Raw genomic sequence first — 71,818 nt, forward strand, 5'->3', positions numbered from 1 at the left:
TGTAGAGTCATATGTCATAGGGTTGGTGGTCACAGGTGTAGATGGAAGGATCCCTGAAAACATGTTTTTTTTCATACTGGGATTGGTGGCCATGTGTCTTAGTTAGGGTTTTACTGCTGTGAACAGACATGACCAAGGCAAATCTTATAAAAAGCAACATTTATTTGGGGCTGGCTTACAGGTTCATAGGTTCAGTCCATTATCATCAAGGTGAGAGCATGGCAGTATCCAGGCAGGGATGGTGCAGGAGGAGCTGAGAGTTCTATGTCTTCATCCAAAGGCTGCTAGTGGAAGACTGACTTCCAGGCAACTAGGGTGAGGCTCTTATAGCCACAACCACAATGACACACCTACTCCAACCAGGTCACACCTATTCTAACAAGGCCACACCTTCAGATGGTGCCACTCCCTGGTCCAAGGATATACAAACCATCACACCATGGTTCAGTGTGTTGGGGCCTTTTTAGCTACAGGGGCTCCATCTTGTATATAGTCTTTTATTGCCTGAGCTTTTGTCCCTGCCGGCAAGAACACACTCAGGACAACCGGAATCTTCTGCGGCAAAGCTTTTATTGATTACTTATCAGGAGGGAAGACCCCAAACCGGGAAAATGGCGCTGCTTATATAGACCGCAGCGTGACGTTTCAGCACCTGATGTGGCGTGACAGCTCCTGATTCGTTGCTCACCCATCACCCCATTACTACGCCGTGAGATGGGCAGTGACTAGGCGTGAGTTCACTCTTGCACTTGCACATAAGGCTTGTTTACTAGTTAGGCACAGTGGAAGCCAGCACCATCTTATAATGGCGATTGCACGCGATTGCTCGCGGCATGGCTCTCCACATCTCCCCCTTTTTATTTTATTAAAATTTGAGACTGGTCTAGGCCTCTGCAGTCATGTCCATCTGCTGTGGCTCCTGTCTTAGGTCATTCCTCCAATGTCACAGCCTTTCCTGTCATAGGGTAACCCTATCGCCACCAAGTCCCATGTCTTAGGTTGGTCTGTGCATGAGGAAAGTTGCCCGTCTCTGGATACCGCAGTACTGTGTGACAGTAACTGCTAAATGACCTAGGGCGAACTCTATAAAAGAGACCAGTCAAAAAGCGAATAAGTAAACCTCAGCGAGGTGTAAGTGCTGATCAATGAGCGTTGAGTCTCTTACATCCCAGTGCAATGTATCCACAAATCCGTGGGACGCAATAGCAGAGAACTCAGATGCCATTTAGGTCTTAAGCATGGACAGCCAAATTTCAGGGGAGGCCCCTTGTTCAATGGCTGCAAGTGCTTGAGCAATCACAACCTTGTCATTTGTTTGTTGGGTTCTGAGCTTACAAACTAACCAGAGCATAAACACAAGTCCACAGCAGATGGCAGCAGCAAACAAAACCACCCCCACCCATTCCTTAAAATAAGAAAAATCAGATGAAATTCAGGAGGAGAGACCCTCTGTCAATGACAGGTCCACTCGTGTCAAGTTGATCCTGAGAACAGCCTCTCTCAGGGCCTCAAGGGTCTCATCGAATCTTTCAGACCAATTTCCTGCAAGATATAAAGAAATCTGCCTAGACAGATTAGCAAACATGTAAATATTGATTTTTCCCAAAGGAGGAAATATGTGTGACATCCATTTGCCAGCTCAAAGAACGGGAGCTAATAGAGGAGCAGGACTGATAGCCTAGCCCTTGTAAAGAGTGTGATGACTGAGTTACAGGCCAGGTTTTTGGCCACCAGTGAGAAGAAATAATACTTTTTTCTGCCCCTGTATCTAAAATTCCCTTAAATTGTTTCCCTTCTATAACTAACTCCAAGGATGGCCTGGAATCTAAAGGCATTATTTCTTATACGCGTTCTCACGCCCGGCCAGGAAAGAACACAACAAACCAAAATCTTCTGCGGCAAAACTTTATTGCTTACATCTTCAGGAGCCAGGAGCGCAAACCCCCAGCCCCAAAAGCGAAAGCCACCCCAATAACATCTTTAGGAGCCAGAGCTCCGGCGCGCCAAAGCGCAGAGCGCGCTCTATTGTTTACATCTTTAGGCAGCGAGAGAGCGCAGGGCGCGCAGAGCCAGAGAGATGCCAGCGAGAGAGAATGGCGGAAACCCCGTCCCCTTTAAGGAGGAGTTATCCTTCGCTTAGGACGCATCACTCCCTGATTGGCTGCAGCCCATGGCCGAGCTGACGTTCACGGGAAAGGCAGAGTACAAGTAGTCGTAAAATACCCTTGGCACATGCGCAGAGTATTTGTTTACCACTTAGAACACAGGATGTCAGCGCCATCTTGTGACGGCGAATGTGGGGGCGGCTCCCAACATCTCCCCCTTTTCTTTTAATAAGAGCAAATAGGCCACCCATATTAATGAGAGTGGAGATAGAGGTCAAATCCCCAGTGTGTAGGTAAAGGAGCCATACACATAACCTCCTCCCAGGCTCATCACCCAGAGGGGTCCTGGTCTGGTCCCGTGTTGTTTTTCCTGGGGGAAGGACACTTGAACACTCAACCTTCTTGAAAGATGACATGTCTCCCTAGAATAGGCTCATTTTATGCCGCAGAGCCCTTCTATTGCAGTGCTTAGCCGTGCAACTCTCTCGGGCTGCTGAAGCACACTCACTCTATCCCTTGCAATGAGACTAGCCTCATGGGATATAAGAGCTGAGTGGCCAGCGACCTATTGCCTAAGCATAGATATATCAGGGGAAGCTCCATGTTCTAGTCCTGCAAGCGCCTGGGCAATAACCACCTTGTCTCTCCTAGTTTGGGCCTTAAGCTTACAGACCAATCAAAGAAGCAACACTAATCCACAGCAAAGTGTATCTCCAAATAATATCAATCCCACCCATTCTTTAAAGAAGGGAAATGCTGAGGAGATCCAATTGGGTAATCCTTTGGTCAGGGACAGGTCCAAGCGCGTGGAGTTGACCTGAAGTCTCAATTCCCGAAGGATCTGTTCAAATTCAGCCGTCCAATTCTGTAACATATACTGAAAAAGACTTTTTGACAAATTAGCTGCCCTAGTAAATTTAACATACTGAATGGAAGTAACACACAATCCCGGAAACTTTTGTTTACACCCCAGCTGAGCTATTTGCCATAATACATCTAGTTGTTTCTGGACAAGATCTATGCGTTGATTAACCAGCATGAGACCTCCCTGTATCTTGACATTAGCTGAGGCCTGTTTATCTATGACTGTAGTCACTGAGGCTGACAAGGTGTTAATGGTGTCAGTCATCTGGACCTGTCCAGACAGAGCCAAGACTGTCTGAATCAAGGCCAAACCCAGTTCCTAGTTAGTGGTAAAAAAGCAGGAGAATACTTGAGCATTATACATCACCGTCATTGGGAGTGGAAATGTCGACATTATCCCCCAACGCTGCTCTCTCTTTATTATTGACGCCCTGGACATCACCAAGACGAGGGACATCAGTATTCCCTTGGTCAGTCTGGATTTTTCGGGTGAGTCTTTCTGGTATCCAAAATGGGTTGTCTTCATTCTGTGGGAAAACACAAACCGCTCCCCTGGATCTTATCAAAATAGGATCCGGGCCATACCATTTATTATCAAGGACATTTTTCCATTTAACCATCTCATTGGGCCTATCTGGCTCTGAACAATGACGTTCAGCCGCAGTATGGCCATGAGCATCAATATTTAAAAAATTGAGTGTAAAGAGTGCCATAGACACAGACACTCTTGGTGCTCGGGGTAAAGTCTCCTCAAAAGTTCCCCTTTATAATCTTGATCTACAACTCCAGGGTAGACAATAAGACCTTGTAGGCTGCAAGAGCCTGCCTCTGTCATACTGGCCACAAAATCTGAGAATGACTCCTGAGGTCCCTGGATGATCTTTGTTAAGTTGTGCAGTGGCTTCACCTGCTCGGGAGAGCGCCTTCCAGGCCCTAATAGCCTTTTCATCTGATTCAGAACTATTAAGAACTGGCTCCTTGAACTCATCTAGTGATGAGTATAGGCTCCTTCTCCTAGAAACCTCCGCTGATTGATCTTTTTTCTTTTCTTTTTCCTTCTCCTTCCTTCCAATCTCTCCCCAGGTATTCTTACCTGACCTAAACTTTTCCTCAGGTTCAAGACCCGTGGAAAGGCCTGTATACTTATTTTGTGTACCATATTTTCTCTTTGCTCCTACTCTCTCTCCCCGCTTTACTTCTGATAGATTGTCCTGAATTTCATCTAGAATCCGCCCTGCCTTAACCACTTGATAACATGTGAAAAGGAACAAAAGGGCTCCTAACACTAGAAAAAATTTAAGGCCAAACATACCTTGTAAAGCCATTTCCCACTTTACTTCTGATAGACTGTCTTGACTTTCCTTAGAAAGTTCAAGACCAGACTTACCTTGTAAAGCTATTTTCCACTTTACTTCTGATAGACTGTCTTGAATTTCGTTAGAAAGTTCAAGGCCAGACTTACCTTGTAAAGCTATACTTACGGGTTACCGCCGTTCCCCAGCTGAAAAGTTCTGAATTCACGCAGTTGAATCCTTCTCAACAGTCTGCTTTACGGGAACCTTTATTACCGTGACCCGCAGTTCTGGTTCTGGAATGAGGGATCTTCCTTGCGCCGGTGAAACTCCCGTCCCGAGTTTCCTCCCGGGTTTTTTCTTCCCGGGGTTTTCTCGTCCCGGAATTTCTCGTCCCGGATTTTCTCGTCCCGGATTTCGGCACCAATTCTTATACGCGTTCTCACGCCCGGCCAGGAAAGAACACAACAAACCAAAATCTTCTGCGGCAAAACTTTATTGCTTACATCTTCAGGAGCCAGGAGCGCAAACCCCCAGCCCCAAAAGCGAAAGCCACCCCAATAACATCTTTAGGAGCCAGAGCTCCGGCGCGCCAAAGCGCAGAGCGCGCTCTATTGTTTACATCTTTAGGCAGCGAGAGAGCGCAGGGCGCGCAGAGCCAGAGAGATGCCAGCGAGAGAGAATGGCGGAAACCCCGTCCCCTTTAAGGAGGAGTTATCCTTCGCTTAGGACGCATCACTCCCTGATTGGCTGCAGCCCATGGCCGAGCTGACGTTCACGGGAAAGGCAGAGTACAAGTAGTCGTAAAATACCCTTGGCACATGCGCAGATTATTTGTTTACCACTTAGAACACAGGATGTCAGCGCCATCTTGTGACGGCGAATGTGGGGGCGGCTCCCAACAATTATTAAGTAAGCAGAATAATTTCCAGTAGAACCAATCCCTCTGGCAGCTCGAGGAATACCAGAGGAAGGAAAACAGCCATGTAGGCTTGGCAAAATTATTAGTTGAGCTATTCTGTCCCCTTGTGATATAGAAAAGACACCTTGAGGACAAGAACAGAGAACCTGAAGTTCCCCTTTATAATCCTGATCTACAACTCCAGGGTGGACAATAAGACCTTGTAGGCTGCAAGAGCCTGCCTCGTATATTTCTAATTGAACAACAGTCCTTAGCCCAGTGATATCCTTTTCCACATTTAGTACACAATCCTGGTGCTGTCCTTTTTATAGGGGCTCTGCAGTCCTTTTTTAAATGTCCTGGTTTGCCACAATTAAAGCAAAGTTTGAGCTCAGTTGAATCTGAGCGCCTCCTCCCCTGCAGAATGGCTGCTGCCAATCCAGCATTAGTAAGCAGCCCTTCAAGCTCATGGCAAACCTTTAACCAGTCCTGTAACCCCTTACTCTTTCTAGGTGTAATTGCTGATCTGCATTCCTGCATAGCTTGTTCATAAACCAATTGTTCAATTAAAGGCATAGCTGCTTCTGGGTCTCCAAATATCCTCCCTGCTGCCTCTGTCATTCTGGCCACAAAGTCTGAGAAGGACTCCTGTGCACCTTGAGTAATCTTGGTCAAATGCCCACTTGCCTCTCCCTTCTTAGAGAGTGCCTTCCATGCCTTAACAGTGGCAGCTGAGATCTGAGCGTACGCTCTCCAATGATAATCTGTTTGGTTAGCAGCATGCTGTCCCTGACCTGTAAGTAATTCAAACGTCCATGTTCTTGGGTCCCCTTCCATGGTGGCATTGGCCCTTGCCTGTGTCTGGCAGGAGTCCTGCCACAAGGCTTTCCACTCAAGATACATTCCCATACTGGGGGCTGCAGCTTTTACTACAGTCTGCCAATCACCAGGAGTCATAGCGTGATTCGCAAGCCTTTCGACTTGTGCTATAGTGAAATTAGCGCTGACTCCATAATTGCGAACTGCTTCTGTGAGCTCCTTAATCTGTATATACTCTACCGGAGCATGAACACGCCCTCCCTCAGCTCCTTCAAAAATTGGGAATGCTTGCTGCACTTTTCTCTGTTCCTCTTTTGGAATGAATGAATCTGAATGATACCTCTGCACATAAGGCTCTGAATGGTAGGTACCTCTGCACATAAGGCTCTGAATGGTACCTCTGCACATAGGGCTGAGGTGCACTAGGACCCTGAAGCCGACAGTCCAGAGGCCGAGCAGCAAGCTGTCTTTCGCCAGCCGCTTTTTGCCTTTTTCTGGACTGAGTAACTCGCTTTTTATCTTGCTGGTACCTTTCTCCCTTATAACGAACTGCTTCCTCCTCCAAGTCCGTTTCTTCAGAGGAGCTAAGTCCTTCATCTGATTCTGGGCTATTAAGAGCTAGCCGCTTAAACTCATCTAGTGGCGGGTTTAGGTTCCTTCTCCTAGAAACCTCCGCTGATTGATCTTTTTTCTTTTCTTTTTCCTTCTCCTTCCTTCCAATCTCTCCCCAGGTATTCTTCCCTGACATTAACTTTTCCTCGGGTTCAAGACCCGTGGAAAGGCCTGTATGCTTAATTGGTGCACCATGTTTCCTCTTTGCTTCTACTCTCTCTCCCCACTTTACTTCTGATAGACTGTCTTGAATTTCGTCCAGAATTCTCTGCCCTGCCTTAACCACTTGTTGACATGTGAAAAGGAACAAAAAGGCTTCTAACACTGGAGAAAGTTCAAGGCCAGACATACCTCGTAAAGCTGTAATTTGTCCCGCAGTTCTGGTTCCGCCTCGCGAATGAGGGATCTCCCTTGCACCCATGTGATGGTAGTTCCCGGGTTTCTCGGTGCCACTTATTGCCTGAGCTTTTGTCCCCGCCGGCAAGAACACACTCAGGACAACCGGAATCTTCTGCGGCAAAGCTTTTATTGATTACTTATCAGGAGGGAAGACCCCGAACCGGGAAAATGGAGCTGCTTATATAGCCCGCAGCATGACGTTTCAGTACCTAATGTGGCATGACAGCTCCTGATTCGTTGCTCACCCATCACCCCATTACTACGCAGTGAGCTGGGCAGTGACTAGGCGTGAGTTCACTCTTGCACTTGCGCATAAGGCTTGTTTACTAGTTAGGCGCAGTGGAAGCCAGCGCCATCTTATAATGGCGATTGCTCACAGCACGCACGCGATTGCTCGCGGCTCTCCACAGTCTTTGTTTTGTACTAAGCTAAATTCTAAGAAACAGCTGAAAGCCCACAAATGCTTTCTGGCCCCAGGTGGCCTGGATTAACTTAAACCACAATATTCCAGCTTCATAGGTTAGTTCTCAGCAGGGACGGGGAGGGGCTTCCAGCATACCCATCAAGGGACACCCCCCCCCACAAAAAAAAAAGAAAGCCACATGAAATACCAGGTGTGAGATATACATAAACTTGATTGGATGCCTTTCACCTCTCCTAATCCTCAGCTTTCTCTCTTAAAAGGTTGTTCTGTCCTGCGCCCCCACCACTGGCATGGTTTGGATCCTGAACACAGTCATCTCTCTGATAGATCAGCTTTTTGAAAAAAGATGCTTTTGCGGCCTCAAACTTGGTCTTCATAGTGTATTATTCCCCAATTCTCAGACCCAAGCAACTGTAGGTTCAAAAACATATTTTGCAAGGCATATCAGGTTTAGGAAACAGAAACTTATTCGTAACTAGAAATTGAAGCCTATCCTATAGGGTGTGGGAACTCAGAACAACCTGCTCTGGTCTCATAGGTCATACTCTGAAGTTCTGATAATCAGCTCAGGAAATGGATCCCTGGTTTATTTGGAGGATGCATGAAGATCTCTAAGATTTCCTTTGTTTCATCTAGAAGTAAAACAGACACTTAGAAGTTGTTTTCAGCCAGGCGTGGTGGTGCACGCCTTTAATCCCAGCACTCGGGAGGCAGAGGCAGGCGGATTTCTGAGTTCGAGGCCAACCTGGTCTACAAAGTGAGTTCCAGGACAGCCAGGGCTATACAGAGAAACCCTGTCTCAGAAAAAAAAAAAAAAAAAAAAAAGAAGTTGTTTTCAGGGGCCAGGCTATAGCTCAATTGGTAAAATGACTGGAACACAGGAAGTCCAGGTTCACTGTGTACTACCTCCAATCTTAGCACTTGGGCTGAGAGACAGGAGGATCAGGAATTCAAGATAACAAAGTAGTTAGTTTGAGGTCAGCCTGGAATTTATGATACTTTGTCTAAAATGGAGGAGTCACTGAAGAAGGAGTCAGAGGAGTAGTTGGAGTGGAGGCTGCAGCATGACTCCTCAGGTGCACACACAGGAAACTGAGGCTAGGATGAAGGCTTGGAATCAATCATCATTTATTCTCTTTAAATTTTCTATTATTTTTCTGTGTATGAGTTTTTACCTGCTTGTCTATATGTGTTCTCGTGCATTTACATGCCCATGGAGGCCAGAAGGTGGTGTTGGATCTGGAACTGGAGTTAGCAGGAAACCACCAAATGTGGGTGCTAGGAACTGAACCTGTTCTGTAGGAACAGCCAATGCTCTTAATGTCTTCACACAACTTTACACGACTTCCAGGAGCAGAATTGAGACTATGATTAGGAGACTACGTCTTGACCAAGACTGCTTAACTATGCCCCAGTTTTCCTTCTATCTAAATCTAAAGCTCATGTCAGTAGCCCAGACAGACCTGGGATCTCTGGACTCCTCGATTTGTCCCTACTCCAAGTGTGGTCACTACGATGAAGCTCTTCTCTCTGCCTTTCACTATCATCTCTCTTTAATTGGCACATTTGGATAAGGGACTGAGTCTAGGCTGACGGGGCTGCTAGACTCCAAACTTTTGACCTAAAAACTATCGTTAGAGGAGGAAGGCAGTATTTTCAACAATGCAGAAGACATTTAAAGGCACATTCCTGGCACAGGTCACAGATATCTTTTCTAACACACACTGGGGAAGCAGTACCTCATTTTAAAGAACTTATGTTTATTTGTGTGTGTGTGTGTGTGTGTGTGTGTACATGTCCTCAATATCAGAGACATTGGATCGCTGTGGAGTTGTTTGTAAAGTGTTTGTAAACTGCCTGTTACTGGTCTTGGGAACTGAATTCAAATCCTTTGCAGGGCGAGTATCTGTTCTTAATCACAGAGCCATTTCTTTAGTCCCCCACCCCTACGCCTGGGGAAAATGGGAGCTTTCTTAATCATCAGCCTTGGAGTGGTGATCCTGAAGACTCTTAGGGTAGAGCTAGGTCAGTGGGAGCTGCTGTAAACCTTTTTCTTTTCTTTTTCTTTTTTTCTTTTCTTTTTTTTTTTTTTTTTTTTTTTTTTTTTTTTTTTTTTTCTCAGACAGTTGTCTGGCTCTGTCTAACTCCTTCAGTTTCCTGCTCTCCCCGCACAAGTCCAGATAGAAGCAATATCTCCATGAAGTTTTATTATAACTAAACTAGTCAATACCTAGTGGAGATTGTTTTCGCCCATTCCTACATTCTGAGTAGCATGTATCTCACACAGGAGATAGCGGATGTCAGCCTCGAGGCTCGAAAACTAGGGGTTTTTATTGAAAAAGGGTCTGGGGCTGGGGAGGAATTGGAGCAGTTACACACAAATGGGCAATTTAAACATCAGAGAGCAGTATGTGATAGTAACACAAATGGGCAATTTAAACATCAGAGAGCAGTATGTGATAGTAACTCTAAAGGGAGGGTGTTTATCTTGGTCGGCAGGACATCTGGCTAAAACCCAAACCATATCAGCAGGTGGTCCATTACTCTGGTCCCTGGGATGGCTTTACAGCCTTTGTTCTTTGCTCTAAGCCCAAAAAGCCCCCCTAACCGGCCAGCCCCATGAGTCATGGACCTTGAATAAACCTTCTAGCTAGTTTTAGTTTCTTTCTTTCATTAGTACCAGATGAGGTGACAAACTGGGGCTGGCATCAGGATAGTATTATGAATCTATATAATCTCCATTTTCATGCTTCACAGAATAGGTATACAAAGTAACATTGTGTCGTTTGGATTTCTGATATGTGCTTTGAAAGTAATTAATAATAGGAAGATTTGAATCCTCTGTAGCAGTGTATGCTAGAAATCTTAGCTCTCTTGAGAGTTTGAGGTAGGAGGTGTTAATCTCAAAAGGGGTTTTTCTACCCCACCTTTGATCATTCAGTTCCGGATAAAAGACAGCTTTTATTATTATAACAAGCCTTAATCATCACTAGAGCAGGGCAGGTATGTACCCTCGATGCTGTTATACCTGTTTCCCTGTCAATAACCCCACAATATGACTTGCCATGCTTCATCTGGGTTGTTCTTAACTCCAGCTGGCCAGGCCTCATAGCCATGATTATATGACTTACTTAACCCATAGCATCTTCTCTCTCTCTCTCTCTGTCTGTCTATTTTTCTCTGTGTCTCTCTCTCTCAATTCTGCCTATCTCAATTCTGCCCAGCTATAGCCCATAGGCATCTTTATTTTCCAATCAGGGATAACTTGGGAGGCAAGGTCACACAGGATTCCTTGGTCTCTGCACAGATTCTCTTCCTGCTGGAGGCAACCAAGCCTTTGGGCCAGTGTTTAGCATTACAATACATAGCAAAGGACCAACCTGTCAACCAAGGAGGCCTAGACAGGGCTACTTAGTCAGATTGTCTCGAAAAGAAAAAAAGAAAAAAGAAAAAACAGAGAAGGGAACATAAAGGAAAGGTTTTGGGAGACAAAGAAGTTTCCAGTTCTAAAATCCTAGAGGAAAATATCTAAATTGTTTACAGAAGACAACATAAAGACAGTGAGGCATGGAAGAGTAGACTCTATCAAGTTGCGGGGCAAAATGGCTGAGGTCAGGAAGCTGCTCTGCATCCTGGACAGGAAAGGACAATTGTGCCCTGAGGCTTCTAGGGATGAAAATAAAGCACTTTCTCAAATAATGGCAGTACTGCAAATAGTGGCATCGTGCAAATCTCAGTGGCACATGCACAGCCCTTGGGAGGCAGAGGCAGGAGATCTGGAGGTCCCTCTGGTCTACAGAGCAGAGGGAGTCAGGACTACACAGTGAGTCTCTGCTTCAAAAAGCCCCAAACACAAGTTACAGGGAGAAGCCCAGTTCTCTCTGCTGTTGTTTGGTTGGAGACAAGGCCTCTAAACTTAGCTCTGTCTGACCTGGAACTCACCATGAAGACCAGGTTGGAATCAAACTCACGGAGATCTACTTGCCTCTGCCTCCGCCCTTCTGAGTGCTAGGATCAACGATGTGAGCCCCCATGCCTGGCCCAGTTCTTGTTTTTCCGGCAACACTCTTTTGCATTCCAGTAATCTTTTGCACTCCAAAGATCCTGTAGCTGTTTGGTTTACCTACCAAGCTTCACCTGCGCACATTTTCTTCAGCTAGTGTCTATTCTATATTTTAAAATCTATAGCAATTTGGCTACTGTGACTTCATATCTAGAATAGTAAATTTTCTGAAATATAAAATTCATCTGAATCAATGTGTCATTTGCTTAATAAATTTGAAATCTTTGTGGGAAAAGAAGAGAGAGGGCAGTATCTATGTTAATTTTGAATTTTCAGAGTCTTTCAATGCAGTATTCCTCAGTCTGTATTACTATCCCTTTCCTGAATACTAATGTTTGTGGTTTTGTTCACTAATGGCTGTGGGCATAATTATATACTCTTTTTGCAACCCTGAGGATGGAGCTCAGAGCCTCCTGCATCCTGAGATAACACTCCACATGAGAGGAAAGCCCCAGCCCATAACTAACAATAGACAATCCCAGAGAGAAAATTATCTTTAATGTTACGAAGAAAAGAAACAAATACCGAGCTTTTCCAATTCCTCCCACAACAGTTATCCTGCTTGTATCTTTGCTCAAGGACCTACACGTGGTATCTCTGGGAATAGAAGCCAAGTTTAAACTAGAGTGTGGTAGATGCACGTCTTTGTGAAACTAACCAATCTTGAACCATCTTTCATCTTATTTGACATGTACTTTAATTTAAATCGAACCCATTTTAAAACTTTTTTAAATTTTTGTTGTTTTTCAAGACAGGGCTTCTCTGTATAGCTCTAGTTGTCCTGGAACTTACTCTGTAGATCAGGCTAGCCTTGAACTCAGAAATCCACCTGCCTCTGCATCCCAAGTGCTGGGATTAAAGGCATGCGCCACCACTGACCGGCCAAATTGAACCCATTTTATTTCTTGTTCTAATCCTGAAATAAAACTTTCACATGGTCTCTTTTTTTCCCTTCCTTCCTTTCCTTCCTTCCTTTCTTCCTTCCTTCTTTCCTTTCCTGAAACAGGGTTTCTCTGTGCAGTTTTGGCTGTCCTGGAACTTGCTCTACAGACTAGGATGGCTGTCCTGGAACTTGCTCTATAGACTAGGATGGCTGTCCTGGAACTTGCTCTATAGACTAGACTGGCTGTCCTGGAACTTGCTCTATAGACGCTGGCCTGCCTCTGTCTCCTGACTGCTGAGATTTAAAGCGTGCACCACCACCAATGCCCGGCTTCACACGAACTTTTAATTTAAGTTATCAGAGCTTCTTAGCTAGCACTGTGGTCATCAAAGGCTAAACTTGGATCCTATCCAAAACAGCAGCTGGAGGGACATCCCCCGCCCCCAGACCCTAGTCCTCTGCCTGGGCTCTTTCAACGCTGTGTATTGTGACTTGCATAGATCTTTTGGCAGTAATTGTTTTTTTGTTTTTGTTTTACTAGAACTTCAGTCATTATTAAAAATGCCACGGAAGCACAGTGAGGATGCCCTTGACACACATTCTATTTTCTGGGAAAAGATTGCTACTAAAGTAATTGAGCTGGGAAGCTGAGATAAATTGCTCTCTGCGGGTTCCGCAGTGGTTCAAAGTACCGCAGTTGACTGGAATAATCATTCTAAGCAGTTTTCCTTCCTTCCGCCAGTTTGCAAGATAACTACAATCCTAGCACAGCATTCACCGGTTATTTGCAAGCTAGATGTGAGGCAAACACAGCTGGAATGAATCTGAATCCTAACCAAAGGTGCACCCCATTTCCGGAGGAAAATTCTGGAGACTCCCTCAGGGTCCAGCAAGGAAGCATTTATTTGGCGCAGCGCTCCCAGCGCCCGCAGCTGGCTGGAGCCGGTGGTGACATCACGAGCCCGGGCAGGCCACGTGACCCACGGCTTCTCCTCCCCCCTGCCTCCTAGCGTCGCCGCGGTCTTCGAGCCCAGTGTCCCGTCGCAGCGGCCACTCGGAGCTCTCGGTACAGTGCAGAGCCAAGGGTCGGGCGAGCGGTCCGAGGGTCGGGGCGGCCAAGGAGAGGGGCAGGAGCAGCGGACCCAAGACGAAGCGAGCGACGCTCTCACAAACTTCCACGAGCGCCGGAGCTATGAAGATGGTCGCTCCCTGGACTCGGTTCTACTCCCACAGCTGCTGTTTGTGCTGCCATGTCCGCACCGGCACCATCCTGCTGGGCGTCTGGTACCTGGTGAGCGCGCCCTGGCGTCGAGGGAGCCCCCGGGGTCCCCACGCGCGCCGCTCACCCCGCGCCACTAAGTCGCTTCTAGGTCGGCGTCGGTCTGGGGGCCGCCCGCGATCATCCGCCTAAAGTTGTATTATTAGAAAGTTAATTCTCGGGGAGAGCCGGGCTGCAGTGGCGGGGGCATGTGGGGCCGGGCGGGGGGGGGTGGGGCACCGGGCCCTGCGAGGTGCGGGCCGGGCATGTTCACCCCCGGGACGCACCACGGCTACACAGCGTTCGCCCTCGCGAGTTCGCGTCCGAGCAGAAACGGTTGGGAAATTCTTGTTCCTCTCGAGAGGATTTTCCTGCGTACGCCTGTTTAAAGCTCTTACACAGGGAAGGTACCCAAGTGTGCCTGTGTTCCAGTTGGCTTGGAGAAGCCATCTTAACAACCACTCAGGTTCCTGCCCGAGGACAGGTGATCCCTCTGAATAGGCACGGCGGGCAAATTTAGTTTTCTTTAAAAATGGCCTTCAGGTTGGCGCTCACATTTGTGTCAAGAACAAACATGTGATTCTCTGGGGCAGCGAGTTAGCTTGATGGATTCTTGCCCTGTGGCGCTGGCTGCCCTTGGTTGGTGGTTGGCAGCCTTGGACTGAGTCGGATTCCTCAATATTTTGGATTTTGTGACATCATTTTAGAGAGATCCGAGCTACTTGCTGCAGAACAACGAAATGTAGTTGAAAGTGGTAGTTAAGTGGCATATAAAACTTTTTAGTTAGAACATATTCTTAGCTCCCTTTGATAGTTTAAAAAGATATTCAGTATTGAATTGTAAACTGCCTTGTGCCATTTTAAACAATGCATTCCCCTTCCACGTGATGTTACAGTTCTATTTATAGTCTCAAGTTTTCTTTAGTTGGGTCCATTATGGCCGCATAATAGAATTTTTTAGTCTTAAAAGCTTTCCAACAGACCTTTGGTATATGTGGGTTCTGGCTGTTCAGTGTGAATGCAAATTGAACATTAATGTATTGGCTCAGCCCTGACTTTTCTTAAAGCCAAGGAATTTACAGGAATTTAAAACCATAGTTGGAGTGTGGAAAGTGGCCTCAGGAAGTGCTTTTATCGATGGCCAGTCAGGGCAGAAGGTGGGCTGCAAATGTCTGTGTCCTCCTTGGAAGTGTTCAGATCTGCAGGCTTGCAAGGGCTTCAGTGGATGCAGTTGGTAAAATCTAGGGCATTGCATTAGGCAAATGTACTACATGATCTACGGGAGATATAAATCTACTTTAGTCTTGTTGGCAGTCATCCAACCATGCTGTATTGGTGTGTCAAAAGCAGACTTCCCCCTCCGTAGGCTTCCTTTCCTGTAAGAGCCTGCCCTTTGTGAGGCATACGCTTCCAAGGAGACCAGAAAAGCTTAGGTACTCACCACATCTATATAGAAATCTTTTCTATTCCTATTGAAAATTTCTTGTTCACTAGTTGAGTTCCCTTATAGTTTTAAATACAAATCTGTTATCTAAGACCTTAATTTCCATTTAAAAAGGTCAACATGGTGAGGGCCTAAGGCCTAAGGAAAAATGAGGTACCTACCTACCTCTCCTTCCTACAAGCACCCCCCCCCCATCTTCTCACCCTGTCTCACCTGCCACGTGGTCATGTATAAAAAGAGTTTTCAGTGTAGACTGAGCCCCAACACAGCGTACTACATGATCTACGGGAGAGAAATACTTGAGCCCTGTAGTTGTCAGGTATCCAACCATGCTATATTGGTGTGTCAAAAGCAGACCGCTCCAAATGAAAATTTTGTGTTTCGTATCCCTGCTTACTGACTAGGGCTTACTAGTATTACCCTTTTACTAACTAACTAGGTCCTGCATGCTATGTACTGTGTTCAGTAAGCTAAATTTAATTTTCTAGGGATGAAATTAGAGGCTAAGAGCTTGTGGTTTATTTACAGTCCTTGGTTACAGCTCATGTGATAATCCGTATTTCTTTAAGCCTTTAAAAAGTTGTTGTTTTGCCTTGACTATCAAAGGTTTTCAGGAATAAAACATTGATTTGGCTACTAGAGTTTTCCCTCTAATAAATTCCATTCACATATGTGAGATCCACTTGTTACTTGTACAGTTCATTGACAATGACACCAACGTTACTAATCCATATCCCTAAGAAGGTCTGAAACCTCACAGGATTTTCTCTGTCTCTTCCTGGTCCTAGTCAGTGTGTTGGGGTAGGGGCGTAGGCCACTCTACAGACAGGGTCTTATGGTGTGCACCTGAGTTCTCTTCTTGTTCCTTTCATTTAGAAGGCATGATTTTTTACTTTCCTAGTGTTGGAATCTGTAATTGGCTTATGTTTGACTGCTTAACATATCTTAGTCTGTGAATAGACCACATCTTTGTTGTGCATGGAGCTGTTTTAGTTTGGGGCTATTATATGTATATTCAACTCTTCTGAACATTCTTAAGCAATGTTGCTAGACATACGTTTGTATTTCCATTGGGTGGAGCTGTTGCTCATTGGGTGAGGTATGTTTGGCTTACCCAGTGCTAGCCAGTTTTCCAATCTGGTTAGTTCTACCAGTTTGTTTTATTTACTACTAGTGTATGAAGTGCTGATGGTCTCATGGGCCACGGTGTTTGGTGCTGTCAGTCTTAGATTTTAGCATTCCAAGTGGCATGTAGTGCTACACTGCTTTAATTTGCAGGTCCCTCATGAAGAGTGATGTGGAAGAGTTTGACTTTGTTTATGAATCAATTGCATGTCATATAATTTTTATTGGGCTGTCTCATTAATTTGTAGAAACTATTTATGTACTTAGATACCAATTTTTTTTGTTAAATATGTACATGTGACTATAATGTCCCAGACTGTACCTTGTACAAGGTCTTTCTATGTAGTCACAGCTGTCCTGGAACTTGCTTTGTAGACCAGGCTGGCCTCAAACTCACAAGAGATTTGCTGTGTGCCTCTAGTGCTGATGAGATTAAAGACTATGTGCAGCCTGTATGCTCCCTCCCTCCCTCCCTCCCTCCCTGTTCCCTCCCTCCCTCCTTCCTCCCTCCTTCCTTCCCTCCTTCCTCCCTCCTTCCTTCCCTCCTTCCTCCCTCCCTTCCTTCCCTCCTTCCCTTTTTCCCTTTTTTTCCTTCCTTCCTTCCTTCCTTCCTTCCTTCCTTCCTTCCTTCCTTCCTTCCTTCCAGACAGGATTTTTTTGTGTAGCAGCCCTGGCTGTCCTGAAACTCACTTTTTAGACTAGGCTGGACTCATAACTCAGATTCACTCACCTTTGCCTCTAAAGTGCTGGGATTAAATGTGTGTACCACCATGCCAGGCCTCATTTTCTTAATGAGACATTTTGGTGATTAGGAGCTCAAAAGTTCAATTTGTGAAGCTTTTTCTTTAAAAGTTAATACTTTCTGTATCCTATGAAATCAAAGGGTATAAAGATTTTTTTTCCCCTTGAAGCTCTGTGGTTTTAGCTTTTCTGTGAGATAGGAGCTGACATCCATTTTTTTTTTTTTCAAAAAGACCCTTTAAGCTGAGTATGGGAGCACATGCCTGTGCTCTTGGCACTCAGGAGACTGAATCAGGAGGATAGCTGTGAGTTTACAATAGCCTATTAAAATTAAAACCTCGAGAAAGAGAGAAATGTGTAGTTGATTGACTGCTGTGTGTTCTGGAATTTTCTCTCTCTCCATTACAGTAGAATAATTGGTCCCCTGTATTCAAGGGTTTGGGGATGTATCTGTAATAAATGTATGCAATCCATCATTAATTAAATAATACAGTATAATTATGTGTCATTTTACATAGTATTATTAGTTATAAGTAAGCGAAACATGAGTTCTAAAAGAAGATATGCTAGGTTCTAGGCAAATGTTGAGCCATTGTATGTAAGTCTTAAGCATCGAAGGGTTCTGCTACACTCCCCACTGCCCAGGTTTTCCCATACTCGAATATCAGGCCATCCATTTAGACTTTCCAGCTCAATGCCTCTGATTTTACTTTAAAAAAAATTATGTGTATGAATGTCCATCAGCGTGTGTGTATGTGCATACAGTTCTCAGAGGTCGAAAGAGGGTCACAGTTACAGGTCCTCTGGCACTTGGATAGCTGTGATCTATGGTGGGTCCGGGGAACCAAATCCTAGTTTTTTCCAAGAGCACTAAGTGTTTTTAAGTGTTGAGCCATCTTTCCAGTCCTGTCTACTTCTGACACCTTAATCTCTTTATTACAGCTCTGCATCTTGTTGACTTTTCTGTTTGGGTCTCTTGCCCATCATTTCTCTTTCTGAGAATGCTCTGATTAGCTCTCACTTTACTACTGAAATATGACTGATCTGTCTTAAACATTTAGCATCTCTTCACCCCCTTCTCTTCCAGATATCCTTCTTAAAAAGACTTTTTTTATTTATGTGTGTTTATCTGTGCCATGTGTGCAGAAATCCCTGGAAGCCAGAAGAGAGTCCCTGAAGCTAGAAATATAGGCTGTTGTGAGCTCCCAGTGTGGGTGCTGAGGACCTGCTCAGATCCATCCACTGGAAGAGCAGGAAGTCGTCGCTTCCGCCCTGGATGTACTTGTTTGTTTGTTTGTTTGTTTTTAAAAGATTTATTTTATGTAATTGAGTACACTGTAGCTGTCTTCAGACACACCAGAAGAGGGCATTGGATCCCATTAAAGATGGTTGTGAGTCACTATGTGGTTGCTGGGACTTGAACTCAGGACCTCTGGAAGAGCAGCCAGTGCTCTTAGCCACTGAGCCATCTCTCCAGCCCCCCTGAATACACTTTTAAATACAAATGGCTATGACAGTTGCACGCTGTCCTTTTTTTTTTTTTTTCATCTAGAATATATTCACTGGGTAGGTGGCAGTGATCAGCTTACAGGCTGTGAAAGGTCAGGATAGTTGGACTTACTAGCCTTGCCAGCTGGGTCAAGCCTGATGCATTTGGCTTTTGCCTATGAAATTGGCATCCCTTTTAGCAGGCTTTCCTGTCCCCCTTTTAACTTTATTTTTCTTTCATTGTATTTATTAGTATTATTGTTGTTGTTAATTTGTTTTTTGTTTGTTTGTTTTTGTTTTTTGTTTTGAGACAGGGTTTCTCTGGGTAACCTTGGCTGTCCTGTCTTGCACTATACATCAGGCTGGCCTTGAACTAGGAGATTTGTCTGCCTCTGCCTCCTGAGTACTGGGATCAAACAGGCATGGCTACATCCAGCTATCCTGGTCCGCAAAAGCAACCCTGCTTGATAGGTGGCAGTGTAGTCATTTAAGATTAACAGTTTCTTGCTAGCTGCCAGATTATATGACTGCCAGTAAATCCAGAGCCATGTATGGGGTTGACTCTTGGTACTGATAGTCCTTACTGTCTACTGTTCTGCCACACACTCCGGTCGGTCGAGTCAGCTTGACAGGCCGAGAGGCCTGGAAGCCATTCACGAGGCAGAGAGTTTCACGGAAACTCACCTCCTGGAGTCTGGCGTTCTCTTTAACCCATATACTCATACCCTATTCCCGAGTTAGTCTGGTGTATGGATCTACGTGCTCTCTTTTAGTATTATCTTATTATAAGTGCCTTTTAAGATTGAATTCTGACATAGCTAAGCCCACCTGCCCCAGAGACCCATTCCAGACAGACAAAGGGGCCCAGAGGGTCTGCAGCACTGTTCAGCCTGTAAAAGATTGAAATATTATGCTGAGGAGCCAGGATTTTTATTCTCTAGGCAGTGGGGGAACCATTATAAAGTCACAAACAGGAGTGATATTATATAGGATTTTTTTTTTATTGTTGTTGTTTTAAGATAGAATCTCACGCTGTATGTGTATAGCCCTGACTGGTCTGGAACTCATTATATGGTTTAGGCTGGCTTTGAATTTGTGTCAGATGCTCCTTCCTCCGTCTCCCAAGTGCTGAGAGTACAGGTATGGGCTACCATGTCTGGCTAGCCAGCTTTTAGAGAAGATTAAAATGGCAGGGTGTTTCAGAGGGCTACAAATCAGGTCAGGCTGTGTTAACTTATAGCTATGAGACGTAGCAGGTTCTTTTCAGGCAGATCTCATTTGCTGATGGTGTAATGCAGGTGGAGGATTTATGTTAGTTTTTTCTCTGTTGCTGTGTAGCCTCTAACTATCTGATTTGAATCAGTTTGGATACAGCCTCCTCTAGCTGCTGCTCCTCTCTTAAAAAATCAAAGGCAGGGGCTGGTGAGATGGCTCAGTGGGTAAGAGCACCCGACTGCTCTTCCAAAGGTCCGAAGTTCAAATCCCAGCAACCACATGGTGGCTCACAACCATCCGTAATGAGATCTGACTCCCTCTTCTGGAGGGTCTGAAGACAGCTACAGTGTACTTACATGTAATAAATAAATAAATAAAAAAAAAAAAAAAATCAAAGGCAGTTCTGTATAATGCAAGCTGGTAGAGTTGTTTAATGAATATCTATGAAACCTAGTTAGTCCCCATTATGAATAGTTTCCTAATGGTAACCAGTTGTTAGAATTTTTTAAAAGATTTATTGTATGTGTATTTTATGTGCATGCATGTCTGAGCACCACCTGAATGTCTGTTGCCCACAGAGGCCAGGTGTTTGGTCCTCTGGAACTGGAATTGTAGATTGTTGTGAGCTGCTGGGAATTGAACCCAGGCCCTCTACAAGCGTAGCTAGTGCTTTTAACTGCTAAGCCATTTCTCCAGCCCCTGTAAGGATGTTTTGAAGACAAGCTAGACAAAAACAAAAGGTTGCTTTTAAAGCTGTTTGTTAATAGCAAATTTCCATGACCCCTTTAAGCATATCTAACAGAATACTAGGTATTAACTTGATTAAAGTGGGTTTTACATTGCAAAGTATATTATGTTGAAAACCAAAACAAAATCCTTATAATTTGCTTTGTCAACTTTGAATCTTCGTCATGTAGGAGAAAGAGGCCAGAATTCTCCCTTTTCCATCTGCCCGCCCCCTTTCGGGCAGCCTTTTTAAATGTTTTCTCTCTCCCTCTCTCCCTCTCTCCCTCTCTCCCCCTCTCCTCTGATTCTGCCTCTGTCCTCCAGATGGTTAGATGGCAGGCATGCATCACCACGCCCACTGGGGGCAGGCATGCATCACCACGCCCACTGGGCACCACTTTATTGTTTGTAAGAGTTGGTGCTGGGGATTGATTGATGCCTGAGTCCTAGAAGCTTAATTCACTCTCTCCTTTTCTTCTTCCTGAGTCCTTGGCTTTCTAGAACTCTTGGAACTTTGGAAACTGTTGAAGAGCAGTGAAGTCGCTATCCCCACTCCCACCCTCTAATACAGGGTTTCTTTCTAGGTGTAGTCCTGCCTGGAACTCATCTGTAGACCAGGCTGACCTTAAACTCTGCCTGCCTCTGCCTCCCGAGTGCTAGGATTAAAGGCGTGGACTGGTTCTTATTTTACTTGAAGAAAATGCCCCATCCCCCCCCACCCCCACCCCACCCCACCACACACAGAAGCTTTAGGGCAACACTGTCTCCTTCCACTCAGGTGGGCTTGGCAACAAGTGCCTCTCTGCTGAATCTGCTTGTTGCCTGCCCCTTGTTTGTCAACCCTTCGACTCTGCTTGTGAGCATAGAATCAGTGTTTCATTCTGTAAAATAGAGTATTACAGTGAGCCAAGGCTGGTTTCCTAAAAAAAAAAAAAGCTGCAGAAGATAAAAACAACTTAAAAAAAGGTCATTTCAAAGTTAACCCCTCTTCTAGGATTAGGGCTGGGAGACAGAACAACGGGAAAATCACTTGTCAGCTTTGGGGTACTTTTCTGTTTAGGGATTAAGGGAGAGGGAGCTTCATTGTCATGGCAATTGAAGCCAACTGTTCTGGGAATTTATTGTTCCCTCTCAGAAAGTCTCTTAAACAGTCTCTCTCTCTCTCTCTCTCTCTCTGTTTTTGTTTTTTTGAGACAGGATTTCTCTGTGTAGCCCTGGCTGTCCTGGAACTCACTCTGTAGACCAGGCTGGGCTCGAACTCAGAAATACACCTGTCTCTGCCTCCCGAGTGCTGGGATTACAGGTGTGCGCCACCACTGCCCGGCTTAAACAGTCTCTTAAATAGCCCATTTCAGTTGGGTGAAGTGAGCTTCAGCACCAGGGACTCCATCTTGGTTTTTAACCTGATCTGTTGGGGCCCAGGCAATAACTTGCTATAGATTTTATTTAATAGTGTGAATATAGTTTTAAATTGTTAGCAAAAACACAGTTGAATTTTTAAAACTTTTGGCCCCCAAGATGGCATGGCCAGCTGCGTCCACAGTGCAGGTTTGGAGAAGCATTGCCTTTGGACATAGGGTCTGTATTTGTAGGGTGATCACTATGGAGGGCTTGGTACTGGCAAAAATGGAGGTGCTATGGATAGGAAAGGAAGGCACAGCTTTGGGTCCACATCTATCCTTGGCTCTGGCAGTCTTAAGAAGCCAGGCTTGGCCATCAGTGTGCCAGTTAAAGAGAAAGTGGAGAAAAGGGATTTATTCACTATGTGAAGAGACTGGTTTCAGACATCCCAGGACTGAGTTCTCAGTACAAAGGAGACTTACTGGCTCCAGAGGAACAAAGGGCAGGGAATAAACCAAGACAGGCTATAGAGGACAAGGGAGAAGAGGAAAGGAAGAAGGAAGAGAGGGACAGAGGACACCTGGATAGATTGGAGAAAGATGCCACCAACAGGCAAATAGCAGTTTATAAAGCTTTCTCTGTATAGCCTTGGCTGTTCTGGAACTCTGTAGATCAGGCTAGCCTTGAACTCAGAGGCTCCTAAGTGCTGAGAGAAAAGATGTGCTATGTTCCCCACCCCCACCCGCCACCAAATGAGTTTATTTTCAGTTTGGGCTGTAACTGGGAAAGGGAAATACCCTCACTCCATGCTGCCATTTGTGATATTATAGTTTATAGAAAAGACAAAACAAAAGCCAGCAAGTGGTGTGTGGCCTTCTTACTGAAACTCAGACTTGGGGCTCTTGCTGCAAGCCATATTTGTTCCCAGCACAGTGTTTATGGGCGGGATCCCCATACTCAGGTCACAATTAGCCTTCCTACTAATGAGAGCCCTCGGCCTTTCTGGAGATAGCATCTTATCTGTGCCCTGAAATTGGATGCCAGATTTCACCCCTGGTGAACTTATGCAATATGAAACCAGCGCACCACTGTATCAGTACAGTGGAATAGAACTGTCACTGACATGAAGTCTGTCCTTAGCCTATGTACTCCTTTCCTGGAGAGAATACTAACTATCATGGTAGAGTTCAGTTCCTAACCACTCTATATCAGGACTGCCTGGGGAATCTAATTTACTAGAGTTTGCAGATCTCTAGGACTAAAGGAACAGCTCTCCATCCCAGGATGTTATGAAATTTAATGGGGCAAGGAGGTACCTTTGGAGACCCAGGCCAAGGTGTGTCCTTGAGAAGTTATGACATCCCTGGTATAAAAGAGGCTTACTGGGGAAGGGACAGAGGAGCAGGGGTGGGCATGCAGAAAGGCAGAGCCATGAGGACAGAGAAAAGGGCGGGGAAGAGAGAGAGAGAGAGAGAGAGAGAGAGAGAGAGAGAGAGAGAGAGAGAGAGAGTGAGAGAGAGCGCTAGGGAGAGGCATACACACAAAGACAATGAGACAAGGAGAGAAAACAAATGCTGGAACAGAGAGGGGGCTCGGGTGGCAGGGTTCTCTAAGCTGGCTTCAGATACCTGGTAGAGGACACAGAGGACATAGGTCCCTGAGGGTAGATCAGTGGAATCTGTATACTAACAGAGAGTAATAGATGAGTTTGCCTCCTATGTGGTCCTTTGTAAGGTCTCTGTTTTGTTTCTCTTACTCTTTGGGTAGTCTGTCTTATTTCTGTGTTTGGTAAGAAGGTGGAGAACATCTCAGTCCTGTTTTTCCTTTGTAAGGAAGAAGAGCCTCCTCTGGTATAGGTAAAGCTGCTGCCATCTTGTTCTTCTGCTTTTTGGAGTTGTGGGGTGGGACCACCATCCTAACCTGAGGTCTAGAGAAGCCCCTTTGTTTACCTTTGTTGTGTTTTATAAAAACAGAGAAGAAATATGTTTGGAGGTGCGGTACGGTAAGGTGTGGGAGAAGGGGTGCGTTTGCGGGCACATTCTGAGATATCCCTTTCCCCTGAGGGACCAGCCACATGACAGTATAATATAGAGTATAGAGTTTATTCAGGGCATGGAGAGGGAGGTTGAGGGAGTAGAGATAGAGAAAGGCAGAGAGAGGGAGAGGAAGAAAGAGAGAAGAGGAATAGAGGCCAGCCATGCACACATTGAGAGAGAGGAAGGGAAGAGAAGGGGAACAGGAGCCTAGAAGACAGAGCTAGAGCAAGAGAGAGAAGAGGGGCAAGCAGCCTCTTTTATAGTGAGTCAGGCACACCTGACTGTTACCAGGTAACTGTGGGGTGGAGCCTAGACTAAATGCTAACAACCTTGGTGTGTGGTTGGGGACAGCTCACTATCATCATATTTGGCTCTGACCAGCTGCAAGGTGGGACGTGAGGGCAGAGGAAATTTGGGGGACATGAGAAGGAAAAAAGCCCTTTATCTTGGTTCCAGTTAAAGCCTCATGGCCACAGAGAAGCAGGAATTTCAGTACCTATCCAGAGGCTGAAGGTGTTTCTGTGGAAACCCAGTTTATAAGAAATTTTGTATATGAATCTCTGTGCAGCTCTGTGGTTCCTAGTTCAGGATCCTCTCAAATTCTGATTACATCCAGGACATTTCTACTTATCAAGGAGAAAAGGGGAGGAAAAAGGTTTTCTAGCAACCTTTTGAGATGTAACCCGAGTGTAACCAAGACTGGCTCTTAAAACCTCTTCTTAATAAGCATCAACTCTGCTTGATACTGGCTCACCATGAAATTCTTTTCTGTTGGGAAGTCAAGAATCCCAACTTGACCCAAGGAGTTTGTAGAAAAACTCCTCATATTTCTCCAACCATCTACCTGGAGCTGTGTCCCCAGGTTACCAACCCCATCTCCAGGGGAATTCTTATTTCTAAGTTTCTTAGGGTCACCCTGTATAAAGGTTTGCTCAGAAATTGAAACATTCCATCCTGCAGGGAAGCCCTTAAAAGAGGAAGATAAACAACTGAACTGAGAACAGCTTCAGGATCCCTGAAACTTAGCAGATTCACTAGGCCCCTCACTACCATTGTATGCAATAAAGGCAGAGTTGCTTTCAGAGCAGTTAACGGGAGGAGCTGTAAAGAAGACTGACTCTCAAGACAAGCTGAGATGTGAAGACTCCAAGACCTCAGCTGCCTAGAACACGCAGGAACAGGCTCTGCTGAGCTCCCTGGAAGAAGTTTAGACTAGTCGCTTGGAAAGTATATTCTCAGGCCTGTTGAGCACCTGCAGGCTGTGCAGTGTGTCCCACGTTTCCCACTTTTGTGAGTTGTCACTTATGCTGGGGTGGGCCTTGGTGATGCAGCTATTATCTTTTGAGTCATTTCTGCTCCTTTAAGTAACCTCAATAAAACTCCTGGTTGACCAAGTTGGTCTTTGGTGTTATCTATACTTTGGTCTGTTGTAAGTAAGGCTCCCTATGTGTGGTGAGTAGACCTGTGTGCTGTTACACTGCTTTTGTTACCCAACATAATTGATGGGCACTTACTAGAACTCAATATGAGTTGGGGAGGAGTGAGCGAATTGGGGAGGATCCTGACTATGGGTAGCAAGGCTGAGGCCTGAGTTGGGGACATCGGCAGAGGAAATTCTGATAGTGTCCTCTGCTGTATAGTGGGTGTTAGTGTGCCTTTGTGGTATGATGTGGCATGATGTGGCTGCATGATTCTTGCTATGAATAGTGAGACACACAGCTAAGGTAAGCTATCAGGATTAGGAGTATCAATAGGAGGAATTCTAAGATGGCAGTCTTCAACTGTGTGTTGTGGGGCGATGTGCCTGATTGAGAGTGATGCCCACTACATGGATACAAACACCCCAACAACACTTAAAAGTTGAGAGAAAAATTTTCAGCCTTTGAGATTCAGTGCGCGATGATCGGCTCTTGGCAAGCAACAGTGTAGGCTGCTTAGCCAGTGCTGTGTGTAGTTAGAAAGGCATCTGAGGCTGAGATGGTGGCCAGGCAGGAACTTGGTTTATGTAAAGGGGCAGTTGCAACAAGAAAGGCATGTGCTACTCAAATCCTCCTCCGTGTTAGCCTCTGATTTGACAAGTAAATTAGGTAAGAGAAAGACAGAGAGATGGTAAAAATGATCAACGATACTTCTCAAGTCTAACCTTTAATACAAAAAGAGAGAAAAATCTGTAACTTAGCATGCAACAAGAAAGTATAATGATCAGGAATGCTGGGATTGAGAAACACCTTTAAACAAGTAGTAAGTGAGCCTGTCTCTGCTTTGTGAGACTGAGGGACAGGGGAGCAGATGGGATTAGTCTGACTCTTTGGAGGTAGAAAACCCGCAGAATTCGGTTACATTCGTAACTTCTAATCCTTACTTAAGGGAGAGCATAAACGGACACGAAGATAAGCCAGTGCCTGGTAGGTTAACATATCAGAGCCATTAGGAACATTTGGCTATCTCCATCTGAGGTTCCCACAAATAGCAGCGGCTGGAGGACCATAAAGGTGGAGAAACATGCTCTTGAGGGAACTAGGAATACGAGAAGCAGTCTTTGAACCCCAGTTCACTGATACAACCGTGTTCACAGAGGGGTTAAAGGAAAGGCTGATCCAGCAGGACCTTGAGGTAGATATAGAGCTTCAGCAGTTTTGCTGAGTCCATCAGTGGGGCACGATAGGAAAGGCTTTGGCAGATCTAAGTGACTTAGACCGGCATGTGAAGAGAGTCCAGAAAGTAAGAGAGCAACCTAGGGGAAGAACGACAAAGAGGAAGAAGTTGGTCTCCGATACTGTGGAGACAAATGTGCCAAGATTTGTACCGAGCTGGAATTGCTAAGGGATAACCTGTTAGAAAGCCACCAAACTGCTGAGGAGCTGCTGGGGGGCTTTTAAGCTGGAGCCAGAAGGTATCTCTAATAGAGGTGTCAGAGGTGCACGTGATCAGGCCTGGCCCAGGGGTAGTAACTATGGCCCAGATTGACTAAGGAGGGTACATTGCTCTCTAGCCAAAGGTTGTGCTCTCGGGGTGGAGATGGTTTGCCCAGTCAAGTTGTGGTAGATTGAGAGTCAACAATGATGGCTACAGCCACAATGTCAACTCAGGGCCACTCTGATCCAGGGACCCAGCAGGTGCTGCCAGGGAGAACAGGGTTTCAGGCTAAGTAGGTCTGAGCACATTGACAGGTAGGAAGGCTCCATGGAAGAGCTCCAGGCTGTGAAAATGGCTCAGAGAGAAGGATTAGGATTATAAAAACCCAGTTAAAGCCTCCTGTTCAGGCTTTCTACCCAGCCTTGGTCTGCGGACCAAGGAAGCAATTGATACAAGCAGATGCGACCTTTCCTGTTGGATTCAACCCTGCCTCACACCCAGACTTTGTTTATGTTTCACTTTAGTGTCTGAGCCTCTGGGGTCACCTGGTACTTGCTCCGAATACATGACAGCAGACGTTCAGGGCGCTTCACCAAGGTTATCTTTGTAACTCCACCTTTTGTTTTGGGATGATGATTTGGAATGTTGCCTTGTCCTGCCCATCCTTAAAAATGGTTTTGTTATGTAGTGACATATATATATATATATAGATACATATACATACATATATATGTATATGTATCTATCTATACATATATATATATATGTATGTATGTATGTATGTATGTATAAAACCTGTGAGTGTTGCAGATTTGGAAAGGCCCTGGAAAGACAACTAGGTACAATGGTACTTCCACTTGTCTACAACCAAAGTGGCTGGGTAAATTGAAAGGAAAAAAAATCTCAAGTTTCCCTATATGGGTAGAAAAGGGCACTCCCAGAGGACATAATCCAATGATTATTAATGAAGATCCAATGCTAGGGTTGTTCTACCTCCTGTGAGTTGTTAGCCAGGGAAGCCCCTGAGACCCCCCCAAAATGTAAAGGCTATTGCTACTGCTGTTGGTTGTATGCCAGAACTAGTTAGTCAGATCCCATTGCTGAAGATACTGAGTATGCAGGATGAGACTGCAGGACATGAAGGAGTTAAGCTGGGACTGAACGACCATCTTGCTGGGTGGCTTTCATAGTGCCAGTTGGGGCTATATAGGGTGCTAGTAGAGAACTGTCAGCAACATTCTTGTTTGGCTGTGGACCCTACATGCAAAATACCAACATTGCAGCCAGGGTGTGCTTGTTTGTGCAGTAGCTGCTTCACAGCCTTTCCATTTGATTTAAGGCCTGTTCTACAAGACAGGGTTTATATCTGGTATTGTAAGCCAGAGCAAAAACCTGTGACTGGGGAGGTCATAGGTCTCAATGGGGAAGCAACTTTTATGGTTTTAGCTGTCTTCAGACACACTAGAGGAAGGCATCGGATCCCATTACACATGGTTGTGAGCCACCATGTGGTTGCTGGAAATTGAACTCAGGACCTCTGGATGAGGAGTCATTGCTCTTAACTACTGAACCATCTTTCCAGCTGCTTATGGATATGATATACCCGTGGCACTGCCTTCTAAATGTGTGTCTGCACTCGTAGTTCCCTGTTAGCAGCCTCAACTCACTGCTCCTGAGAACAAGTGGCCAACTGTTGTGGCGCAGTGTCCTGATTCTTAGCCTTGGTTCTACTGTATATCCGAAACTAGTCCTTTTTTATAGAGCTCCTCCTGCCTTAGCCTCCTAAGAGTGAACTATTGAGGCCTACTTATTCTGGGCTTTGTTCTCCCTGCTACATGTCCCAGCCTGTCAATACTAGGTATTTTTAAAATTGCAGATCTTAGGTCCCTATTGCTCAGCCTTGACTAGATTCTAGGCCAGCCCTGCCTCGTCACATCCATAGAATCAAAGTTACATGATACAAGTATGACTACTTTCTTCCTTCCAAAGCATAGATCTCATAAGTAGACTGTGTCAGGTGTTATTTATTCCTTTCTTGGGGACTGGGGTGGGAGGCATCCATTGCTTTTGCCCACTGCCTAATATATTTTTAAAAACACATTTCTTACTTGCAAATAATATTTTTATTACATGCATGGGTATTTTGCCTGTGTATAACTCTGTGTACTCCGTGCATGCCTGGTGCCTGGAGAGGGTGTTGGATTCCCTGGACCTGTCCATTATATTTCTTGTTAATTATGTGGTCTTGGCCTTTTTTTTTTTTTAAGGCATGCACCACCTCATCCATTTTGACTCCTGCATTTTAAGTGTATATAAAGATAGCGCAACCTAAAAGTGATGACCAGAGCCAACCAAGTCCATTCAGAGAAATCGGTTGAAATCGGTTGGGATTGTTACTACTGCCTTTGCATATTGGCTTTATTAGTCTTGCACTGAGCGACTGCCAATGCCTTTACCTCTGGAGCACTGGGATCAAAGGCCAGGCCAGCACCGTGCCCTGCTTTATTGAGGGTCTTGAGCTGCCAGCTTACCAGTTATGTTGTTTGTTTCTTTTGTTTTGTTTTGTTTTTTGGTTTTTTTTTTTTAGTGGCATAGGAGAAAGTTTATTGTGGATAAAACAGAGGAATAGTCAGAGGCAGGGGCATCTGGGAGAGTCCAGAGTGGACACGCTCCTGAGTTCTGTGAGAACAGAGTGAGGAGGGGAACCAGGTGCAAGAGCCAGGAGGCCCAAAGATAGATAAGCTGCTGACACTCCGTGGTGGGGCTTTAGGTGCAAGCTACAAGTCTGAAAGCATTTTGGGTATCTGGAGAAAGTACCAGGGCCTAACACACTACTTACGTAATTGACTAAGAACAAGGAAAAGTGTGTTGACAGTGCAGAATTATTGGTACTCACCTCACTGAAAGACACAGCCTGAACACAAGCAAGAAAACCCCAAAAGCAGGGGTGTGTCTGCTGGGTCTTTTGCATAGAAACTAGCTATGGCCTTTACACTCGTGGCAAGTCGAGGTTGGTCAGAGCTCATGATCTAATGAGCTTCTGTCTTCTCTTTCAGGAAGACTTTACTCAGTATTCCCAGGGCTTTAGCTTGTATTTGTCCTCTTCCATCTGACCATGTTTGTTAGTTGCCGTGACGACTGTTGCCCCACCTCTTTGTGTTGACCCAAGTCCTCATGGACACTCCTGTATTCATTCCTTTCGTGGTGCTAAAGTCCTACCCAGCTGTTGAGTAGTAATACTGAAAAGGCAAGGCAGACTGACTGTTCAGAAAGGTCTCAGCTCTCAGAAAAGAAGCAGTCCAGGGTGAGTCATGTGAAGGGAGGTGGAAAGAACCACACCTTCCACAAACCTCCTGAGAGACTGGTTCACTGCTTATATCTCAGGGATGTGGGCCGCCTGGAATGCTGTAAGTCCAGGGCCATCGTTAGCCCCATAATAGCTGCTTATTACCTGCCTCTGCATGAGACCTCGCATCTCTGGGACTATTAGGTAGTTGTTTGGAATGTACCAATCCCAGGCCCCCACCAACCAAAGGCTAAGGATGCTATCAGCATCTGAGACTTGTAGCTGAGATTCCGGTTTACCGTCTCCACCTACCTGATGTTCCACCAGCAAATGTGAAAGAGGAACATGGAATTTGGGGTAACTCCAGAATAAAATATTTTACTCCTTTGAGATAAGAGTAGTGGTTTTGGGGGTTGGAGAGATGGCTCAGCAGTTAAGAGCACTGGCTGTCCTCCCAGAGGTCCTGAGTTAAATTCCCAGCAACCACATGGTGACTCACAACCATCTCTAGTGAAATCTTGGGCCCTCTTCTGGCATGCAGGCGTACGTGCAGATTCTCATACATTAAATTAAAAAAAAAATAAAAACTTTTAAAACAGTGGTTTTGTTTTGTTTTGTTTTTTGTCTTCTTGTTGTTGGTTTTGTTGTTGTTGACAGTCATTTGATTGTGCAAGAAGCTTACCACTTTTTTTTTTTTAAAGAATAACATTCAGGAGGCAAGTGGATCTTTGTGAGTTTTAGGCCAGCCAGAACTGCATAATAAGACCTTGTCTTTAAAAAAGAAAAAAAAATAAGTTAAAAAAATTCTGTGTATTTGTGGTGTGTGTATTATATGTATATATGCATGCATGCATGTATGTATGTATGTATGTATGTATGTATGTCAGAGGACAAATCAGGAATCAGATCTTTCCTGCCAGGGATCAAATCATTTCATCAAATCCTGATGCAAGTACCCCTCTACCTGCTGTGTCCCTCACTAACCCCAACACTGATCATTATCTGAATTCCTGCACAAAGTTCAGAGGCCAGGACTGACCCTGGGATACAGAGGCCCGAGGTTCAGGTTTGATGAATGTCCTTGTAAAGCAGTAGGCAATACTGGGGAGAGAGGATAAGTCAAACTAATAGAACTGGTATGAAACCCACTAGAGGGAGACCAAGAGGGGAGAGCAGAAATGCATTGCCCAGTCAGAAACAAGGGCAGGCATGGATGCCAGGCCTGAGGAGGACTAGAAGCCAGGTGGAGAAGGGACAGCATGATTCCCTGAGATGACGACATGGAGGAACTTGTAGCAGCTAAGACCTTAGCATCTTCCCAACCATCGTTCTTGGCAGTGACAAGATAACCTCACCAGGCTGGAAGTTGGGCTTGCTTGCTTCCCCTACCCTCTTGCCCTCATCTTTGTGTCTTGTCTCTAAGGATTCTGGCTCTATGGTGCTCACCCTACTTCTGCCATTCCTAGCACCTAAGACCACTGCAGATAACATGGTGTGGCAGTCTCACAGAGATGTGAGAGTGAAAGTAACTAGAACCTAATCTTTTTGACCATCCAGAGAGGGCTAACCTTAAATGAGAGACTCCGACCATGTCACACCCCAAATTCCAATCTTGGCCTTCAGGTTCTCTACCATCCTGCAACTGCCCTCCATCTTTAGGCTCTCTCACCCTGGTGCTTGGAATTACTGTGAGGTGACTGCAGTTTGTGCTCCTTCTCTGCTTCCCTCCCCCACCTCTCCCCCCACCCCCCAGTACCTATAACTTCCTTAGCATCACTTTTGAGACTGGCCCTGAGTGTGGTCCACGCATTTTAACCAAATATACGTATTAGTGTTATCTGCAAGCGAAATCATACAATCAAAATAACTGGAGAAAGTATGGAATATGGAAGATACTGTTAAGCTCTGTAAAAAGACAGATGTTGCAGGATTATTTCAACTCCCTTGAATACAGATGTAACTGCAGTTTTTATCTTTAAAGCTGCTGTACTCCCGAGCTTTGGCACCAAAAGACATTTTGGAGGCATTAGCCTATTCTTGGTCTGGCTGCCATCTGTCTGTCTGTCTGTCTGTCTGTCTGTCTGTCTGTCTGTCTGTCTTACCGCCTGCCTGCCTGCCTGCCTACCTATCAACCAACCTACCTAACCTATCTATCTGCCTGTTTATAGGGGGGTTTCTCTGTGTAGCCCTGGCTGGTCTCCTCTGCCTCTACGGTGCTGGGATTAAAGGCTGCGCCACCATCGTGCCTCATACTCTTAATTGGCTCAATTGATCATTGGTTAATGGCTATTTCTAACTCTTGGATCACTTCACTTGCTCATGCTTGGAGTTCCTCTCTTCCATGCTGCATACTCTCACAGTCTCCTCCATGGTGTCATCAACTTCCTTCAAATGGAGTTTGTCGGCCACACCATCAGAGTCTTGTGAATTATGATTTTTTTTTAGAGAAAAACAAGAAATGTTGCAATTAATATTAATATGCATGTCTGGAGACTGACTAGGTTATCAATGTGTACCACGTTCTTTTGTTCGTAGCTCAGAGAGGAAGAACAGGCAGATCTCTAACGTTCAGGCCATGTCACCCTGGTTACATATAGTGAGTTTCTGACTCAAAGCTGCATAGTGATTGCCTAGCTTTAATTTTTTTTTTTCTTTTAAGTTAGGGCTGGGATGAAGGTCAAGGTGACCAGATGTGGTGGTTTGTGCTCAGTAATTTAAGAGCTTCTAGGTGGGGATAGTACATTCAAGGCCAACCTGGGCTATGTGAGACCCTTTCTTAACTCCCCACACCATTGACCTCATACTTGTATATATTTAATCATGCATGTGTATGTATTCCGTGAATTAATTGTTCTTGTCAGGCTGCATCTGACAATTTGGAAAATAGAGGAAGGAAAATAAAATCCAAGTCATACAACAATTCTAAAATAATCCCTTGAGATGATCATATTAAAAAATTCTGCAGTGGGTATTTACCCAATAGTCTTCCAAATAGTAGGACGTGCCTTTAAGGCCTTTTCTCTCCATTCTGAGAAGAGTAAAACAGTACACGCATGTTTCTGAGCTGGGTGGGGTGTAGGGAGATGAGGGAGAAGGTAAGCCCAGATGATGAAGTTATACATATGAGCAGAAGACATGAAGGCTAGGTTTTTGACTTAAGTTCCCAAGTCAAATCTCCCCTCTCCAGTCTGTGATTTTGAGCAGTGTTTTTGAGTAGTTTTCCTACACTGGGGATTATTTTGCATTCCTCTAATTAGCTAGAGGGCTTGTAAGGCTCAGGAATAAACATAGCAAGTGCTTACTGTGGAGCCTGAGTAGTGTCCCGTTTAATCACAATGTGTGGTATACTCCTAAAAACACACAGGAAGGGATAAGTAGAGGTGGGAGCCATGGGCTACGATCATCTCTACGTGGGTATGCTGGGTTTGAAGGATACTGTCCTCAGCGAAAGTCAGAGACTAGGGGCAGACGGATGGTGATAGTGCTTTTCATAGCCTGTGGCACACACACACACACACACACACACACACACACACACACACGCGCTAGATTGACTGGCTAGTACATATGTTTCATGGACTTGCCCACTCCCCATGCTTCATTTCTGCTTCCCAGTACTGTGATTATAGCCACATGACAACTGCGCTAACAAAAAGAAAATTATTTGTGTGTTATGTGCATATGTTTGTGTAGGTGCACATATAAAGGTACAACTTGGAAGAGTCGAGTCTCCTTCCATGTGGGATTTGGGGGAGGATTGAACGCATTGATAGTATCAGGTTTCATGACAGGTGCCCTTTACCCCTGTTGCTGATCCATCCACCCTGTTGCACTTTTTAAGCCGACTCTGGAGGTCTGACCTCAGGTCTTCGTACTTGTCCAGCTGAGCCGTCTTCCCAGCCTAGCTGACGCCTAGTTGGCCAGAGGCCTCTGCCCGGGAGCCTTTGCGCACTTCCTCAGCTGCAGGCATGCAGCACCATGGGTGATCTGAGACTCTGGCCTGGGTGTCTTATGTCCCTTTTCTCTTCTGCAGATCATCAATGCTGTGGTCCTGCTGATCCTGCTGAGTGCCCTGGCAGATCCCAATCAGTATCACTTTTCAGGCTCTGAACTAGGAGGGGAGTTTGAGTTCATGGATGATGCCAGTAAGTACGTACATCAGATAACAGCTGGTGATATTTTGGGATTCCTCCGGACAAGGAGTCTGACCGTCTGCCTTTTCTGCTAAATTACAAATATTGATTCAAGGGCCTATTTGAGCTGCTATTTTAACTTTATTTTCTTTCTTTCCATCATTACAAATCAAGTCAGCAAATACTTATGTGCTGCCCATGCCCTGTATTCTTAATGAGTGTCAGATAGTAACATTTCCATATCTTATGTGAGCATCCTTTTCGCATTCTCAAGAGGCAGAGTCATGTATTATATTTAGTTCAGGTTTGTCACTGTGTACCAAAGGATGACCTTGGACCTCTGGACCCTCCTGCCTATACTTCCCAAGTGCTCAGTTGATGGGTGGGCTACTCTGCCAAGCTGGAATTTATACATTTAAAAACTATCATTTTCTAACAGACTTTTTGAGGCTTAGGCTGACCTGGAACTTTATATGTAGCAAAAAACTAACCTAGAACTCCCGATCCTTCTGTCTCTGTCTCCAGATGTTGGGGTTATATACATATACTACTACCACACCCAGCTTTGCCATGGACTTTGGCTTTTTGCAGTAGAGAATGAAGAAATATCAGGAAAGATGATGAAAAGGGTTACACATCTCTGGGTATTCTGATAGCTCCAGGAGTTGCCTTCCTTCCAGGAAGAGATTGTTACTGGTTAGCTGTGGTGGAGCCTTTCCTGGCAATGGAATCAGGCATGAGGCTGAGTGTCAATGGATGGCCAGCCCAGAGATACCTGTAGTGCAGGCCTTGTCTACTCAGTCCTGCTGGGTCTTGGCTAAGTGAGAGGCAGAGCTAATCATGACCACAAAGGGCAGGTTGGGCGAACTGATGATCAGCATTGCAGAACTTTATATGGGTTTAAGAAAGTGTAGGCAGAGGCAGAATGATTTTGGAAGCTTGGCTCAAACTGCAAAGATTGATTTTTGAAAAATTACAAAGAGTTGAGAAAGTGGTTAAGTGTTGTGGGTTTTGGTGTTGTTTGTTTGTTTGCTTTTTGCTTTTTTTTTTAACTGTGTATGGTTTTACTTGCACATATATCTATGTATCATAAATGTATGGAGGACGGAGGAAGAAGATATCAGATCCCCTGGAACTAGACTTACAGATGGTTATGAGCTGCCTTGTGAGTCCTGGAAAGCAAACCCAGGTCATTTGGTAGAGTGGTCAGTGCGCTTAATTGCTGAGTTACCTCTCCTGCCCCAAGTCTAGTGGATTTTGTCCTCAGAGTGAAACAAGTATGCTTTAGTAAATGTGTGAACTGCTGTATGCTGTAAGGATCCCCTTTGCTATTGACTGAAGAGTTGAGTGGTTTGCTGTTGAGTGGCTTGGAGCATAGCCTGGGATTCTGGTCTCAGACATTTTGCTGTAGTGAAGAGGCACTGGGGATGGAAGAGAGGCTGAGTGTGAATAGAAGTTGATGAGAGGTTGGTCAAAGTTGTCTCATGGCCACATAGGTGAGAGAAGCTGGGGAAAGAATGTGGAAACACACTTAGGATGAAACTAGATTTTGACTTGAAACATGCAGGCTCCAAAGGCAGAAGGGCTCGGTCCTAATGGCTGCTACCTGAACTTACTAATCACCTCTGCTGACTTCAGAGTCTCCTTTGAGAAGTGGAGGAAGTGATGGAATCTAATACAGATATGGGTGTGAAAAGGCCTAGGATGGGGACTGTAGTAACTGCTCAGTTAAGCCCTCACTGACTGGTTATGTAGGTAGAGCTGTTGTGATTGAAGCATGGAAATTAATGTATATAGAGACATAGAAAGGGGTCAGACCCAACTCCCCAGGATTGAGTTAACTGCCCTGGGTGGGGAGAGAGGAGGAGAGAGAGAAAGGAGGATGGAGTGAATTCTAAAGGGCTCAGAGGTCAGTCAAGCTGGTAATGAAGTAAAGGAACACAGAGCTTCATACCCATCTTCTACTATTTAATACCATTAAGAATCCAGGGTGGGGCTGGAAGATGGCTTAGCAGTGAGTTCAATTCCCAGCACCCACATTGTGGCTCACAACCATTTCTAAAGGGATCCGATGCCCTCTTCTGGTGTGTCTGAAGACAGCTACAGTGTACTCATATACATTAAATAAATAAATAAATAAACAAATAAATAAATAAATAAATCTTTAAAAACAAAAAACCAAAAAAACCAAAGTCCATGGTGCCTGTGATCCTAGAAAGAGGGAGGCTGAAACAGAAGGATCAGAAGTCCCAGCTGCTCTGGAGCCACATAACAAAGTTCAAAGCCAGCTTTGAGCTGTGCAATATCCTACTTCCAGAAAACAGACATACAAAGAAACAAGAAACAAATAGTCGGGGCTAAAGGCTGAGACCTTGTCAGACACAAATGGAATTTCTTTATAGTTCCTAATTGTTCTGCTTTGATATGGTTTCACTGTGGAGCCCTGGCTGGCCTGGAGCTCACAGAGCTCTGCTTTTCTCTTTCTGCCTCTGGAGTACTGGGATTGACTAATGTGTCTCCATGCCCAGCCTGACGGTATCTGATTTACCTGTAAAGAGAAGCCCTGTCTGAAAGAGTCAGGGGGGTGCGGAGCGGGGGAGGTTAGGCGACGAGAGACGGGAAAAGACTAACTAAATAGAGGAATGATTGAATATCATGTGGCTACAAAGGTAAAGGAGAATAGGTATTCATTTGAATCTTTTAAAAACTTGTTTCTTTTTTAAAATTTATTTATTTTTTATTTATATGAGTACATTGTAGCTGTCTTCAGACACACCAGAAGAGAGCATCAGATCCCATAACAGATGGTTGTGAGCCACCATGTGGTTGCTGGGAATTGAACTCAGGACCTCTAGAAGAGTAGTCAGTGCTCTTAACCACTGAGCCATCTTTCCAGCCCAACTTGTTTCCTTTTAATGTTTATTTTCTGTATGTTGATCGCCTTTTAAAAATAAGCTGCTAGGTCAGCTGGGCCTGGAGGCTCAGGTCTGTAATCCTAGCTATTCGGAATGCTGAAGCAGAAGACGGTAAGATCAGAGCTTTCTCAGGCAACTACCTAACAGGGCAAGGCTGAGAACAAAGCTCACTGGAAGAATGCTTGCCGGAGTATAGGTGAGGCTCTGCTTTTGGTCCTCAGTACTACAAAGGTGGGGTGGGACCATAAGTTTGTAGGTTAAAGGTCATTGTATCAGACAAGTCCTTAAGTATTTAACCCAGGCATAGATAGAATTAAGTAATTGTTGAGATTTGGTTCAGTCAGCTACACAATTATGATTGAAGTCTTCAAGTCACTAGTGCTATTTGGTAGGGTGAGATGGCCAGCTTAAAGCACTGCTTCAAAGCATTTGTTGCTTGCTGAGGAATTGGATTTGTTTTTCTGCAATATTCGTAGGAGCTTATCCCCATATCTAACTTCAGTTTTAGAGGAGTTGATGCCCTCTTCTGGCCTATGTGGGTACATGAGGTCTTTTGTACGCGCAGTACACATATATACATACATGCAGGCGAAGCATCCATAAACATAAACTTTGCTTTTGTTTTGTTTTTTTTCTGTATACCCTTGGCTGTCCTGGACTCCAGGAACTTTACTCTGTAGACCAGGCTGGCCTCAAACTCGCAGAGATCCTCCTGCCTCTGCTTCTTGAGTGCTGGGGTCAAGGGTGTTTGCCACCATCACCCCATTTTTTTTAACTTTTCTTTTTTAAACTTTAGGATTTATTTATGTGTATATGAGTGCCCTATCTGAATGTATACCTGCATGCCAGAAGAGGGCATCAGATCACAGTATATATGGTTATGAGCCATCATGTGGTTGCTGGGGATTAAACTCAGGACTTGTAGAAGAGCAGACAGTGGTGTAACTGTTGAGCCATCTTTCTAGCTCCCCCACCTCCCCTTTTAAAGACTCCTTTGTGTGTACACACACACACACACACACACACACACACATACAACAAATATGGCTGTGTGTGTGTATGTGTGTGTGATCTTATGTAGCCAACAATGGCCTTGAGCTCAGTGTAGCCTAGGATAACCTTGAACTTGTGATTTTCCTGCTACAGGTATGTACTACCATGCAATGCTTTAAGCTCTCTGGAGAGCAAACCCTGGGCCTTGTGCATGCTAGGCGAGAACTTTCCCCACCGAGCTCATGTTGCTGTCCCTGCGCGCTGGCATCTGCCTGACAGGATTTTACCTTGACAGGCAGAGCACAGATTTATTTCTTTGCCATGTGGTACTTTTTCTCAGGAGATCTGGTAGATGATCAAAATAGGGGATAAAGAAAATAAAGGCATTTTCTTTACATCTAGCTTTTAGACATTTCTGCTAAAGAAATCTATGTATTTCTGTATATTTTTAATTTATAAATTTTTCATATCAAAAAACCTGAGGAATGGAATGGATCAGGTGGTGATTAAACCATCCATCCCATCCATCTGGTCTCAGCCATGAATTAATTTATGTATCTTTTAAATGACATCATTCTGTAGTTGGCACACTCAGCATCTTGACTACATTTTGATTAATTTCTTCAGCTTTTTGAAGATAATTGGGTAAATGTCTATTTTCTAGGAATAACCCCTCTCACTAGGCAGCACCTGACTTCAGTCAGGCAGCCCTGTTGCCTTAGGTTGAAGGGAGTCTGGGAGATGGTGTTTGCTGGAACTGAAGTTAATATCTTCCTGAAGGACAGACAAGTGACCTTTGGCCTAGGGTCTCCACCCCCTAACCCCATCCCTATATTGGGCATTCTGGTATTTCTTCCTCAGCCAAGGGCAGACAGCAAAGGAGCCCTCTTAGTAAGTGTCAGCTTGATACAGTAGAGTTATTTGAGAAGTGGGTCTTAGCTGAGGGTGGCATTGTTTCCTGGGTAGGTGGTCCAGGGATGTATAAGAAAGCCAGTTAAGTATGGATTCAAGTAGAGCCAAAAAGCAGTTTATAGTTCAGGCTCTTGTAGAAATATAAGCAGTGGCTTCCTTTGGTAATGGTCTATGACATGGAAAACAAACCTTTTCTTCCCTAAACTTGCTTTGCTCAGAGAATTTTATCACAGCAATAGAAAGGCAGCAAGGATGTTAACCACACAGGTCTCCATGGGCAGAGCACAGCATGGGGAGGGTGGATTTGGAGAGGTGAAGAAAAAGCATCCGTGGTTATATTCTCCCTGACCAGTCCTGTACCTGGAGCACACCTCTCTACTTTGCCTACAAGAGATACTAAAAATCCTGGTGTCACAGTATATGCCTGTTATAAACGTTTGCTGCAATCCTTGATAGCTTTGTGCTCCTAAGTTTGCCAGCAGCTGGTTAGGCACTAGAATAGCTCCAGTTTCTAACATTGCCCCATATGGCTTCACATCAAGGCTTCAGTGACATGCCTTATGGTTATTGCTGATCACATGTTAATGTTTTTGAAGTCTAAATTACTTTTTAAAATATTGTCAGATTCAGTGCAAGGTAGGACTTTTGACCTTTTCCCACATCTGTTATCTGTTTGTCTGCCTGTCCACCTGCTCACCTTGTTTGTTTGTTTGTTTGTTTGTTTGTTTGTTTGTTTGTTTAGAATGATGGGGCAGAAGTTGATCCCAGGGCCAGGACCATATAGCACATACTAGATAAACATGATCACAGAGCTCTATAGTCCCAGCCCCTTTGTCTTTGTTTTGTTGGAAACAGGTTGTGGGTAAGTCACCTAGACAGGCCTCCCACTGGCAGAGATCGTCCTGTCTGAGCCTCCAAAGTAGTTGGGATTAACACTCATCCCATGTTCCTACAGAGCTTCATGTTGAAAAGATCCAGGCCTATCAGAAAAGTTGAGTATACACTTCTTAATGGTGTTTGCAGTTTCCCCTTTGCTTGCTTGCTTGCTTGCTTGCTTTTTGCTTTATTTCTGAGAATAACTTCTATTCTTGTCACCCAGGCTGACCTGAAGCTTTGGTGAACCTTCTATCTTAGCCTTCATCATTTGTTTACTTTCTTCATAGATTTGTCACAGTGCTCTAATTTGCCTGTTGTTCAATTTGGAAGGAGATTTATTCATGATATAGCATACATTTATGGCATAGATTTGCTTTTTTAACTTTACTATGTCAAAGAAAATTATCCAGGTACTTATTAAAGGTGTGAAAGACTTTAATTCAAGAGGGAAAGAAGAGCTGGCATAGTGGTTTAGGCTTGGAGTCAGGACCTGGGGAGGCTGAGACAGGAGTGTGAGTTTCAGGCCAACTAGGAAGGACTAAAGAGTAAGACCTTGTTTCAAATGTAAAAGTGAGCTGGGCTCTGACTCATGTGCTCTGTAGTTCACATGTGTGAAACAGAGCATCTCTATTTCATCTCTCTGCCTAGGTCCAGAGAGATGGAGGTGGATACCAGGGGTTGGGAGAGCAAAGAGTGGAGAGTGACCATTATTGGGTATTGGAAATTGATTTTGGAAGAGTGGACTTATTTTGCTTGGTGATGGTCATGTAGCTTTTTAAATATAATAAAGCCACTAGTTTACACATAGTAATGGAAGGCTGAACTTTATGAGATTTGAGATTTCATTTTAAAATTGTAAGACAAACCCAAATGTTATGCATTTTGATAAATTCTTTAGTAATCCTCTCTTCTGTCTGGTTGCCCCCCATTTGTTCCCAGAACTCCTTCCTCTCTTCCCATCCATAATAGCTAACTATTGGCTTCAGAACAAAAATAAGCTAGTCTTTGCAGCTTATCATAAGCTATGCTAAACCTGTGAAACCAGAAGTTGGCAAGTTATAGAATCGCTCTTTGAGAATTCTCAGTGATAAGTTATAAATAATCAACAGATTGAGTGTATTAGACTCTTCAGTTTTAGGGAAGTAAAATTAATATCTTACTGCTTGTTCTTCCCTGAGCTTGGGCCTCAGGAGGAGCCCCGGAAGCGGCACTTAAGCCTGGGTTTTCTAGTCTTCACTGTGGCATTGGAGGGCTTTCCATTTTGTTCTGAGTAGTTACATACTGTTGGAAGTTCAGCTGAAAATAGTTCCCTACAGTTCGTGATGACTGTTTGTATTCATGAGCTCTGCTGCCAGCAATGTGACCAGAAGTTAGAGAAGCTCTAGATGTAAATGGAGTTAGCTGCAAGCCTTTTGAGGAGTAAACAGTCCACGAGCTGGGGGAATAGAATTAGAGGATCAGGATCAGACACAGGCATTTCAGGTAGCTTTTATGTGCCTTGTCTGTCTCAGTGGCTCATTGGATCCAGGAAACATTTTCTTCTCTCTCTCTCTCTCTCTCTCTCTCTCTCTCTCTCTCTCTCTCTCTCTCTCTCTCTCTGTCTGTCTGTCTGTCTTTTGAGACAGGGTTTCTCTGTGTAGCCCTGGCTGCCTTGGAACTTGCTCTGTAGACCAGGCAGGCCTCAGAAATCCACCTGCCTTTGCCTCCCAAGTGCTGGGATTAAAGGTATGTGCCACCACTGCCCGGCTAGGAAACATTTTCTAATTATTCCCCTTATGTCTCGTCCAGCAGGACCCAGTTATTCATGGGTGCGAGGGGGACCGCAAACCTGAAGAGAAATGAGTGAGAAAGAGAAGCTAGACCAAGCAAAGAGTTGTCAAGGTTTCAGTTTATTAGGCTGAAACGCCAGGTTATAAGCACACAGCGAGGGGAAATAGGGAGGGGCTGAGGGGGAATTAACAAAGAACAAAGAAGTGGGCATCTGGGGACATGAAGGCCAAATTCAGACTGCAGGCGGGAGGCACTCTGAGTCCTATCTCCAGAATGTAGATCCCTCCTTAACAGTCCCGGGTGTCAGGCTGGGCTCAGCACATAACTCATGTCCTTAGAAGTCTTGGGAGTCAGGAAGAGATAAGGAAGAGGAGACTATAATTCAGCTTTTTACGGCCTCAGGTGCCAGGAAGGGAATAGGGAGGAGGGGGTGACCAACTCCTTAACACAGGCCATTTGGCTTATTAGGGTGGGAAACTGTGAAAGGCCTAATTTTTTACGGTATGGTCTCCAACACCCTTATATCTGTGGTATAGCTTTCCTTAGGATTCTTTTCAGAGTAGAACTGAAGCATTAAAGCAGGAATTTAATTCAGGAAACAGTGTGATATTAGTATCCTCTGATATTGGGGTGGGGAAGTTACTGTCCTAGCATTGGCCAGAGCTGTTGGTCATAAAATCCCCTCTTATTCATAGTGTCAACTGGCTGTTGGTTTGTCATGCTAGGGACTAGACCCAGGCAAGCATTCTACTGCTGAGCTGTCCTGTGAGTCCTAGGAAGGAATGTGCTTTAATCCCTCAAAATAACCTTTATTTACTGTGTATACTGTGTTACTTCTGTGGGGTTGGCAGCTGCTTTGGAGATGGCAGCCTGTTTTCATCCTCCCTGTTCTGTGTTCTGGTTTACAGTTTGGGTCTGTACAAGCTGCTACCTGTCTTAGTTAGGGATTTACTGCTGTGAACAGACACCATGACCAAGGCAACTCTTATAAGGACAACATTTAATTGGGACTGGCTTACAGTCAGAGGTTCAGTCCATTATCATTAAGTCGAGAACATGGCAGCATCTAGGTAGGCATGGTAAAGGACCTGAGAGTTCTACATTTTATTTTATTTTATTTTATTTCTTTTTTTTAAGTGAATATACAATTTTATTTAACATTCAAACTTCATTAAGACATGTGCAATATGGCAGTTTTACTGGGGGGGGGGGGGAGGGTTAACCCTACCTGGGATGATTGCTTGCTGAGGCTTAGCAGCAGGGTCCAGTTCATACTTAGCACTAATTAAATAATTTATTGAATAAATACAATACCCACAAAATACATTCAAATTTTCTCTAAAAAAAAAATCACTTTTAAAGCCTTTCTAGTCACGCTAATGAGAAACACAATAAAGGCAGATATGCTAGTTTAACATAATTGGCTGATTTTATACAGCACTTATATCTTTTAGTCCACACGTATATTATTAAATGATAGAGAACATCTAATAAAACCATTTCTATATAACTAGTAAATTAATTTCTAAGAAAAAAAGATTTTACAGACCCCATCTTTTTGTTGTTTTTTTGGGTTTTTTTGGTTTTGTTTTTTTGTTTTTTTGAGACAGGGTTTCTCTGTATAGCCCTGGTTGTCCTGGAACTCTAATAAAACCATTTCTACATAACTAGTAAATGAATTTCTAAGAAAAAAAGATTTTACAGATCCCATCTTTTTGTTGTTTTTTGGTTTTGTTTTTGTTTTTTTGAGACAGGGTTTCTCTGTATAGCCCTGGTTGTCCTGGAACTCATTTTGTAGACCAGGCTCAGACCCCATCTTTTATACCCACCCCCAACAGTCCAACTCTAAAGGGGATAAAGCCAATGCCTTTCCTCACAAGAGCTCAGGACTAAAGTTGCTTTGCTATCATAATCTGTATTTGTTGATGCTGGAGAGATAGCTCAGCAGTTAAGAGCACTGACTGCTCTTCCGAAGGTCCTGAGTTCAAATCCCAGCAACCACATGATCGCTCACAACCATCTGTAATGAGATCTGACCCCCTCTACTGGGGTGTCTGAAGACAGCTACAGTGTACTTACATATAATAAATAAATAAATAAATAAATAAATAAATAAATAAATAAATAAATAAATCTTTAAGGAAAAGAATCTGTATTTGTGATCTATTATGAGCATTGAGACAATATTCAAATATTCTAAAAGAAGCACAATGCACGTTGTGATCGCCTATTCAGCAACAGTGAGCATTGCATTCAAAACTATCTCATCCCAGGAATTAAATTAGGTCAGCTACATTCATGGGCATTTTCTCCACTGGAGTATTGTAGAAAGTTTCAGTGTGATGAAGAATCCTCTTGTCTTCTTCAGTAACAAAGTTTATAGCCAAACCTTTCCTTCCAAATCGACCCCCTCTGCCTATTCAACTCGTTCTTTATTCAGTATGCTGTTTCGCTTATGATTCCCCGTCCTAAATTACGTCACCGCCATTTCTGAGTGCCATCACCAACTGCTGCTATCGACACCTGTGAATATAGTTTTCACGGTTGGTATGTAAATCGTAGTTTATAACCAAGGACACTTGTTGCATGTCAATCCTACGAGCCGACAAGTCAGTAGTGATCAGAACATGGCTTGACCCTGATCGGAATTCGTTCATTCATGGTGACATCTCTTTCCTTCTTGTCCATGTCACCATCCAGAGCAGAAACTGAAGTTCCTGGCATGCATTTTCTCTGTGAGCCAGTCCCCCTTGCATCTTGTATTGAGAAAAATAACTGCTTGTGTGATAGTCAGAGTCTCATACAAGTCACAAAGTGTCCAGCTTCCATTCCTCTTGCTCAACATTAATATAAAATTGTTTAATTCCTTCAAGGGTCAATTCTTCCTTCTTCACCAGAATTCGAATTTCTTGGTCACTTCTAGCACATCAGTTGGCATTGTGGCAGAAAGCAACACAACCTGTATGCTTGTATTTAATTTTTGGAAAATCTCACAGATCTAACCCTTAAACCCTCAGCTCAACATTTCATCTGCTTCATCCAAAACAAACATTTTGATCCATTTTGGAGAAAGGTATCTTCTATTTAGCATATCAAACACTCCCTGAAGTACCAGCAACATCATGAGGGGCTTCAGCCTGCACCTTCTGCATTTCATTTTGAGCATTTGTTCCTCCAATGCAAGCATTGACAAGTTGCTCCCATATAATCTCCAAGAGCCAAAATTACCTTTTGGATCTGTTGAGCCAGTTCTCTGGTGGGGGCCAATGCTAGTGCTTGGGTCTCCTTGAACTCAATCTCCAACTGTTCAGGATGGAAATGGCAAATGTGGCTGACTTGCCAGTACCTGACTGAGCTCGAGCAATCACATCATATCCTTTAATACAGGGATAATAGCTTTCTATTGAATAGCTGAAGGCTTCTCAAAACCATAAGCACAGATGCCTTGAAGAAGGGACTCCTTTAAATTCATATCATCAAAGTTATCAACAATTTCATTCCAGTTGCCCTCGATGACACCATTGGGGTCCATTCCTTCTGGGCCGCCATGTTCTCTGTTGTAATCCTTGGAGCCACCAGACATGATCTGAAAACCCACTCAGCGCCTGACTGAAAAGACAGCGGACAGCACTGCTCTTTTTTATAGCCTCGTGATCAAAACCCATTTCCCACAGAGGGATTTTCTTATCTCCCTTCAGAAGCTACAAAATTGTAGTACTGGAGTTTGTTACCGGAAGTGAAGCCCTAAGGGAGTTGATGACAAAAATCCACATTTCACTATTTTACTAGAGATCCATGAGTCAGGAGTGGGTCTGGGACTCTGCTTTCATTGGAAGAACATTGCAGCAGCTCGAAGGCCAGCAGAGCCTGGGGATCCTAAGTTCTACATCTTCATCTGAAGGAAGGCTGCTAGCAGAAAACTCATTTCCAGGCAGCTTGGATGTGGTCTTGAAGCCCACACCCACAGAGATCCGCCTACTCCAACAGGGCCACACCCTCTAATAATGCCACTTCCTGGGCCGAGCATGTACACACCATCATCAGCCTGAGCTTGGGATGTAGCAGTTTGTCCAGGAGAGCTGGTTAGAAGTACACAGAGAAATGGGATTTCCGAAATGTCCTCACCTCTCTCACTGTTTGTGTGAGTGCCAATAGTGTACTTCATTTCATGGGTTTTATTTGTACCTTTTAATTCTTTGGGTTTTGTGTTCTTGGGTGGACATATAAATTATGACTCTAATCAAGGTCAGTTCTGGAGTGTGCCACACAGTCCTTACTAAAGACCTCATACAGTGCATGTTAATATTTTCATGTCTTGAGTAAACCTTTGAGTTTATTTGCCTCTCTCTATTATCTATCTCTATAAAGATCATTGAAATAGTCAATGGCCTGGTTTTCACAAATTAACTTTTTTCTTATTAAATATTGAGAAGGTCCCCCAACCCCCACTTTCCCATCCCCCATCAATTCCCCCCCCCCCTCTTTTCCTTACAGTTTAGGGCATTTGAGGTCATTATGGGCAGTTCTGAAGGGATGGGGACATGGATACATGCTCTAAGGGGCCTTTCTCCTGTTTTTGTGTAAGGGACCTTAGCCCATGTGTGGGCCTTCCCTCTCTATTTAGCATTCCAGAAACACTCTTATGAACACCACAGAAATGTGCTTGACTGATCCAGGTCTGTCTTGATCCAGTCAAGTTGGCAATTAACACTAACCACTATGGCAGAATTAGTCACAGCCCCACCTTTGCTCTCAACCCCAAACCCTCATTTTATCTTCTGCTCAGAAAGAGCAACCTCTGCCTCAGCCAGGGAGAATGAAACATCTCTAAAACCATCGAATAGAGCTACTTCACTGCCTTCTCAGCATCAGGAGTTAGCAGCTTAGTTACACCTAAAGACACAGGCTTCCTGAAAAAATAACTGTTTACCTTGTGCCTTCTGTGTATAGGCATCACAACATTGTTCAGTGGTTAATCTTGGGTCTTTGTTGTTGCTTTTCATAATGTGACTAGAAAATGATATGTTCACATAAAAACCAAGGTAAATTGTAATTATTGAAATCAGTCTAAATGCCATTGATGAGATATTTCATATTCTCCGAACTGGATCTGGAGGAGCGTGTTACCGACCTTCTCCTCCGAGGCTCCCAGCACCCAACTGCTGCTGCCACGGGGAGCATTCGTCACCAAGACGGTGCTGACAGTCAACAGTGTACTGTCCCTTTACCTGGAGAGAAACTGGCAATCACCAGTAGCAGTTAGAATGAGATGAATAATGATGTGTGCTGTAGCTATAATCCCACATGACAGAGGGGAGGGCACAGTGACTGGAAGGGTAGGAACAGCACCAGCTACCTGGGACCACCCTAGTCATTAAAACAGAGTTTTGATCATACTACAAATGAAGAAAACTTCAGACATAAGGCCTAGCAATTAGTGTTTGATCCTGGTTAGGTGACATTGACAGCCAGGGTGAGAACTAAGATGAGAGATCGCTTTAGAGGAAATAGGGACATTAGGATCTTTCGTTGTTGTTGTTGTTGTTGTTGTTTTGTTTTGTTTTGTTTTTCGAGACAGAGTTTCTCTGTATAGCCCTGGCTGTCCTGGAACTCACTCTGTAGACCAGGCTGGCCTTGAACTCAGAAATTCGACTGCCTCTGCCTCCCAAGTGCTGGGATTAAAGGCGTGTGCCACCACGCCCGGCTGGACATTAGGATCTTGAACAGAAACAGATTTTTAACTTTGAGTGAATAAGGTATCAGAGTTTTAATTTGTGATCTAGGTAGGAGTGTATAAAGTACAGAGACAGCTTTCTGATTATAGGATGGCTGAGTTAATAGGCACCTGTGTGGCTACAGGATAACTGAGTTAGTGAGGACCAGAAGGCTTCCTTTGGCTTCTGTAACCAGCACCTCTTCTCTTTGCAATCATGTAGGCACTTAGGATTTAGTGAGGACATCACCTGGCACTTGTTAGCTCTGGTTAATATAAAATTTTCAGCTATAATTGGTTTATAAACAAAATGAAGAGAAACTCAGTTTGTTCAGTAGTGGATCTAATTGTCTCTCCCCACCCCCCTTTTTTGACTTTTGCTAGACATGTGCATTGCTATCGCAATCTCTCTCCTCATGATCCTGATATGTGCCATGGCTACTTACGGTGCATACAAGGTAAGCCACTGTTGGGAGGTGAGGGCGGGGCCTGTCTTTAGGCCCTTCCACTAGAGCAGTGTTTTCAGCTTTCATTGTGATGCCCAACCATAAAGTTATTTTATTTTTGTTGCTACTTCATAACTATAATTTTGTTACTGTTCTGAGTTGTAACTATCTGTGTTTTCTGATGGTCTTGGGCAACCCCTATGAAACAGTTTTTCAACTTCCAAAGGGGTTGCCACCCACCCACCACTTGAGAACTGCTGCTGTGGCATAATCTGAGGTTACCTTTTCTGAGTGTAGAATTATTCATAGTTCTTTGCAAGAGTCTTAAGAAATCTCTCGCTGACTCCTTGTGGTACTAGAAAAACTGGTAAAACCCACATTATTATGAACACTTGGTATTTTTGTTTGCTTCTTTTTTCTTCTTTTTTCTTTCTTTCTTCCTTCCTTCCTTTCTTTCTTTCTTTGTTACTTATTTTATGTGTATGAGTGCTCTATCTGCATGTATGCCTGCACACCAGAAGAGGGCATCAGATCCCATTATAGAGGGTTGTAAGCTATCGTGTGGTTGTTGGGGATTGAATGTAAAACCTCTGCAAGAGCAGTCTGTGCTCTCAACTGCTGAGCCATTCCTCCTGCCCCAGCATTGCTGTCTCTTCACTGCTTCAGCTTGGCACACCAGTCGCTGGCATTCCATGTGCCTGGTTAATGACTGCCAGGTTAATGGCCTGGTTAATGACTGCCAGTCCTCCAGGTCCCTTCATATTGATAAGCTCAGTGTCTTGTTATATCCAACATACTAACATTCTGTTTTCTCATTTTTAGCAACATGCTGCCTGGATCATCCCGTTCTTCTGTTACCAGATCTTTGATTTTGCCCTGAATACTTTGGTTGCAATCACTGTGCTTGTCTATCCGAACTCCATTCAGGAATACATACGACAGCTGGTAGGTGACCCTCCTACTCACTGCCTCTTGTCGTGGTGGTGGTGGTGGTGGTGGGGCGCTGATTGAGTAAAGGACAAACAAATCACTATCAAGGGACACACACATTAAGCAGATCTTAAACTTGCAGCTGAGTATTTGGTGAGATGGTTGAGGTTTTTGCTGAAAGGTGGGAGTTCTGAATTACAAGGGTGCTTTTAGGATGTTATAACTGTCATAACCTCCTAGGACCTGCAGGGATGAGGCAGAGGGCAGGAATGGCATTTTCTGTGTCTATGGGAACATTGATATGCTTTGCTTAGGTGTCAGCAATGGATGGGATCTTTCTTCTGTTGGCTTGTGGGAGACAGGAAACTGCTGTCGGATTCTCTCCAGACTTAGTTCCCTAGAGATCTCTTTCTTCCTGATTTCATGTTAAGTACTTTATGGACATCTGGTGGGTAGTATTGGTGGCTGGGTATTGAGGAGCTTCTAATAGCGTCAGATGGAGTAATTGTGGACCCTTGCACTATTTAACCTTGGATTTTAAAATTATGAATGTGTTTGAAAATGTAATTTCCGTAAAATTGTTTAAATGGCAAAACATTCACTCTTTGCGGGGGAGGATTGTTTTGTTTTGTTGTTGTTCTTTTTCTCTCTCTCTCTCTTTTTTTCAAGACAGGGTTTCTCTGTGTAGCCCTGGCTGTCCTGGAACTCACTCTGTAGACCAGGTTGGCCTCGAACTCACAGAGATCCCCCTGCCTCTGTCTCCCAGGTGCTAGAGTTAAAAGTGTGTGCCACTACTGCCCAGTAAATCTTCACTCTTGAAGGTTCTCTCTATATAATTTTATTACTTGTTTTTTTTTTTTTTAATGTGGTATTAGGGATTAAACCAAGGGCCTGGCCACACGCAAGCTAAGCACTTCACTGTTGAGCTACATCCTTAGTTTAGAGACCAGGTCTTGCTGAGTTGCCCGGCTTGGCCTCCTATCTCAGCCTGCTCCCTGTTCCCTTGGGTTACAGACTGTGCCCGTGTGTTCATTACACGCAGCCTCTCTAGTAGTTCTGAACTCAGGGTAAGGACCAGGAGAGGTGAGGCTACAGGATTCCTGTGGCATTGGGAACTAGATGATCCAGTGGAAAGAATGGTTGGTGGGGATAGGGAGGAGGGAAGTGAGGAGAGAGGAATGGCTGAGGGGAGTGGGGGAGTGAGGAGAGAAGAATGGCTGAGGAGGGGAGAGAGGAGGTGGGGAGGATAGAAGCTTGTAGTCTTGCTGACAGTCCTGCTCTGACCTGTCCCACCACAGAAGGCCCCAAATTTTTGCTCCTTAGAAATGTCTACATTGTTGTTCTTTTTATTGAAGAGCCAGGACTATGTTTTGATTGGCAGTAGTGTCTAAAAAGTTCCATGTGCCAGTTTTAAGAGTTGCCTCTTGGGAGATAGTAGAACATGAAAGGGCCTGTCTGTGATGGGGCAGTAGAGGATTAGCCTCTGTACTAAGACTTCATGTTACCTCTATGATCTGCTTGCTGGGCTCCTCAAATCGTGCTGCAACAGAGGAAGAAACTCAGTCCCAACAAGCTTATCATGTACGGGACTGGGCTGGTGGTGATGGTAAGGATATGTGAAGACAGGCCAGTAGCTGCCCTGTGCTGTGGAGTGGTGCACTGTATGTCCAGTTCATGGGCTGGAGAGCCACACAGTCATAGTGGCTTCATTTGACCCTACCTTATCTGCTACTCTCCAGTCATTCACTTTGGAACCATTAGGTGGTACAACGACAATATTGTTTAAGCTGACAAGAATTATAATTTGTAAAAAAAAAAAAAATGGGCTTTCACTTTTATTTGTAATGACAAACCAAATATTAGAAATGAAATATTTCAGGAAGCCAGGTGAAGTGGCTGAAGTTCAAGGTCAGAAGTTGAAGGTCATCCTTCAACTCCTACATAGTGAATTTGAGTCCAGCCTGGGTTACATGTGACCCTGTCTTGACTTCCCAATCTCCCTCCAAAAACATTCGGTACCATTTAATGGTCATTCTGAGCTGGGCACAGTAGTGCATGCCTGTAACCCCAGCCCCTAGAAGGCTGAGGAAAAGTCCACAGTCAGCCTGAGCTACTTGGTGAGAACCCATTTGCACAAAACAAATCCCAGATCCGTCTGAGCTGTAGTAGCAAATCATGTACATTATAAACAATGCCTCGAAATGGCAATGAAAAGGGACGTTGACATTCCCATGATGGCTGCTACTGCTGACAAATTGAAATGTGGCGAGTTAGAAAGGCAGTCGTCATCTGAGAAGGCTGCAGACGAGCCCAAGCTGGAATCCTGCAAAACATGGTTAAAGTAATTCATCATCCTTGTTTACAAAACAAAATAAACATGTAAGACTTCGCTATTTAGAAAGATGTGCCATTAGCAAATATATTCATATTAGTGAGTTTCTCCTCCTTGTCCTGCACACAGACTTTAGAATACCCAGAACATGAAGAAAATAGGAAAACACTACCATGTCAAACATTAGGAGTATTCAAAGCACCACATTGGTGGTGGACCCTCATGGTGCAGTGGAGGGCGGACTGCTGCTGCACACTTGATTGTGTCTGTTTCCCCTTGACTTCCCTTCGCTGGAATTACTGCCTGAGTTAGGACAGTGTTGGCTTTCCCTAACTCACTGTTGCTGTCTCATCAATAGAGGCATCTGTCCTCAGTAACAGTCACCAGTCTCCACCATGCCTCTGCTGCCTGTGGAATACATCTTGAAAGATGAATGAAGTTGGCTAATGAGACCCCTTTCCCTTTCAGCCTCCTAGCTTTCCCTACAGAGATGATATAATGTCCGTGAATCCTACCTGTTTGGTCCTTATTATTCTTCTGTTTATCGGCATTCTTTTGACACTTAAGGTACGCATAAATAGTCTCTTTATGGGCTAAATATTAAATGTATTCTGATTGTAAGAGAGATAAACAAAATAACTAGTTTGTTGCCTCTTGATTTCATAATGTTACAGTTTAGTCTGTTGTCTGTGTGAGAGAGAAATACTAACCTGCCTTCCACAGGCCAGTCAAGGAGACATGGCCCAGTGGTTAGGAGTATTTGTCTTTTTCCAGAGGACCCAGGTTCTGTTCCCAGCATCCACTTGGTAGCTCACAACCATCCATAACTTTAGTTCCTCTTCACATGTCTATGTCACCAGGCATGTACACAGTGCACAGATATACATACAGGCAAAACATCCATACACATAAAATAATAATAAAAAAAACCCAACAAAATGGCCCAGAAACTTAGAATACCCAAGATATAATTTACAAAACACATGAAACTCAAGAAGACCAAAGTGTGGATACTTTGCCGCTTCTTAGAATTGGGAACAAAATACCCATGGAAGGAGTTACAGAGACAAAGGTTGAATCTGAGAGGAAAGGATGGACCATCCAGAGAATGCCCCACCCAGGGGTCCATCCCATAATCAGCCACCAAACTCAGACACTATTGCATACGCCAGCAAGATTTTGCTGAAAGGACCCTGATATAGCTGTCTCTTGTGAGGCTTTGCCAGTGCCTGGCAAACACAGAAGTGGATGCTCACAGTCATCTATAGGATGGAACACAAGGCCCCCAATGTAGGAGCTAGAGAAAGTACCCAAGAGCTGAAGGGGTCTGCAACCCTATAGGTGAGACAACAATATGAACTAACCAGTACCCCCAGAGCTCGTATCTCTAGCTGCATATGTAGCAGAAGATGGCCTAATCGGCCATCATTGGGATGAGAGGCCCCTTGGTCTTGCAAACTTTATATGCCCCAGTACAGGGGAACGCCAGGGTCAAGAAGTGGGAGTGGGTGGGTAGGGGAGTAGGGGGGGTATGGGGGACTTTTGGGATAGCATTGGAAATGTAAATGAAGAAAATACCTAATAAAAAATTAGAAAAAGCTAAAAAAAAAAAACAAAACAACAAAAAATGTATTTGGGAACAGATTAAGGTTATACAATACATATAGTACTGCAACATGCATTACATGCATATTATGACTTTATATTGTTCTAAGTTGTCTTTTTAACTTTGAAAATTAAAAATCCGATGCCTGTGACTTGCAGGGCTACTTGATTAGCTGCGTTTGGAGCTGCTACAGGTACATCAACGGCAGGAACTCCTCCGATGTCCTGGTGTATGTTACCAGCAATGATACCACAGTAAGTGTGATGTCACCAGAGGGGAGACCTCCCCCATCCTCCCCTGCATGATGGTGCCTAATGCTTTAGTGTTTGCCACGTCCTGCTGGATTTGAGACATGTTTTTTTGTTGTTTTTGTTTTTGTTTTTGAAGTAGTGTTTCTCTGTGTAGCCCTGGCTGTCCTAGAACGCCTCGGTAGACCAGGCTGTCCTCGAACTCACTGAAATCTGCCTGCCTCTGTCTCAGTGCTGGGATTAAAAGTGTCTGCCACCACTGCTGCCTGGCCAAGTCATGTTTGTCATCTGTGTGCTCTGCAGAGTGTACCGGGTTGTAGATTTCTTGCCAGTGTGACAGATACCTGAAAGAAATGACTTGGAGAGGGCTGCTTTGATTATCTTTTAGACATTTCTGTCATGTGATAGGACTTGTTCTATTACCACGGGTTTGTGGTAAGATATGAAGAATATCATTGCTGCAGACCCTGTTATGGGAGAGGTTGCTCACATCAAGGCAGCCAAGAAGCAGAGAGGACAATGGAGACGTTCCCAAAGGACTACCACCTCCCTCTAAGCAAGCCCCACTACAGATTAGGAACTCATCAGTAGGTTAATCCATTGATGAGATCAGAGCCCTTGTTACCCAGTTGCTTCAGTGATTGGATCCACTAGCTGGGAACCAAGTGAGTCTTGGCAGTGAGGGGAGGTCCAGGGTATTTCACATCCAAACCATGACATAGATAATAATTAGACCTTGGAAAACAGCAGTAACAAATAAAACAAAAACAAAAACAAAAACCCAGCCTGAAGAGAGAGAGATGTCTCAGCAGTGACTGCTTTTCCAGAGTCCCAGGCTCATTTCGTAGCACCATGTGGTGCCTCACAACCACCTGTAACTATAGTTCCAAATGATCAGACTCTGTCCTTTGTGTAAATTTCTTGTTTTGTACCTATTCTGTATCCTTAGAAAGGATAAGCAGATGCTTTCTCTAAACACTAACACATCACAGTATATAGGACTGATGCTCAGGCTAGACCATCCTTTGGCCAGTTGGAGCCTCATCAATAGCTCCCGGGTGTTCTTGCTCTCTAGTATAACACAGACTTGTGTATTTTCGGCACCACCCCTGTGGTGTGCCATTTCTCCAAAGGGCTGTTCTTGTTGGTGGAAAATGATCTCTGGAGATCATAATGTAGTCCCCGAGGATTGGAACACTCTAAGATTGTTTGGCAAGGACTAGGGGACTTAATGTTGGCATTCTAATTTGAAGACCAAAATGTGCCAGTGCCTGCCTCACCATCAAGAAGGCTGGAATAATCTAGTTTTTCACAGCACATAACCGCATACGTTTCTCCTTTGCCCATGTCAGTATTGGGTATCCACATCGACATAACATGTCATGCCTGGCTTTCACTTCCTATTAAGTATTGGTCCAGATGGCTCTTCTCCCAGGCTAAATAAACCCATGTTGACCTTTGTGGATAGATACTGGAGTTCTTGTTATAAAATAAACATGCCTCCTGTCCTTTTCTAAGACAGTGCATATGCTGTGATCCAGATTCATGCTTTCCCAAATTCTGCACACAGAGAAGACAGGAAAGAGTTGTTAAATACTGGACATCATTCCCAGACCAGGTTTAATCGTGCTTCCATTTCTAGCCAAACCATGATGGGAATGCCTGGGGCAGAGGGTCCCAAACAGAATGCCTGCGAGCCTGCGTGAGAATAAATACCCAGCTCTTCATTGCACTGAGCAGCCATGTATGCACAGCAGTATGCTTAGTATGTAGGAAGTGTTGCTTTGTCTCCCTTTTTTTTTTTTTTTTTTTTTTTTAAAGATTTATTTATTTATTATATGTAAGTACACTGTAGCTGTCTTCAGACACTCCAGAAGAGGGAGTCAGATCTTGTTACGGATGGTTGTGAGCCACCATGTGGTTGCTGGGATTTGAACTCCTGACCTTTGGAAGAGCAGTCGGGTGCTCTTACCCACTGAGCCATCTCACCAGCCCCCGCTTTGTCTCCCTTAAGCATTTAAAATATCCCAAGGTGCCGCTCTGCGCCTCTGCAGCCACCTGGCTCCAGCACTATTGGTGCCTTAGGGAGATGCACCCTCCCTTCTAGAGCCTCTGCTGGAGAAGTCATGTGGTAGACACATTATGTAATGTCACATTGGCTTCCTAATGCATGAAAATGTGCTCACCGGAGGAACAGCACATTAAAGTAATAAATACATAGGTTATGTATATTTTTCATAATTAAACATTTGCAAATTGAAGTTTTTGAAAACTTAATCTGTGTAACATTGTTTCACTAACACCAACAAGACCAGGGTTCCAGCAGTATTTTGCCAAATGGAACGCAATCCCTGTGGACCAGGGTTCTCGGAACCAGTGAAAGTAATATTTAGCTAAAACAGCGTCTGAAATTCTGATTCCAGATAAAAGCATTATAGCCTTAGATATGATAGGAAGGCTATTAATATTTTAAAGGGATCTGGGCGTGGTGGCGCACGCCTTTAATCCCAGCACTCGGGAGGCAGAGGCAGGCGGATTTCTGAGTTCGAGGCCAGCCTGGTCTACAAAGTGAGTTCCAGGACAGCCAGGGCTACACAGAGAAACCCTGTCTCGGGAAAAAAATAAATAAATAAAGGGAAAATGTAAACTTCAAGGAGCCTGTTATGCTATGTCTTGTTGTAGGCGCTCAGATTACCTTAATGTCAGATTACCTTGTTGCTCTGACTTCTCAAAGTATTCTGCTATCTGAGGCTTTTTGAAAAGTCTGTTTTATAATACACTTAGAAATACAGTTAAAAGAAAAAACTTCAGTGGATGGTCAGATCATCTCCCTAGGAGCCATTGCCCAGTAGATTCTCTGACATACTGAAGGTCAGTTAACGCTGACCCTTGACCTTAAAAATGCTCTGAAGAACTCAGCAGCTGGAGTGACATTTATGGTGGTTTCAGTGACTTTTCCAGTAATTATGGCACAGTTCCTGCAGGTTTCTTTCCTTCATCCCTAAGAAACTAGACAGTCAGAACCTAAAGCATTAACATGTTTTCATCCTGTAGGTGTTGCAGAAAAGTCATAACTAACTTGCCAGACAAGCTTGGGGAACTCCTTGCTTCCAGGGCAGTTAGAGGGCAAGCTTTAGATGTGTTTTAGCCGGATTCAAGAGCATCTGATGACCAAGCCAGCTCAGTCAGCCAGGCTGGGTCTTTGTATTGTTTGGGCGATGGTATAGCCATCTTTGTCATATGAGTAATTTCCACAATGTTGATATGAGATGAAATTGCCTGATACACATTTCTTGGAACATAGCTGCACTGTTGTGTGGAGCACGGCTGTAGCTCTTCCTATTCAGATGAACTGAATTTCTTTTCCAGATTTTATCTATTGTATGTGTGGATTTGTTTGTGTGCACACATGTGCATGTATAGTCCAGGGGTTGACACTGGGTGTCTTCCTCTGCCTTTTCACCCTAGGTAACTTTACTGAGCTGGCTCCTTCTGGGAGTCGGGGTGTATGTGGACAGAAAAATGGAATTTGTGTGTGTGTGTGAAATTTGTGTTGAACATATATAAATTAGCCACCAGTTGTGTGTGTGCTTGAATGTTCTGGCACTCAGCCATTAGCTTCTGCTTGGTAGCAGCAACTTTACACTGAAATAGGATGTGTTCTTGGTCTTTTAGTTTTTCTTTTCTCCCTTATTTATTTCATCCTGACCGCAGTGTGGCCCCCGCTCCATGAATGGTTAGTTTTTTTTTTTTTAAAAACAACTAAATGCCAAGTGATAAAAATGTCAAAATAGTTACCTTTTCATCTGTCACATCATGGCATCCTAGGTGGCAAATTTGATGTTAACCACGTGACAGTTATTTCTCTCAATGTCCAAGTACTTCATCCCCCTTATAGAAAAGGAGGATGGCTGCATCTTCAGTGCCAACAGAACATAATAGGAACAGAAGGGCGTTCTGGTTCGTACGTCACCCATCTGGTCTTTGAGTCTGGACTAGATTCAGCATCATTTAGATAAGAGGATGCTGAGCCTTCGAGAATTTAAACTAGTTCCATCTGGAGAATTTTCGAAAGCACTCTGATAGCCAGAGGTGTCACATCAAGAATATTTCACAGCCAACATGGAACAGTGAGTGAGGGTGTCACCAGCTCAGTGGAGGGAGGGATTCTTCAGGCCTCTTGGCTTCAGATTGCAAGGCGAAGTCAGTAGAGTATTTCTGAGAAAAGAGCATCAGTGTTGAAGTGCTGATTTGCAATGAAACAGCATTCGATACAGGCTTGCTTGATAATGAATATACCAAAGTGTGAGAGTTCTATTTTGATAGAACATGCTTATGCTTCCCCTGAAAGAAAATGTTGTATTCGGTCTCGGAACATTTTGGGGAAATTTGGCCTGAATGTTTCGTTTTGGTTTTTTTTTCGAGACAGGGTTTTTCTGTGTAGCCCTGGCTGTCCTGGAGCTCACTTTGTAGACCAGGCTGGTCTTGAACTCAGAAATCCTCCTGCCTCTGCCTCCCGAGTGCTGGGATTAAAGGTGTGCGCCACCACGCCCAGCATGTTTTGTTTTGTGAGAAAGGAAAGAAACAAAGCGGAATATGCTGGTTGCTTTCCTTTCTTCAGGAGCCCTACTTGTTCTAAGATTTCTCCAAAGACAATGGTAGTTACGCTCAGTTAATTCTTCAGTGAGGCTGCTGAGGATAATGCAGAACCCATCATTCTGTAGTTAATGTTCCTACTGCTGTTCACGGCTTCCAGTGGTCATAGGTGACCCTACTTGATCCATATCCACACGTGTGTGCTGGACCCCAGGCCACAGCCACAGGGAGAGCCTTGCCTGCTGCATCTCCCCAGCCTTCTTCTGTAAGTAGACAGTGGCCAGGCCCCTCCAACTTCCCAGAAACTTTTCCACTGCCCACCTTCTTTCTCCCCACCACAAGTGTACACTCAGCATATCATGGGTACGAGTGCTCTCTCTAGTCTAGTCACTGCCTTTTCTGGTCTGCACTGCACTGCCTTTCCCCGTTGTTGATCATCTTTTTGTGTTCTGCCCACTCTGCCTCCTAAGCAGACAGCACAGTAATTCACAGCGTTTGTGTTGCTGATGTGAGTACCCCCAGAGTGGCTGGTCCCTCTGTGGGGAGAGCCCTGCAGATGCCTCCTTGCCTCCTGGACCCAAGTGCATCCCAGGTTTTCCTGTCCCTTGAGTGATTTGAGAAGTATTCAGGACACAGGGACACCACTAAGTGCCCCTTTGAGGAAACAGACACAAAGCTGACAGGAACAGCAGCTCGTGAGATGTGGTGTCAGATGCCTTGCTATGAAGCAGCTCTACTGTTGCCTGTTAATTTGATTGCAGCTACTCCTTGCCACTTGTCTGTCACCTGCTTGCCTGTGAGCCATGCCAGTCAAATACACTATGGGAAGGAAGGTTACCTGATTCTGTGTGTTCTGCAAGGTGTTTAGGTCAACAAGGAATGGGCGGCTTAGTGCCTGCCCTTGTGCCTACACATGGGAGAACCGTTCTTATTCCCTTATTCCTTTACATATACCCTCTGGCTATGCAGGCACACGTAGACCATGTCAGGAAAACAGAGGTGGCAGAAGTCATGCCCCAGCTAAGGTTTCAAAGTCTCATACAAAACGTGTCCACTTAGTCCTAGACCGGAGTACCAGTTCTCAGAAGACTTTAAGTGTATGCATGTTCAGTTAAAGCCTGGCCTCGGACGCAGGGAGTGGATGCCTGCTTTTAAACACTGACTCTGGGCTCTCCTTTCCAGGTGCTGCTGCCTCCGTACGATGATGCTACTGCTGTGCCTAGCACTGCCAAGGAACCACCACCACCTTACGTGTCCGCCTGAACCTGGTGCGGAAGAGCTGAGAGCAGCAGTTTGAGCCCTTAGCTGCATGAATTATCCTGTGGTTTCACTTCCATGATGAACTCTCTGAGCCACATTTTACAATTTAGATGTTAAGCTGAAGCCTCTGTTGACACATGCCCTGTAGCTAAGCACTGACTAGCGAGGCTGTAGGAGTGGAGTGTGGTGAGTTCCCAGAGTCTTTCTCAAAACTACAGACGTTGGTCCCCGGGCTGGCTTATACCTGCCTGGCCCCAGAGCTGGGTGGGCAGTCATACTTTTCTTCTCCATTCCCTCTGATTGTTTTGAAAGTATAAAATTAAAATTAGATGATACTTAAATCTTTCCAGTATACGTAATACAAATAGTATTAATTGCTCTAATTAGATAGTTAGGAGCCCTTCCATATGTGATATAAGAATTCCCCTACTATCCCTGAATTCAATGATACTCTGAATTTGCTGGTCAAGGATTTTCTTTGGGCCAAATAAAGACCCCCAAGGTAATAGGCAACAGTGAGGGCAACAGCTGCCGGGCTGCCTGTTGTTTTGGGCTATGGTTGATGTGTCTCCCTGTGTGAAAGGGGGGCCAGCTTGCTCTGCACTGAGAGACTCACACTCCCTTTTCCTTGGTTACCTGCACCAACAGAGCCACCATGTATGTTTGGGAAAAGGTGTTCACACTCTTTTCTTGCAAGGTACAACCTGCTTTGAATTTCTAAGTATGCCTAATCATTCATTAAAATGTCAAGCAGTCTTCAGAAAGATAAGGAGGTTTGTTCCCATGTAGAATACTCTAGACTGTCTGGATTGTGAAAGACGTTTATGTTCATGTCTCTGAATGTGAGCAGGTCTCCTGCTTGGTCCTTGCTCAATGTGCTGTACACAAAGGCTTTGCAATTAAAGTTTGTCTGCATCCAAGAAAACAGTCGTGGCTCCGCTGACTGCCTGGTGACTCTCCCTGTCCTCAGTGCTACACAGATACACACAGCTCAGCCCATTTCACACACACATGTTCTAATACTTAAATGCTGATGAATTTTTTTGGACCAACCACACCCTGTGCCGAGTCACTCACCTGTCCTTGTACAGTGCTCAGCAGTGCTGTATGTGATCATGCCATCTCCATGGTACCCACACCCGCCCACTTTTTTCTTCCCTAAGAGATGGGTTCTTGCTTTATCCTCTAATGTTGGGATTATAGGTATGTTCCACCACATTGGGTCACAAAACATGCTCTTTGATTTTTGGCTTTTTGAGGCAGGGTTTCTCTGTGTAGCCTTGTCTGTCCTAGAACTTTGTAGACCAGGCTGGCCTCAAAACTCGGAGATCTGCCTGCCTCTGCCTCTGCCTCTGCCTCCTGTTAATTGTCAACTTGATAGGCTTTAGAGTCCCCTGGACAGTGAGGCCAGTGGGCATGATGAGGAAGTTATCTTGAGTACTTGAAGACCTGCTTACTATGGGCAGGACCATTCTCTGGGCAGCAAAGCCTGGATCCCAGAAGAGTGGGAAACACTGGCATATGTTGCTTTCTTCTGACTGGTGGACATAATTTGAGCAGTTTCCTCAGCTTCCTGCTGCCTTGCAGTTTTCGTTGAGATGGTGTTGTAGCCTCCAAGTTACTGATGATAACTCTCAGCGGTTAATTGTCCTGCTTCTTGTAAGCCTCACCAAAGAGACTCCAGTGTTGTGTGCAAACAGTTTGCCTCTTCGTCCCCACCCCCGCCCCGCAAAAGCTCCCATCTTCCCTCCCTTCCGTGGCAATCGGCAAGCACAGCAGTAAGCAAGCAGCTGGTTTCTGTGCTGTGTCCCCCTGCAGCATAGCTCAAGGCTCCCTCACCCTCCCTAGCCGCTCTGCTAAGGGAACCCAGCCTGGGGTTAGAATGGCACTGCCCATAAACCTCTTTAATGAAAGCACCTCGAGGAGCTTAGCTTGAGATGGCCTCCCTGCCTCTGTGCCACCAAAACTAGCTCTCCCTCTGATAAATGGAGGAACTCTCCAGGTGCCTGTCCTTGGGACTTTAAAGAAATAACAAACTCAAGATAATGGCCCCCTCGTTTAAATCATAGAGAAAAGGTAATCGGAGGTCACAGACAGTTATGGCCGGCCATAAAAGTTAGTTCCTGATAACCCCACAAAAGATGCTCTTTAGTCCCCCTCCCAGCTTAATTCCCGTCCCACCAAATGGTTTGAGTTACACCTGCTGGCTATCCCTCCCTCCACTCTCCTTCACCCCAAGCATTCAAGGAATCCCTAACTGCACTGTATATAAACCCAATGCTTTCCCTACTCATCTCATGCCAGTAGAGGCTTTCGATCCGAGTCCAGACTCTTGCAAATTGCAATGAACTTCGAAATTCTTGTGCTCATCTGGGTTTCCTGTGGATTCAAGGCATAACATTGGCAGTGAACCCCTGAAGTGTGAGCTAGAATAAACCCTTCTTGACATGGCTTTTGTGGGTATTTTAGCTTAGTAACGGAAAAAGAACATAAGATGCAGGGAACTTAACGTGAAAGCTGGGAGCACTATTTTATCCTTGTTTTTTGTTTTCATTAGGACTCTGAATTAATCCTGAGAAATTCTGACCCTTGGATCATTTTGTCTGTAAGATTCTCACAAAGTCAGACACAGTAAGCCTTCTTCTGAGTATTGAAATGGTTTCTCTCAAGCCGAGCATGGTGGCGCACGCCTTTAATCCCAGCACTCGGGAGGCAGAGGCAGGCGAATTTCTGCATTCGAGGCCAGCCTGGTCTACAGAGTGAGTTCCAGGACAGCCAGGTCTACACAGAGAAACCCTGTCTTGAAAAAAACAAAAAAAGAAAGAAAGAAAGAAAGGAAGGAAGGAAGAAAGAAAGAAAGAAAGAAAGAAAGAAAGAAAGAAAGAAAGAAAGAAAGAAAGAAAGAAAGAAAGAAAGAAAGAAAGAAAGGAAAGAAAGGAAAGAAAGAGAGAAAGAGAGAAAGAGAGAAAGAGAGAAAGGAAAGAAAGAAAGAAAGAAAGAAAGAAAGAAAGAAAGAAAGGAAGAAGTGGCTTCTCTCAAGTAGTTTATGATCCCCATGGAGGGCTCATAAGGAAACTTATGTATGCCTGTTCCCCTCCAAGATTAGATTTTTAAGCTCTTTGCCTAATAATTTTTGCAAATAACATGTAGTCAAATGGATAGGTGTGTGTGCCTTGGGAGGATAAGTGCAGCTCTTGGTATAGAATATACATACTTCCACTGATCCCCCATCTTCATAATCCAGGAACCAGAAGTCCACACGTTGGTGCTTATGTCGAGACCTTGGCCCGCCACCTCCTGTTCTTTCTCAAACACCTCAGTGCCTCCCCAGTGTGTTCATGTCCTCACCCCGAGGCAGCCCTCGAGACCAAACACTTAATGGTCACTTTTTTTCTTTTCTTTTCCTTTCTTTTCTCTTCTTTTCCTTTCTTTCAAAGAAAATGCTCTCGTCGCCAAGATTTGTTCATTTGACTGCTTAACCAAACCACATCCCATTTCATTTGTCCCTCCACCCTTAGTAACAAGAGTCCTTGATAATGATCTCAATAGGCCATCTTCAAGACTGTCTTGATTAAAGTAGCTTTCTCCACAGAGAGCTTTTGCATTTGAAGGGGAAAAAAATCCTGCTGTGCAGACCAAGCTTCATGATAGGAGAAAGCTAATGAGACTTTAAAAACATGTGTTTCCTTCCATTTTTTAAAAAAGATGTGTTATTTTTTGCAGCCAGTGTGGAAGCTGACTTAAATACTGTACTGTCGTGCTGCCCAACCATAGCAAGCCCAGGGGCTTTGAAGGGAAGAAGGCAGATATCTTGGCCAAGGTCTCGAAAGAGCAGCCCTTGCAGACGAAGTGACAACATAGGCGAAGCCATTTCAGGGCTCCCTGCCTCCAGCCCTAACAACAACCAAAAATAGTGCCTGTGGATGTGTGAACTGGGTCTTGGCAGCTCATAGCTATGTGTTCTGAAAGGGAAGGAAAAGGGGGGTATTGCAGGGATGTCTCCACACCCATGGGATTCACTTAAAGTGTTTCTGCACTGTGGCCAAGTTCTCTGCTAAAGGGCTCATGGTGTGTGGAAGCCAGCCAGCACCCACCTCCTCAGCAGTCCTTGCTTGCCTTCTACAGACCAGAACACCAGGACAGCAGAGAGAAGCTGTCACTTAGCCACCAGAGCATGTTTCCTCAAAGTGGAGCCTGGAGCCCTCTCAACCAATAAAGGACTCCAATTAGCAAGAACAGTATAGTGGAATCACTTGCTTATCCTATAAGGTACTTCCACATGTTTTGTAGGAAAGTCATTAGCAGTATAGTTTTTGTCTTAGCATGGGAACCCTTCAGTGCAACAAAGACTAAGATCACCAACTGCTATAAGGGTTACGTTGGCTCACGATCTTGGGGTTTTCAGTACAGTATCATTTGGGCCTGTGACAAGACAACCACTCTGGCATGACAGAGCTCTTACCTCCTTGTAAGGATGTAAATAAATGGGAAAGAGAAAGGCCAGAGTTGCACCATCGCTCTCAAGGGTGAGCCAAAGGTTTCCAGCTAGACTCCATGAGAAGCCAGTCTTCTTTAACATTACTTTTTTTTTTTTTTTAAATGAAGTGTTTTGGGCACCAGGGAACATGCATTTGAAATTTTTATTGTGTATCTACCTGGAGACATGGCTCAGAAGTCAAAAGCCTGTACTGATCTTACAGATGCGAGTTCAAATCCTAGCACCTGTGTTGCCTGTAACTCTAGCTCCAGGGGATCCTGCACCTATGGCCTCCTCAGGCGTCCAAATCAATGTGCACTTTCCTACACTAAATCTTCAAAACGTGAACGCATGGGTAGAGGTCGGAGGACAACTTCTGGGAACCAGTTCTTTTGAACATATGTAGTTAGGGGGTGGACTTGTGTGGCAAGCACCTATACCTACTGAACCATCGTGTTGGCTCTGGGTTTTTAATAAAACTAAATAAAAAATAAAGGCAATAATTCATCTGTTGGACTTCTCACCCTAAAAGTGACTTCCTTTAATCTCAAATGGCTGAGAACACTTAAAGAAATGCTCAAAGTTCTTAGCCATCAGGGAAATGGAAATCCATCTTACACCTGTCAGAATGTCTGAGATCAAAACCACAAAAGACAGCTCATGTAGTTGGGGATGTGGAGCAAGGGAACACTCCTCCATTGCTGGTGGGAGTGCAAACTTGTACAACCACCATGGAAATCAATATGGTGGGTCCTCAGGAAATTGGGAATCGATTTACCTCAAGACCCAGCTATACCTACTACAAGGATATTTGCTCAACTGTTTCATAGAAGCTTTGTTTGTTTGTCTGTCTGTCTGTTTGTTTTTATGTTTTTATTTTTTTCAGGAGGGAGAGAAGAAAGAGGCTGGTGAGACTCCTGAAGACCTCAGCTTCCCCATCCACTCCCTGTATAGCCAGGGCCCCTCAGACCCCATGGTGTCAAAGGTCCCTGGGGGGCACCATGTCCTCAGGATAGCAGCTTTATTTGTAATTGTCAGAAACTGGAAACAATCTAGATGTCCCTTAACTGAAGAATGGATAAAGAAAATTGTTGAGATGTCTGCCCCTCAAACTATTTTCAAAAAGACCCATAGTTGGAGCCCCCTCAATATTTACCGATGTGGGGAAGAGGGGAGCTGCAGCAATAATATACTACTCCCCTGAGGATGGCTCCCCTATTCTCCCATTCAGAGAGCTGCTCCATCACTCCCCCTAATTTAATGAGTTATAGATATCTATCTAGTCCTTAAAGAAGTCACCACCACCCCCAGCAACCTCTTTTCATTCAGTGTATATGATCACTGCAGGAATAACTGTAGGTGTTAGTGCTGGGACAGCAGGACTGACTTCCTCTCTAACCCTATACAATCAGTTCTCTTCCCAGCTTGAGAACAGTTTGAAAGAAGTGACCCAAACCATGCTCAGCCTCCATGCTCGTTCCCTGGCAGCTGCGGTGCTTCAGAACCAACAGTAACTGAATGTTCTTACAGTCAAAGAAGGCAGTCGTTGCCTTTTCTTACAAGAAGAATGCTGCTTCTACGTCAACAAGTCCGGAATAGTGAGAAAAAAAAAAAATCTAGCAGCTACAATCAGACACCCAAAACCACAGGGAACAGTGTGAGGCCTCTAATTCCTGGGTTTTCAAAAACCCTATAGCAAAGTGGACACTGCCTTTTCTAAAACCTCTTCATTTTTCTGGCTTTATTCCCTGCCTCAGTCTCCACATTCCTCCAGTGACAAATTAAAAAAAAAAAAAATCTAACCAAAGAATCAGTCTACAGAGGAACCTGATCTAATGACTACCAAATGAGCCCTGATGGTAAGGGTCAGCTACACCCCCAAATTGACGACACCCCTAGACAGGAGGAAGCAGTCTAAGAGATCTGATGCCTTATTCCTGCCTCACCATCAGCCTTCCCCCCCCCCCCTGCTTTTTTTCTCTCTTTATGATAAGAAAAAAGAGAGGAATGTTAGCATAAAATGCATCTGTGGACAGCCAGAAGTTCTTTACAGCCAGCTCCCAGACCCAGCAAGGAGACAGTTCATCTCTAGGCGACAGCACCACTCCTGCATCTGCTGCCATGGCAATTGTCACATCCCTTTATACATGCATCACATGGCATCCCCCTGGCCTGCAGCCCCTTCTTCCCTCAGAGGCCACCTCTTCCAGTAAAACCTCCCATGTGAGACCTGTGGCTGGTGTGATTTGTCTGAGATTGTGTCACATATTCTAACAGCTCCCCTGGCTGTTGAGATCCTTTGTCAAACTAGACACCAACCCACTTTCCCCTCTACTCATACAGATTTCCACCCTCTTACAGGAAAGAGCCTCCCTCATCTAGCATGTCAGATCTCATAGTCCCCTGTCAGGCCAGATATCTGAGGGAAATGCTCTCATTCACCAAAACACCTCAGCAGAGACATTCATAGTCTCCACTGAGCAAGCAGACCAATTCCATTCACACACACACACACACACACACACACACACACACACACACACACACACACAGGGTTTCATGCCTGCTTCCCCCACTTCCCCCTTGTTCAGTTCCAAAGGATAATAAAAATGTTCCTCTTGTGCATATCCTTTGTATTATTTTCCCATTAGAGTCATGAAAATTACAAAGTTGTTTTGTGGTATAAAGTTAAGGGCAGGGGACTATGGAATTTGGTAGGTTTTTGTCAAAGCGTTTGGTAGGTCTATGGCTTTGGTGGCCCTGGGAGAGGGAGGAGAAATACCGTTCTCTGGCTGGGTGGGGGGAGGTGGAGTAGGGGCAGAGGCCAGTGGAAGCTCACTTACTTTTTTAATGGAGCCCTGTCCTTGGTTGAGGGAAGGAGGGAGTGGGGCAGATGACTTGTTTAGTGTTTCCTCTGAGTGATAAGAGGGAGGGGTGGGTAGATTGATGTTATTTCCCACATTAATCGGGTGAGGCCTGTGAGGTCTGAAATAGGGTGGTTCTTAGGACCTTTATGTTTGGGCTCATCTGATTGAGGGAGCTCGGGGGCTGTATTGTTGTCAGCCTGTTCTATTTTACATGGTCTGTCCTATGTATTGCTGAATTGCAGCGTAGAGGTGATTTTTCCTTCTTGGTATCCCTGCTTCTGGTGAGAGAAGCTATGCAGGTCCATGAGTCAGTGCTGTGAATATTACCATTGACCATGCATGACACTATCTGAAGAACTTGCTCCCAACACAAGGAGGCTTGTTTTGGGTGATCTTTATTTTGTGGCACCTTAGTAGGGCACATATCTCACTGACCTGGGGCAATTTTTTATGTAATGACAGGTTGCCCATGACAGAAAAGAGAAGAAATGTCTTATCCAATGGGAGTGTTTCCTTGGCTTTTTTGTTTTGGAGGATCCCACAGAGGTCCAAAACACAGGCTTCCTGCAGATGTAAGAATTAGCAGCAATTCGGTGGCTTCTAATTAGCTGATGTGTAACCAAGTTTTTTGTTTTGTTTTGTTTTGTTTTGTTTTGTTTTGTTTTGTTTTGTTTTGTTTTAAGAAGTTAGATAGACAGCCTTTGCCAGTGCTGTTAGCATTATGTCTAGGCTTTGCCCCACAGTTACTGGCAACAGCCAGGTGTGCCTGACTTACTATAAAAGGGGCTGCTCCCTCCTCTCTTTCTTGTTCTCCTGTTCTTTTGCTCTCTTGCTTTCTCCTCTTGCTCCTGCTCCCCCTCTCTCCTCATTCCCCTACCCCCATCTCTGCAAGTGCTCATGGCTGGCCTCTACTCCTCTTCTCTCTCTCTCTCTCTCTCTCTCTCTCTCTCTCTCTCTCTCTCTCTCTCTCTCTCTCTCCCCCCCCCCTCTCTCTCTCCCCCTTCACTCCCTCCCTCTCTCCCTTTCTGTCTCTACTACCCCCTCAACTCCCCTCCCCATGCCCTAAATAAACTATTCTAGACTACAGTGTTGTGTGGCTGGTCCCTCAGGGGGAAGAGATGCCTCAGCATGGGCCCTCAGAGGCACCCCCTTCCCCGACACCATACTGTGCCTCCACCAAACATATCCCTGGCCTCTCCTTTTATAAAACATAACATTGATTCTGTAACTCAGATTTAGAAACTCAAAGGCTCACATGCCCCACTGCCACATGGAGAGCTATTGCTTGCTAGACCTGTCCACCTAAACTTTGGAGAACCGGTAAGCTTCCTTCCCCACTAGTCATGTAAATGTCCTCTGGTCCCAGGGGAGGATGGTTGAGTTCGGAACCACCCTGTACTGCCCTTGAGGACGGAGACATTCAGTCTTTATGATTGGTCTTTTCGTGGACCCTTGTTTTTAGGACCTGTAACCCTTGGGTGACCCCCTCCCCCTCTCAAACCTGTGAGTCTGGGACTCATGTTTTTCCTGTGGGTCTAGGACTCACATAGAGTCACTAGCATCCTCGTGACAACCCAGTACATCTAGACCTGGCTGGTTAGTTTGTTTTCTTGTTTGTTTATTATTGATTTTGTTCTCAGGACACCAGTAGGAACATTTTTAATAACTTCTACATCCAACAGGTTGATCTTCACTGCCTTGTCCCTACTTACAGGGATTCCCCCTCCCGGTCTAGTTCACAGTACCCATCAAACAATATCTCTACATGGCCACTTAATTGGCACTTTAAAAACAACTCTCTCACTATGGATCCACAGGCTTTTCCCCTTCCACCCCTCGTTCTCTCGCAGCTTGCTCTGTTCTCGCTCTGCTTCTGGTTCCATGCCCCTTGATTCTGCCTTAGGAAAAGCAACTCTCGCCCCCGCTCCTGTGTTCTGCCTGGAACACTGATCTAATGAGACGCTGCTTTCCCTCGGCCAACTGCCCCACCCCACCACTCTCTCGCACTCTGTCCACTTTCCTGGTGTCACTGCCCCTGCTTGCTCAATTCTGCTGTCCAGTACAAGCGTGAGCCAAGCTTTCTTGCACGGCCTTGAGCATGATCATCCCCCTGCCTGAGCTTACTTGTTAGGAGACAGAGTGTTAGTTCAGGTGCTTCCCTTCCCCTGCCCACCAAGGATTCCGATGGGCTGGGCCTGGGGCTTGCACCTGTGGCTATGGAGGAAGCTCGGCCTTGTGGGCCTGGCATCACCCTACCCCTTTATTTTGCGGCTGCAGAAAAGCAGCTGTCGCCCCGCCCCCTGCACTTCCACATTCTGCTTGGAGCACTGTTCTGCTGAGATGTTACTTTCCTGCAGCCACCTGCCCCACACACCTCACGCTCTGCCTGCTTTCCTGTGGCCACCTTGCCACTGGCTGGAGCTCAAGAGAACTCATGCTGCCTGAGCAGAGTTGCTAGGGCACGAGCCCTTCCCCTGCTCCACTACCTCGCATCAGTACTATGCCGCCCCACCCTCTTGATTCTGCTGCTGCCACCGCCATTCCCACAACTGTACCAGGGCTGCTTCAGGTCCGACCCGTGCTCCCATGCCATCGCTGTCAATCCTCTGATTTCTTTCTATTCTGATCCACATCAACTCTAAGCCAACTGTACACCAGAAAAAAACCTCTGCCATTTGTCTCTTTGTGTGTGTGTCTTCGTGTTTTTTTTTTTCTGCTGATACATAGCCACAAGGCCAAGATTTCTAAACAACATAAAGGCTAAAAATCACTGATATATATATATATATATGTTTTAGCCTTGTTTTTGCTACTACCATTAAGTTATAGTATGCTGTGTTTGCTAGGTACATTCTCAAGCAAGCAACTAAACAATCACAGGTTGTGTAACTCAGATTATGCTTAATAGACCTGCTCTTGATCTTGCCAGAGATCTGCTAAATGTAAAAATGTTTAAGCTTATGACAGACAGAGACTGACAAAGCCTAACAGTTACCCACCCACACACACACACACACACACACACACACACACACACACACACCCACACAAGGACTCCAAGAAGATAAAGGACACAGAGACAAGACTCTATCTAGATTGTGGTATGAAAACCACTGAGAAATATCTCTCCATTGCCTTGCCCACTGTCAGGGCTTGGTCTACACTATGGACAAACAACTTCCCTAAGAGTCAAATGTCTCATATTGCCTAAGACAAGGTGGGTCATTTCTCATTTCACACATATCTACTCCACAGGAAAAAAAAGCTTTTTGTCTTCTGGGCTTGACAGCCAGACTGACTCTGCCCAAGTTGCCATGGAGACCACAGGGACTTGGGAACTGTTTAGGTAGTGGACCATAGATCATCAGCCTCTGTCATTTTAATTAATACATGACTCCTAGATTATAATTTATTCTTCCCAGATTTCTGACTACATTGACATCTAAGGTAACTGTAGCGTGACAGCTAGAAAACAGACCTAGCACCTTACTCTGAGGTAATCTGCCACCTTATTTGCTCGTTAGTATATTTGTTAACTAGCTAAGACTGCCAGATTTCTTTCAGACGTCACGCTATAAATGACACACAAGTTCAGATGTAAGCTTTCACAGATGTAACCTGTTACTTCCTTACTTAAACTCAGTTTCCAGTGACCACATGCTTCATATTTCCTCTTCTTGCTATGCCATTGTCCTAACATTAATCGATATAGCGCTTATAAGTTAGCCGAACTCTAATAAAGCATTCATGATGTTAACAAGTCCATCTCTTTTGTAAACTTATAAGCTACAGGAAACGCACTCAGATCTACCTCTCATGGACAACATAGACTCCATCCAGATAAGTACACCTGCCAATCCATAGCCTACATTCTCATTTGCTACCTATTCCAGAGGGTGGGATTTCTCTCCTGTGCAATGGGATTGGGACTCCTCTCACCCCAATCACCAAGACCTAAGGGTTACAAATGTACACCTAAGAAAGAATATGTCCCCTCAAACATACTTAACCTTATTCTCTACCTGTAATATAAATGTGTGTGTTTCAGCATTTTGTCAAGTCCAGGCATTTACTACATCCAGGACAGATCTGGAGAAGCAACCCACAGATGTTCCAATCTTCCCTCACGGATACAAATGCTTCTACTGGACCTGCTCCTTCTTATCTATCCACAGATGGTTCCACAGACCCTGGACAGCAAGGAAACGGCCAATTCTCCTAAGTCTGGACCAACATCCCCATACCCATTTTCTTAGGTTTCCCAGAGACACAATACCCCAAAGGCAGCAGGAAACAACGAAAGATCACTATGACCCTATTCCTGCTTCACCATCACCTCTTTCTATTTTTTCCTCTCTTAATTAATCCAAAATAGGGGAATGTTGGCATTTAGTCTAGGCTACACTCCACAGTTGATCTGGCAACAGCCAGGTGTGCCTGACTCACTATAAAAGGGGCTGTTTGCCTCATCCTCTCTCTCTCTTGTTCTCTCTCTCTCTTTTTTAAAAGATTTTATTTATTTATTTTATATATGTGACGAGTACACTGTAGCTGTCTTCAGACGCACCAGAAGAGGGCATCAGATCCCATTACAGATAGTTGTGAGCCACCATGTGGTTGCTGGGAATTGAACTCAGGACCTCCGGAAGAGCAGTCAGTCTCTTAACAACTGAGCCATCTCTCCAGCCACTCTCTGTTCTCTTGCTCCTTTGTTCTCTCCTATTGCTTCTGCTCCTCTCTCCCCGCATTTCCTTACCACCACCACCCCCCACCCCACCCCCACCCCGTCTCTCCACTTGCTTATGACCGGCCTCTACTGCTCTACATACACACACACTCTCTCTCCCCCCCAACGCCTCCCTCCCTCTCTCTACCTTTCTCTGTCTCTACTACCCCCTCAACTCCCCTCCCCATGCCCTAAAAAAATATTCTAGACTATAGTATTGTGTTGCTGGTACAGGGGGCGGGGGGGGGGGGGGGGGAGATGCCTCAGCATGGGCCCTCAGAGGCACCCCCTTCCCCTACACCATACTGTGCCTCCAATAAACATATCCCTGGCTTCTCTTTCTTTTTATAAAGCACAACAAGCACCCGCTGTGGGATGTGTGGTTTTAGGCAGGGGCTAAAGGGACCTTCAGCCTACACCAGAGAGTAGCTTTGGCTAGAAAGCGTCAGTTCCTTCAGCTTGTCCAAATCCATGTGACGACGCAGACTGAAAGCACAGCAGGAAAGGACAGATTGCTTGTCTCCAGGGTTGGGTGGCAGGATGCACCTTCCTGAGGTTTTACTGCAGTACATCTGCTGTTCTTGCCCTATGTGGTTGTCAGTTGCAGGTCTTTGCACCAGACACTATCCTTTGAGATCTGTGGGGTTGTGGCGGGATGGGCCAAAGAGTTGCACTCTCTGAAGAACGGGAGCTAGATCAGGGCTGGCTGCCTGGTCTCTTCTGCAGCTGCTGCTTCTCCAGAGTAGTTGGCAGGCCATGGGGCACAGCAGGTGGCTAGAAGCCTTGGTTGGAGCCAGGCACCAAGCAGGAAGTGAGTGCAGTAGGCTCAAGCAAGCAGCTTCCAGCTGTGAAAGCTTAAGGAGAGAATTCTCTTTCCCACAGTGTTACAGCTCTATAAGACAGATACTTTTAGAGACTCTTTGATGAAATTATTCATGTGCTTTACCCCTGTGGTTACACACATTTTGGGTTGGGTTGGGGGTCTAAAAAAAGATGCCTTCTATTGGCTTGGTCTGAGATGTTAGGGATACCTCATGTGCATGTGGAGGGGCTTCGGGGTTGCTCCTACATGACTGATTGTCACAGTCCTCTCCATGGGGTGTCGTGGTCATGTGCTCCAGGACAAGTAGATGGAACACC

The 71,818-nt window shown here is 44.8% G+C and overlaps 1 protein-coding gene and 1 pseudogene across 1 annotated transcript; one reads left to right on the plus strand and one right to left on the minus strand.

Moving 5' to 3' along the window:
* Window positions 1-13,256: 13,256 nt before the first annotated feature.
* Window positions 13,257-59,526, plus strand: Laptm4b (lysosomal-associated protein transmembrane 4B). The gene is made up of 7 exons (NM_033521.3): window positions 13,257-13,653; window positions 33,912-34,023; window positions 47,575-47,648; window positions 48,459-48,581; window positions 51,367-51,465; window positions 52,663-52,758; window positions 58,531-59,526. The coding sequence occupies exons 1-7, from the start codon at window positions 13,555-13,557 to the stop codon at window positions 58,609-58,611; spliced, it is 684 nt and encodes a 227-aa protein (NP_277056.1). The 5' UTR covers window positions 13,257-13,554; the 3' UTR covers window positions 58,612-59,526.
* Window positions 42,612-45,344, minus strand: Gm18949 (predicted gene, 18949; annotated as a pseudogene).
* Window positions 59,527-71,818: the final 12,292 nt, after the last annotated feature.

Source organism: Mus musculus, chromosome 15 (genome assembly GCF_000001635.26).
Source record: "Mus musculus strain C57BL/6J chromosome 15, GRCm38.p6 C57BL/6J".
In the NCBI taxonomy this organism is placed as follows: Eukaryota; Metazoa; Chordata; class Mammalia; order Rodentia; family Muridae; genus Mus; species Mus musculus.

Bases quoted from the DNA above. Each gene is read 5' to 3' on its own strand.
- Laptm4b (NM_033521.3), top strand. From the start codon at position 13,555: ATGAAGATGGTCGCTCCCTGGACTCGGTTCTACTCCCACAGCTGCTGT. The intron at 48,582-51,366 runs GTAGGTGACCCT...TTTCCCTTTCAG, and splicing joins AGGAATACATACGACAGCTG to CCTCCTAGCTTTCCCTACAG. The intron at 51,466-52,662 runs GTACGCATAAAT...TGTGACTTGCAG, and splicing joins GCATTCTTTTGACACTTAAG to GGCTACTTGATTAGCTGCGT.